Source organism: Colobus angolensis, unplaced genomic scaffold (assembly GCF_000951035.1).
Source record: "Colobus angolensis palliatus isolate OR3802 unplaced genomic scaffold, Cang.pa_1.0 Scaffold244, whole genome shotgun sequence".
Taxonomy (NCBI): Eukaryota; Metazoa; Chordata; class Mammalia; order Primates; family Cercopithecidae; genus Colobus; species Colobus angolensis.
In genome coordinates, this window is record NW_012115644.1 from 2,871,732 (window position 1) to 2,926,628 (window position 54,897).

A 54,897-nucleotide genomic window follows, 5' to 3' on the forward strand; every position below is an offset into this window, starting at 1 on the left:
TCTTTTTTTTTTTTTGAGACAAAGTCTAGCTCTGTTGCCCAGGCTGGAGTGCAATGGTATAATCTCAGCTCACTGCAATCTCCACCTCCCAGGTTCAAGTGATTCTCCTGCCTCACCCTCCCTAGTAGTTGGGATTACAGGCGCACACCACCACGCCCGGCTAATTTTTGTATTTTTAGTAGAGACGGGGTTTTGCGTGTTGTTCCGGTTGGTCTCGAACTCCTGACCTCCGGTGATCCACCCGCCTTGGCCTCCCAAATTGCTGGGATTACAGACGTGAGCCACCGCACCCAGCCCTACTATTCTATTTTTAAGAGAGAACAAGCAAAAGAGAGAGTCATGGAGACTTGCCACTCCTTTATCCCATGGATAAAATAAGGTGTTGATTGCTGCCTCTTCAACCATGCTCTCTGCTTCATTCTCAAGGGATTCCCTCAGGAAAATTCATTTTTTTGACAATGTAGGGGAGATGAAAGAGGATAAGGTTGCTAAATGAAAATCGTCATCATTCTCCCTCATCCCATTCAACATTATCTCTGAGTTCACGTCATCCCCCAGTGACAGCCAGGATATCCTGCCCCAATGCCTAACGTTTCCCTTATATGTAAGATGGGAAAGACACCAAGCCCCTGATTTTTAAAATTTCTTCACAATCAGTCAAGTTTTATTTACAATTCGTTGACTATGCACAAAGTGCTAATGTAGGCACTAAGATGAACAAAATAGACAAAAATCCCCGCCTTACTGGAGGTTACCTTCCAGTGAGGGTTGACAGACAATAAATGAATGAAGGGATAAGTAATATGTCAGTAGGTAAGTAAGTAAAAAACATGATATGAACACCAAAGCTATACAAAATAGAAAGCAGGTAAAAGGGATAGAATGCAGGGTGGAAGTAGGGGTTGCAGTTTGAATACACTGGTGAGGGAAGGCTTCCCTAAGAAGGGGACGTTGAAGCAAAGACCTGAAGGCAGTGAGGAGGGTGGCCATGAGGATATGTGGGAAAGAGCTTTCCAGCAGAGAATATGTGGGAGGCAGGAGGAGGTCCTGAAGCTGAGGGAAAGCGCAACAGAAATGAGGTTAGGGAGTTCTCCAGGCACCAGGTTGTCTGGGTCCTTACCATTCATCTCTAGGACTAGTGCGGCCCTCAGACAAGGGGCCTCTCCTCTGGGTACCATGGTTTAGAGGGCACTGCTCTGGCTCTCTCCTGCCAATATCCCACCCCGAAAGCAAAGAATTCAGTTGACCAATGGGCATGCTAACCCTAAATGTATGCTCCCCTTCTGGACATAATCCCGGAACCCCTGCCCGAGGCACCCAAACCCACGCACATGCTCGTTTCATAAGTCAACGTGTTCCCTCCTTAAGGAGTCTTTGTATTTTTAGTTTTGTAATTGCTGATGGTGGGTTGAAAGACTGACTTCTTCTGAGGGAATTTCAAGCAGAGGAAGCTGGTAACTCAGTCTGTTTAGAGTCAAGGATCACTCTACTCCATGTAACACAAAACCTAAGAGGTAATGCAAAGGACAGGATCAGCAGTGAAGAAAACACTTGGGATTGCCATGTCTTAAGAAATTGACATCAGAAGCTCCCATGAGGTTTGTCTTCTGAAATTTCCTTTTCTGTTTCAAAAATCTGAGCTGAACAATATTGTCAATGGTCTCACACTTTAGATTCACTAGGGATTCTTCTGGAAAACTTGTTAAAATTCAGATACCTGAGCTCCATCAAAGATGTTCCCAATCAGAACCTCTGAAAATCAGACCAAGAATTTTCACGGTAACAGATTTCCTAGCTGATTTTCGCCCAGATGGATCTTGAACTGTCCTTTCACAACGATGTGGTACAAACTGTGTATGATTGGGTATTAGACAAACATGGGTTTAAATCGTAAGTCTACCATTAACCAGTCAGGTGACTAAGCAATTTTTTTTACCTTCTTTCCATCTTTGTCACCTCACCTGTAAAAATGAAGATAAATAATCACAATTTCAGAGGTTTTGAGGGTTGCTGAAATACCTTGTGTTGTCCATGTCGCAGAGCACATGGTTCATGGTAGAGATGCTCAGTAAGCCTCTTTCCTGCTTGCAGTACAAGAGCTGTCTTCTTACCTACTTACAGAGAAACACAGAAAGTATGTCAAGATGGCCAGGATGAAGTCTTCTCATTTTGAACAATTGAAGAGCAGTGATAATATTGAAAATAAGCCAAAAAGCCAACTGATATCCTCCTGTATCATGTTTTACCCAAAATGATTTTTTTCTCTCTTTGTAAGAAATTATACACACACCCACACACGCACACACAAGCTGATAGTATCAAGCTGTCTTTGATTACTTCTGGGCAAATGCATGGCAGGGCATCTGAAAACCACAACTGGAGACATCATTTCTGATGGGCCTAATGCTCTGGGTATTTCCTTTCAACTGAACTTGGGGAAAGTACTTTGATATAATGTACATATGGAAATATTTTACAACATTCTTTAAAAGTTAGATACTTTATTCAGGATATATGTAAAACACACTTTTCAATGTGTATGGCTAAATTCCTTGTCATTTCTAAGCTAGAATATTTTTGTTTTGTTAAATTGATCTCAGTGTGTAAGAAAGGACCATATTAACAGCCCAGGAGATAGAGTCTTTTTTCTGGGCTTCTGGCAGACAGCAGGAACAGCTGCTGCTTAAGCATACCCCAAATGTTTTACCTCTGGAAAGATCATTTCTGGAGGTGAGCAGGCACTTTGATTTCCCATTCTCTCTGAAAGGTGTCGGTGGGAATGATAGGGGAATAGCTGGCCATTTACTTGGAGTTTTGGTTCTGAGGCCATCGCCACATTTCACATGTGCAATCAAATTGCAACCTGGGTTCTGGTTCAAATTATTTTGAAGTGATTAAAGCCTGTTGTTTTAAATGCCTTTCTAATCTTAGGGTAAAACATTCCTTGGGAAAATGTTCTTCAATTGCAAGAATCTAACAGTGGTTACTTTCAGGGAGAAGCAATAGGGAAGGGGAGAAGATGATAAGGGGAAGGTGACATTTGCTTTGCATTTTTAAAATTATTTGTACTCTTTGAATTTATAACTCCAAACATGTCATCTTATTTTTTAAAAAGAGGAATCATCTGTATAATGGTGTTGTAGACCATTTTTGTTATTAATTCTCTTTACATTTCTGAATTGAAAAATGAAATCTAGTAAGTATACTTTTGAAAGCTTAGCTAGAAATTATTTATTTTTAAGATTCAATTACCAAAACGTGCCAAATACACTTTGATTTTTCTTTTTTAGTTTACAAGCCTATGTGTAAAATATTTGTAAGGCAACTAGATATAAAAAATACCATGGGTTTGATATTTTATTCATCTGAAAATGATGCTTTCACAAGATTTTTTCTTTCATCATTAAAGAAGTAAATCATTTGCATTTTAAAGATATGCTCAAATGCTGTGGGATGCAGCTTTTCCCATTTATGTAATGTTTAATTGCATTTACTTGATCACAGCATTGAGGCAAGTTTCTTTAAAATAAGTTTGCCTTTTCATTATGCTTGAGAATATAGTTTGTAAATCTCAAAGTATCAAAAATACACTTGGTTGAGGATAAAATTCTGCAGGACTATGATTCCTATAAAAGAGAACTCCTGCCCTGCTGTGGCCACAGAAAGGAATTACATGTGGGCAGCTGTTAGAAAAATGCTGTTGTTATTTAGTTGAATTGCAACAGCTTTGCAAGTGAGGTAGAAAACATGTAGATCTACAGTTATTTTTCTTTAACACGTTTTAATATCTATGTGCATGTGTGGGTGTTTTTTTTTAATCTGGGTCCCTAATGTTGCAAAACAATTTATTCTTCACAGTGGCTGTCCCAACTCTACCTCTCTTCCTAATGCAACACTCAGTCTTACTCCCAGCAGCCTTCTAATACCTGTAAATGTAGAAACTATCAGTTATGAACTTCTGTAACTCCCTTTTCATCTTTGGTACCTCAAAACTTTAATGTATGTAAAAGCATGGGCTTTGAAATTGGCAAACCTTGAGCTCTATCAATTTCTGGCTGTATCAACTTGAGCATGTTGCCCGATTTCTATGAGCCTCAGTTTTCTTATCTAAAAAATGAAATTAATAATGCCTACTCCAAAGAATTATTGGATGGATTAAGTAAGACAACCTAATACAACTCCTGTGCATAGTAGATACTAAGTGTTGGTTGCCTTATGCCTCTAATCTTCTTTCTGCTCTCTTTTCTTTAAAAGATGGCATGCATCTTTTCCAGGGTAAGTTTTACCCCTGTTGAACTCTATCCCACACTCTCTTGCCATGACCCTGATTCTATTCAGTTACCTAACTCCTTCCCCTCCCTCTGACATCTTTGGTCCCTTCTTCTCCACAGTTTTATTCTCTCGTCTTATACAAACATGCCCAAGTCTCATCATCCATAAAAACCTCTGTCATTACCACTTCAGCTGTCTTCTTTTGTTCATACACAGCTGTGTTGGGTGCCATAAATCATTCACTACTATTATTTTTAAAATCCCTATCACTACTTCTCCCCTCTGCAATCTGCCTTCTCCTGCCAACATGCTACTGAAATTAATGAATTAATTCATCTAATATTTACAAGCATTTATCATGATAGCATGTCCCAGGCACTGTGCTCAGTAACTTAAGTCATTATAATACTGTGTGCTTGACAATATATTGTACTTACTGGCCAAAAGTCACAAATGTCTAATTGTCAAGCTAAATGTCTTCTTTCAGTTTCACTCTATCTGACATGCTGGAAACTTCCCTTTCCAAGGCTTCTTTGCTACCGCTCCCTTGGCTCTTCTGTTCCTTTGATCTTGCTGTATTTACTTTGTAGTATCCTCCTAATCATGGGGGTGATTCCCTAGGCATCCATCTTCAGCTTTCTTCTCTCTCACTCTTTTAACTTTACTCTGTGAATTTCCTATAATTATACACTACATTTGGTGTGTGTGTGTGTGTGCGTGCACTTTTCTAGGAAGGAGTTCATAGCTTTTTTCAGCTCTGCAAGGAGGTCTATGACCCTCCCAATAACAACCCTGACCAGTTCCACCTCATGTGTAGTCACGTTTTTCCACTGTGATGACTTCCATTATCCTCCACATGCTGCTGATTCCTGGATCTCCAACCCTAAACCTCTTTCCCATGCTCCAACAACCATCTTCCCGACTCTGCCAAGGTCCCTCCTGGAAGGTCCTTCTAGAATAATCGTTCTTATCAGGTGGCAAAACCTCTGTCTCCCACTCCTTGCATGTCCCTCCGTGAGGCTGGGATGGGTTGAGGGTGATGGGAGGGGTGCATGTATAATCCGAGTCCCTGGGGTGCAGAAGCTCTGTTCTGACCTTGCCTCTTGCTATCCATGGAATTACTGCTTGACCCTGGCCATTTTCCCATTCTCCTCTGGTTCCAGGAAAAGCCTTCTGTGGTCCAGCTCTTGGACACAGCTGTAGTGTTGCCTGGAGCCATTGTTACACAATTCACTTTCATCAGAGCCCTCTCTTTCCAGAGTGTTCAAGCCCTATATTTATTTTTAATCAAATTCTCATATTTCTATCTGCACAGAAAGATCTTATGGTGGGGTGCGGTGGCTCATGCCTGTAATCCCAGCACTTTGGGAGGCCAAGGCAGGCGGATCATGAGGTCAGGAGATCGAGGACATCCTGGCCAACATGGTGAAACCCCATCTCTACTAAAAAATATTAGCTGGGCGTGGTGGCAGGTGCCTGTAATCCCAGCTGCTTGAGAGGCTGAGGCAGGAGAATTGCTTGAACCAGGGAGTCAGAGGTTGCAGTGAGCCGAGATCAAGCCACTGTACTCCAGCCTGGTGAGAGTGAGACTCCAGCTCACACACACACATACACACACACACACTATATATATAGTATATATCTTTTATAGCTTTTGCTTTACCACCACCCTCCCTGCTCTCCTCACTCCCAGTCTGTCTCAGCCCCTCACTATCTCCATCTGCACTTCCACACTAAGGTCCTAAAATGTTTCTGTGCCTCAGATCTTTCTGTCACTTCATCTATTCTTCCAGACACAATACTAATCATTTCAAGTTTTAAAATCCTTCAATATACTTCTTTATATCTAAATAATGAAATCTAAAAGCATCATGACATTGAAAGACCCTCTCTAGTCAGGCTTCTTCTTTTTTAGGTTGCATCTCCACTTTTATTCCTCCATCATCACCATCACTCTGTTATCTCCTTCTTTGGGGCTTTCCCATCTCTCTGCCTTTGCTCAGCCTTGTCCACATGCCTAAAAGCCTTTTCCCAACCCAGGAATCCAGCTCTTCTATCAATGCTCCAGCTCAAATTCAAATGTGAGCACTTCTGTACGCCTGCCTTTTCCTTATCTGTTTGAGAATTTTTTTTTTTTTTTTAGACGGAGTCTTGCTGTGTCACCCAGGCTGGAGTGCAATGGTGTGATCTCAGCTCACTGCAACTTCCGCCTCCTGGGTTCAAGCAATTCTCCTGCCACAGCCTCCGAGTAACTGGGATTACAGACATGCGCCACCTCGCCCGGCTAATTTTTGTATTTTTAGTAGAGGCAGGTGTCACCTGTTGGCCAGGCTGTTCCTGACCTGCTATTCCTGACCTCAAGTGATCCACGCTCCTTGGCCTCTCAAAATGCTGTGATTACAGGCGTGAGCCACTGCACCCTGCCTACCTGTGAGAATTAATCACTATTTCCTCAGGTCTTTCAAAGTCCAATTGGCCCAACTTCCGATAGGCATGTGCTTCTCAGGCAGTTCTGCCATAGTGTGCATTCTCCTCAGACTAGGATAACAGTTTCTTGGGGATAAGAGTTATGCACTGGTTATCTTGGCACTGACAGCATTTAGGACAGCTTGTTTCTGCTACATCCTCCATAAATGCTTGATGAATGAATGAATGAGTGGTGAACGTTGTCATCACCAGCACTACTGCCTACTGTCTTTTTTTGTTTGTTTGATTTTGAGACGGAGTCTCTCTCTGTTGCCCAGGCTGGAATGCAGCGGCAAAGTCTCGGTTCACGGCAGCCTCCACCTCCCAGGTTCAACTGATTCTTGTGCCTCAGCCTCCCAAGTAGCTTGGATTACAGATGCCTACCATGATGCTCAGCTAATTTTGTATTTTTAGTGAGAGTTTTGCCATGTTGGCCAGGCTGGTCTCGAACTCTCGACCTCAGGTGATCCACTGGCCTCAGCCACCCAGTGTGCTGAGATTACAGGCATGAGCCACTGTGCTCGGCCCTGCCTGCTGTCATTGATTCCCATCTTGGCAAGGAAATGGAGGGAAGTGTGTGAGATTAGGCAGATGCTTTCAGAGTACATCCAAAGTTTCCACAAAACAAGTATTAAAATATGGAAAGGAGTTGTAACATAGCAAAGAAGGCAGTAATGAATAAAAAGAACCAAATTTTACTTCCCGTTTAGCTACTTACTTCTCTCTAGCTAGCAGTAAAGACAGCATCTTGGTTGGCATAATGAGATTTGTTCAGTTTCCTAAACAATGCACCCTAGGTGCAATGTGGAGAGAAATAGAAGCAGGACATCAGGTGGATCTGAATTAATAAGCAGTGGTGGAAGTAGAGAGGAGGGAACAAACTAAATAAACATTAAGGAAGTGCAGTAGCTAAGATGACACCTTGAAGGATCAAAGGAAATGGAAGAATCAAGGGTTCATTTATTGATTCATTCAACTTATTTAATGACTCCAACTATGTGCCAGCACTGTGAGAGGTGGTAGGAATTCCACGGTGAAAAAGATTTTGTCTCTGAATTTGAGACCCTGAGTTTCTGATATTACAATTGACTGTGTAATGGTATATAGTAATAAACATCTACTCACTCCTACTTGAATGTAAGCAGATATGAGAAGCATTATTATGCATCTCTTATGGAATACAGCAGTGAACACCTGGGTAGAGAGACAGATGTGCTGGTGTAAGACCAGAAAGTACTTTGTGTTCTTACAAAGTACTATTATAAAAGTTTATTTTAATTACAAAAGTAATATATACTTATTACAGATAAATTAGAAAATACAAGTAGTTTCAAAGAAGGGAAAAATAATCTATAATCACATCACATAGACACAGTCATCTTTATGTTCCTTCAGACTTTTTTCCAATGGAAAATGCATACAATAACAAATGAACCAATAGTCTACAAACATTTTGTGGTCTAATTTTCTTCATTCTAAACCTGTTGTGGAGGCCAGGCATGGTGGCTCATGCCTGTAATCCCAGCACTTTGGGAGGCCAAGGTGGGTGGATCTCTTGAGCCCAGGAGTTTGAGACCAGCCTGAGCACCATAGTGAAACCCTATCTCTACAAAAAAACACAAAAATTAGCCAGGTAAGGTGGTGTGTGCCTGTAGTCCCAGCTACTTGGGAGGCTGAGGCAGGAGGATTGCTTGAGCCCAGGAGGTCAAGAATGCAGTGAGCCATGACTGCACCACTGCACTCTACCCTGAGTGACAGAGTAAGACTCTGTCTCAGAAAAAAAAAGGCTATTTTGGACATCTGTCCATTCCAGAAAATAAACTTCTACAGTGTGCTTTTTAATGGCTGTATAATATTCCACTGTATGAATGCTTTACAATTTTTTAAATTAATCCACTATTTTTAATTGGGTATTTTTAATATTGCAGAAATAACTAAAGATCAGTTGGAAAGTTACTTCACTAGTTAAACAATATGTTTCTTAAAAATAATGATGTCTTTTATGGCCCATACTAATTTAGAGCTCAGCAATGAAGGGATTCTGGGAAATATAGTTCAGCTTAGCTAGGTTAACACAATACAAATCCACCACAGATGATTCCTTGTCAACTAAATATCTATATATACCTTTCAGAACCATATTTGGCTCAATTTTTTCTTTTCTTTTCTTTTCTTTTTTTGTTTAAGAAGGAGCTCACTCTGTTGCCTAGGCTGGAGTGCAGTGGCACAATTTTGGCTTACTGCAACTTCTATCTCCTGGGTTCAAGCAGTTCTCCTGTCTCAGCCTCCCAAGCAGCTAGGATTACAGATGTGTGCCACCACACCCAGCTAATTTTTGTATTTTTAGGATTTCACCATGTTGGCCAGGCTGGTCTTGAACTCCTGACCTCAAATGATCTGCCCACCTCGGCCTCCCAAAGTGCTGGGATTACAGGTGTGAGCCACCTGGCCTAGTTTAATTTTGTTTTTTTGAAATGGAGTTTTGCTCTTGTTGCCCAGGCTGCAGTGCAATGGCGTGATCTCAGCTCACCACAACCTCTGACTCCTGGATTCAAGCGATTCTCCTGCCTCAGCCTCCCAAGTAGCTGGGATTACAGGCATGTGCCACCACACCTGGCTACACCCAGCTAATTTTGTGTTTTAAGTAGAGATGGGGTTTCTCCAAGTTGGTCAGGCTTGAACTCCTGACCTCAAATGATCTGCCCACCTCGGCATCCCAAATTGCTGGGATTACAGGCATGAGCCACCGCGCCTGGCCTGCTTAATTTTTAAATGAGAGCAATAACAACATTATGCTTCCACCTAACATAATGTAACTATCCCTCATACAATTGAAATATGCTGTCTCCCCAAAAGAAGAAACAAACTCCCTTTATCCATTTTGGGGTGATAATCATCTCTCTTCTAGATGATTCATATTCTCTGTTTGATACCCAGTGACTTAAATACTGAGAGCTTAAATATTATCAACAAATTGTATATTACATTTGGTTCGAGAATGGGAGCCTGAAAAAAATTGGGTAATATATACAGAAACATATTTGTATCAAAATAAAATACTTCTAGCTATTACAGTGCTTATTCCTAAAACTGCTTACATGGTCATAGCTGATATTTATAACTACATTCTTCCACTACCCATTTCATATTGTCTTCGCCCTCAGCACAAATCTCAGCTGGTTGTGGTTTCTTGCCTGTTGGAGTGACCTAAACCTTAATCCCTGAAAGGTCTAAGCCACTAACAGTCCTGCCTCTATTGGGTTGCTGTAATTTTCCATTGAAATTTGTCACAGGATATGGGATTACTAAGGCATCTCAGGGGATCTACTGCATTCCAGGCTTACTCCTCCTTACTACCATTTTGTGATGACAATCTAATTTCCTCTTGATTGTCAAGATAAATCTGCCTAGCCCATAAAGTATTCTTTTATTTGTTTTTTGATTCATTGGAACGAGGATTTGTGAAGTGGCTAGCTGACAGTCTCAACTCTCAAATTAATGGAACCATTAACGTGTTCCTTGGTAGAAGTATTCTTCTTTGGTACTAATACTTCTAGATCAGTAGAGCCCTAAGTTGAGTAAAGATGAGAGGAGCAATACCCATTCCCTACACATGATTTCTGGACTTGTGAATTCTAACTGTGAGAGAAATATGATGCTTACTGATTTACTGCATATATGCATCTTAGAAGACGTGGACCTGCTCCCAAAGGGGTTGCCACCATAACTGGGTTTTCAAAAGACCATTCCACCATTTCTCATACTAAGACTAGTAAGTTTCATGAACATGAGCCAATGGCCACAATTCATTTGCTGTTAAATGAGTTCCTTGGCCAGAAGCAATGCTGTATAGTAAACCATGGTGATGACTATGGCATTCCCTAGGCCTACAGAATAGTGATTTTGCTAGCAGCATTGTGGGTAAGGAAGGAACTTTGTTCTAGTGTGTTTACTTCAGTAAAAACCAAATGCCTACTGGACATGGTCCTATATAATTAACTTGTCACCAGGTCTGGCTCATCCTCATGTAGAATAGTGCCATATTGTGGGCTCATTGTTGGTTTCTCCTGTGGCAGGCTGGGCACTCAGCAGTGGTTCTAGCCAGATCAGCCTTAGCGAATGAAAGGTTGTGCACAGCTTCAGTCCCTCTTGCCATGGCCACTTTGTCTGTAGGTCCTTTGGGCAAGGTCACAAATGGATGTGGAAAGAGGCTGACTGATGTCCACAGAATGGGCCGTCTTGCCCACCTGATTATAAACATCTTCCTATGCAGAGATTGCTCTTTGGTAAGCACTCATATAAGGCACAAATATCTTTACATTTTGTACCCCTACAGGAAGGTCTATCCACATGCCTCTCCCCCAGACCTCCTCAGTAATTTTCCTATTGTGTTCCTTCCCATTTTTCAAACATCTAACTAAATGATTGAACTGCCCACGAATCACTGTAGATCTACAACTCTTGCTGTTCCTCCTTCCAGGCAAAATGAACAACCAGGTACACTACTAAAGTTCTACCCAATGGGAAGATTTTTCCTCACCACTTTCCTTCAGGCCTACCCTTCAAAGTGAGGCTGTTGTGCAAAGCCATCTACTTTCAGAGAGTGCCAGCACATTGTGTGGAACTATCTGTAAATCAGGCTTTTCTTCTTCTTCAGTCAACTGGTCATAGGTTGCCTGAAGTTATAATGCCATAGATATAGGTTGAGAAAAGAGACAATGTGGCAGGAATGTGGGCCATGTGCATTTGGAACTATTTTTTGTACAATTTACTTGTACCTGCAAGATCTACTTGAGCTTGATCTCATACACAACGCTTTCATTTGATGATGGAATGTTGCTGTAGACACCCGCATTTATTGGATGATAGATTAGACAATGCCAAATTGTCAAATGATGGGTAGTTCAAATTTCATGGTAGCTTGTTGCCCATGGTCAATAGTTTAGTCTCTACTAAGGCTCAGTGGCAAGCCTGGAGTCATTTGTCAATGGAGATTATTTCTCAGCAGAGGATGACATAGGTTTGCGCCAAAGCTCTAAGGCTCTGTGCTGTAGTGGCTTGTCAAAAGCTTCATAAAACATGCCTATCTACCACAGACATTACAAGTAATATTGGATCTACTGAGTTGTATGGCCCAAGTGGCAGAGCAGTTTGCTATTGAAGAACCTTTGCTTATTCAGGATCCCAGTCAAAACTAGCAGCTTATTGGATTGCTCAGCAAATACAACAAAATAGTATGACCAAATGAAGTATATGTTGCCTCCCAAACTCCAAGTGGTTCATCCATTGAGCATTGTGCAGCAAATATCCTTTATTTTGAAAGAGATATTTTATGTGTTACGGATCACTTAACCCCTAGACGTTTCCCTGAGGAGACCCTGACATTTTATTGTGCTTATTTTCCATCCTCTGACATGCATTTGTCCTACCAATATATCTGGTGTAGTTGCTACTTAGATCACTATGTCTAATTAGCATGTTATCAATGCAATGTCATAGTGTGATATTCTGTGAATGAGAAGGCAATCAAGGTTCCTGCAAATCAGATTATGACAGAGCTGGAGAATTGATATAATTCTGAAATAGAGTTGTGTTGCTGACTCTGCCAGTTGAAAGCAAACTTCTGATGATGATCTTTACCATAGGTATAAGTAGAAACAGCATTTGCCAGAACAGCTAACAGATGCCACGAGATGTGTTGATGTGCTCCAGCGACAAAACCACAAGTGGAATAGCAGCTGCAATTGGAGTAACCGAATGATTAAATTTACAATAATCCACTGTTGTTCTCCAAGGTCCATCTTTCTTTTGCAAGGGCTAAGTTAACTGAGTGAAATGTGGAAGAAATCACCACTCAGCATCTTTCAAGTCTTTGATAGCACATCAGTCACTGCAGTCACTTTAGATTTATTATTTCTGTAGGTAAAAGCAGTTCTACTGGTTACACTTAGACTTTCCTACCATAAACGCCCTCACTATATGGGTCAGGAAACCAATATGGTGATTCTTCCATTTGCTGAGTACATTTATCCCAATTGTACATCCCAGAACTCAGTGATCTCACTACCTCTGGAAGGAGAAGTAAAATTAGAGTAGTGATAATGGGAAACTTGTTCCATATGAGTCTCTAATATTTGAATAAATTAATTATTTTACATTGATCATGTACCTATGTTTTACTTGCATAATTTTATTTCTTATTTTCATTATTTATTTATTTTTATGAGATGGAGTTTCTTTCTTGTTGCCCAGGTTGGAGTGCAATGGCGTGATCTCAGCTCTACCTGCAACCTCTGCCTCTTGGGTTCAAGCCATTCTCCTGCCTCAGCCTTGCAAGTAGTTGGGATTATAGGTATATGCCACCATGCCTGGCTAATTTTGTATTCTTTAGTAGAGATAGGGTTTCATTATGTTGGTGAGGCTGGGTTCGAACTCCTGACCTCAGGTGAGGAGTCCTCCCAAAGTGCTGGGATTATAGGCGTGAGCCACAGTGCCCAGCCATTACTTGCATATAATTTTAAAAACAACATTCAAGATGTAAAATAACTACAACAATAGCACCAAACCCCACAATATTGCATTAGAAAGAGTTTTTATTTAGATCATGAGACATAAGAGTGTTCCGTACTCATGCTTATACAGAACCTAGTGGGAAAGAACATAATTCAAGAGACTGTCAACCAAACTGCAAAATGTCTTCATAAATAAAAATCCAGGTTAATATTAGTATTATTAACTTAAAAAAAAAAGCTACTAATTTCCTCTCCAACACATATTTAAATAAACAGAAATCAATAATATTTGTAGCCTTTGTAATTCTGGCTTGTTTAGAATTTAGTTAAAAACTTATTTGTGGAGCTCTCCCTCTCTTTTGACTGACGGAACCATTTCTGACTTCAAGGCTTTTTATTAAAATGTTCTACAATGAACACAGAAAGCTTGGTAGATATCACCTTTATGCTTTTTTCTTTGAATATATATTTGCTTGTGCACAGTAAGAATGATTAACACTTGCTTTTGTGTGTAGCTTAAGATGACAGCTCTTCTGTATATTGTAAACTGTGTTTCTCTCAACATTTTTCCTTCTTCATCTGTAAAATAGACAACCACTGAATGATTAGATTAAATGTTTGTTTAAGGGCATGCTCTAATGCCCACTGTTATATTCATTATTTCTTTGGTTTTCAGTTACAGAGTTTATGTTATGTTTAAATAGAATATTTTTCTGTAGGAATTGGGGGTTAGGACATGGATGACAACAGATATGAATATCTTACTCAAGAAAGGTCTCTTTTATGTGTGGCTTATAGAATTTTACAAACTCATGTTGAAAAATATTTCAAAGCTTAAGAGGTTAAAAAATAATAATGAATTGGTTCCTGGAGCAAACTTACTTTTTGGAAAGTGACAGTAATAATTCAACATATAGATGAATGCAGTGTATTCTGACCTGGCAATTTTATTATTTATGATATAATAATACATAATATTACATAATAAAATAAGTAAAAAAATAAATAAATAAAACAATAATAAAATAAGATTAGCTAATTTTTTATTTAAAAATTATATATTAATAATTTTTATGTTTTCCACAATGTATGGAGAAATTACATGTCCCTAACATATACAGGAAGAAGGATAAGTATATAAACATATACCATCTTAAACCTCTTAAATCTATTTTACTTCTACAGCAATTTCCTTTTAGGTCTCATCCAGTCACAGACTATACTATACTTTTTGAGTTTATTTCCATTCCCAGGAGTCAGTTTTGTCATATGTAAAGCAGTTATACTAGTATTTACCTAACCGAATTGTCATGAAGGGTATATAAGCACAAATATAAATCACTTAACATAGTACCTGCCAAACAGTGGTTAATTAATGTTAGATTCCTTTTTAAGTTATAAAAGAAATTAAAAAACCTTTAATCCCGAAGTTTTTCCAAAGCAAAATATTTTTATTTTTTTCTTCATACCAAAGCAAAATATTTTAATTGTTCCAAAGTGTTCCTTACTTACAAAACTGGGGGAATTTCAGAAACATTCTGCTTTACAGTGCCCAGAGAAACTTCCTACATATAAACGCTGGTTCTGGTGTAAATGCATTCATTATTGGTGTTATCATTGGCCTTTACATAACCTAAGATTCGTGTGGCTCCGTTAAGACATAGGTAATAAGACTCTGGGGGAGACTCTCACTAATGAACCGTAAGGGCAGCAAGCCTGATCTGTACTTAGAATTGGATCCTATAATGTTTTGATAGTATTTTCATTATGGTCTTCAATTTCTTAACAATTGAGTTGTTAGCTGATCAGAAGTGCAGAATCAATATATGGCATCCTGTAAAAAAAACCACGGGCTTAGTAACAAGCAAATAAAAAAATATAAAAACATTGGCTCTATAATGTGTCAGTATGCTCTGGACTTATGTAATCAGTGACTCTTAACTCTTGCTCCAAAAGGAAGTTAACATTTGTAGAGTCTTAAAAGATTATATAAAATGAAAAGCAAAACATTAAACAAAAAACGTTTTAGACCTTATAGTCCATCCCTAATGACTAATTCTCCATTATATATTTTCATCTATTTGGATTGTAAATGTTGCCCAGACCAGAGATGGCGGTAGCTCACACTAGGGTGGTAGTAGTGGTGGAATGGTTAGGGGCAGATGAATTGGAGATATTTTGGTAATACAGCCAAAGAGACCTACCAATATTTTGAACGCAGAAGGTCAGTTAGTAAGGACAGAAATCCAGACGACTTTAAAATTTTTGGCCAGAATGATTTTACCTTTTACCGACATACAGATGACCAAGGGAGGAGCAAAGTTGAGAGAATGAGTTATTCAAAATAGTATTATGGTCATGCCAAGCTATCAGCATTAAGGCATCCCTGTAGAGATGTCCTGTTGACATTCGTGACCCAGGGTGAATTAAAAAAAAAATTGATAACATACTACTTTAGCAGTTATTATTAATTCTTATTATTACCACGACTACATCGGGGAGTAAAAGCTCAGCAGCCTCCGGCTTTTCCTATCCCTTGAAAAAACCGCTAATATAAAACGCATTTCCATCCAAAAGTTCCCATTCATACTCCCGCTCTGGGAACCGGGAGCGCCCCCTGTCCAATCAACTTCCAAATCCCCTGCGTCAGCGAGTGGGCGGGGCTCAGCTAGGTTCGTTGGCCTCCGCTTCTCTGGCTTGGCCACGTTAGACGTCCCATAGGTCCTTGAAGGTACACAAATCACCTATATATCCATTAGAAAAATGTAGAGGACATTGTCACAATTTAAGTTTAACTAAATTAAATAATTTACAACATTTTACTCATATTATTTATTTGTTTTATTTAGTTTCTTATTTTCTTCTATGAATATAATAACCACCTCCGAGCTTTACGGATCTGCGGGTCCTTTGCGCGCGCACGCGCAATTGTTAGAGAGGGCGGGCCTGTTTCCGGGTGGCGCGTGGGGCTTGAGGCCGAGAACGGCCCTTGCTGCCACCAACATGGAGACCTTGTACCGTGTCCCGTTCTTAGTGCTCGAATGTCCCAACCTGAAGCTGAAGAAGCCGCCCTGGTTGCACATGCCGTCGGCCATGACTGTGTATGCTCTGGTGGTGGTGTCTTACTTCCTCATTACCGGAGGTAACTCGGGCTGTCGGCTGAGGCGCAGAGAACTGACCCACCCCGGGAGGCGCATCTATTCCGCTGACTCTCAGCCCCAGGGGAAGCATCGCTCTGTCTGGATCCTTTTTGAGGGTGGAGGGGAGTTCTGGGGTCCAGAGTGTTAACGTCCAAGTTTATTCGCCCTGACGCCCTGTCTTGAGAGAATTCGTGTTCTCACTCCCATTGTCTTACCTCTCCTAGCACCCCCATCCCAGGGATCCGAGTCAAATATATTTTTCAAGGCCAAATTGTTGCTCTTTTTATTGCTTACCATACGTTGTTTGATAAAGGTCCTGAGAAACTCTAGTTTGGCCAACTCCGCTTCCATGGTTAGTCAAGAGCTTGTGGGACTTTTAAACTTGTCTTTGTCCTGGAATCTTGGAATAGACTTGACAATCTTTAGTTTTGTTAGTTCAGACCTACGGTCCTGTGTTGCCTTTTGCATGACCTACAATAAATATGAATGGAATTTTCCGAAATCACAGGTTTGATAAATATTTGGGATCGGAGATGAGATTTGCACACTCTACTGTGTTTCAGTGGGCAGAAGTTGAGAATTTAAAAAATAAGATAAATAGCATTACTATTAAACGCTTCTGAATTATCTGTCATCTTATTCTGTCCTTTTCAAATAGAAAATTGCAAAGGGGCGTTGCCTTATGTACTGGTGAGTTGGCAATCCGGCTGGTCTTTTCAGAGCCACTACCCTTTCAGGCCACAGTTCCAAGATTTACTTAGAACTGTGCTACTGTGTACATTTAGATTTGGGGAAGTGGTGTACTTAACTTGGAAATTATAAAATTAATTTAGATTTTGGGAAGTGGTGTACTTAACCTGGAAATTATAAAATTAAAGCTACAGATTTGGGACAGCAAAGGTATTTCTACTTTTAAGGGAGTAGCCATATATTGTTATTTTCATAGATGTTTTGTGAGAATAGTTGGCACTGAAGGGGGGCATTCAAACTTAGAGAGCTGAGTTCTAGAAGGCACCTTTGAATTTACCCCCTTTCCCCAATCTAGAATAGTGAGAATTAACTATGTTCCTTTAAATAAATTACATTTAAATATTTGAGTTACATTTAAATACTTTTTTGGTAACAAGATACTATCTAGCATTGCATTAGCATTAACCATTAACATTTGCTCATCTAGTTAATAGCTACTGTACTGAATAAACAAAATTTAAAATGTATGTGACTTTTAAAAATAAGACTTTTAAAAATAAATAATATAGAGTAATTCAATGTTATTATTGAATGCTCGCTTCGGCAGCACATTACTAAAATTGGAATGATAGGGAGAAGATTACCATGGCCCCTGTGCAAGAATGACTCGCAAATTCGTGAAGCGTTCCATATTTTTGCAGTTCACGAAGGTCGTTGAACCAAAAAAAAAAAAAAGTCATTATTCAATAATAATAATGAATATGCTAGTTTCTTTCCTGTAACCCTTACTTCCCTTGGAGTCGGATTCTTTGCAAGAAGCCTCAGTTTTCTTTGTGGACCTCTTTTTTCCCCTGTTGATTATTGTAATGGGGAGATCTCTGTCCCAACCATTGAGGGAAAGTGGAAAGGATGCCTTTTAGTGGCCAGGTCTGTGAGGTATCTTGTATGACAAATTGGTTTTGCCATTGGAAGGGAAGAAGTCTCTTCTAAAAACTGAGTGCACCTTTACAAATAAACTATTTGTTGCTGACAAATAGTCAGCAAATAGATATTGAGTCCCTGTTAAGTTCCAGGCACTAGGTGCTGGAGATAATAGAACAAAACATAAGGACCCTGACCTCCTGAAGCTTATAATGTCATGGTTGAGACATGTTAAATGTCACATAATTTTTTTGTCCATTAAAAATGGTCACAAAAACAGGCCAGGTGCAGTGGCTCAGGCCTATAATCCAACGCTTTGGGAGCCTGAGCCGGTTGGATCATTTGAGCCCAGGAGTTCGAGGCCAGCCTGGGCAACATGGTGAAACCCTGTCTCTACTAAAAATACAAAAAATTAGCCAGGTGTGGTGTTACACGCCTGTAGTCCCAGCTACTTGTGAGGCTGAGGCAGGAGAATTTCTTGTAACCAGGAGATGAAGGTTGCAGTGAACCAAGATCGTGCCACTGCACTCCAGCCTGGGCGACGGAGCAAGACCCTGTTTCAGAAACAAAAAACAAACCCCAAAATTAGCCAAGCTTGGTGGCACACACCTGTAGTCCCAAGTAGCTGGGACTGCAGTGCAGGAGTTTGAAGTGGGAGGATTGCCTGAGCCTGGGAAGCTGAGGCTGCAGTAAGCTGTGATGGTACCACTGCACTCCAGTCAGGGTGACAGAGCAAGACCCGACCCTGTCTCAAAAAATAAAAACAAACAAAAAAAAAAGGTTACAAATACGGTGAAAGAAAAGAACAAGAGGTTTTTGAGAAAATAAAGGGAGTTGGAAGCATCATCTGGATTGGATTGGATTGGATGTGATTCCTTAGGAAATGATATGTAAGCCAAAATCTGAAGAGTTCAGGGAAAGGATATGCTAGGCAGAGGGAAAACTAGGGCAAATGTGAGACCAAGAGACCAATTAGGTGGCCTTTGTAGTTGACATAGACTATACAAGGTTTATAGTAGTGGAGATTAGGATAATATAATGAAAGATATGTTGGAAGTAGATTCAGTAGGTCTTGAATTTACTGGGTGAAGGGGAAGAATGAAGTGGGAAGGAATCTTACAGGTTTCTGGTTTGAGCATCTGAATAGATGGAAGTATCATTTCCTGAGATTGAAAAAACAAAGTTTTTGGTGGAAAATGGTGCACCAGAGGGTTTTCTGGGGTAAAATTAGTTGAATATGTCAAATGTACAGATGGGAGTCTAGACCTGAAAAAAGAGGCCTGTGTTGAAGTTGGTCAACTAACAGACATTTCTGGAACTCCCATGAGACATTGAAGAGCATAGGCAAAGTCCCTGTTCTTGAGAAGCTTACATGTAATTCTAGTGGTATTGGCATTATTTGAGAGGCCTTGGCACATCACACTGAGAGTCTTTAGCACATGAAATCGAAAGCCCTGGGAGTTCCTTTTGAAGAAAAGTAGAAGAGGACAGTGGACCAGTCCCTGAGGGCCTCCAACATTTAGTGGTTTTATAAAAGAAGAGGCCCAATAGAGAGGTAGCAAGAAACCATGAAGAGGAGTATCACAAAAGCCATAAGAAGAGGTGTTTTTCAATAAATTAGTTTAGTAAACTGGATTGAGTGCTTCTGAGAAGTCTCCTAAGATGAGAACTGAAAAGTGTCCATTGAATTTGACAACATGGAGATCATTGGTGACCTTAGAAAGAGCAGTATCAATGGTTGCAGAAGCAAGATTGGATTGAGTTGAAGAATGAAGGGTAAGTAAGAAAGGGGAGATGGCAAGTTTGCCTAAGTCTTTCCAGAAGAAAGTCTGACTCCCTTTCAAAACACAAAGATAGAAAAAGAATGTTAGCTAGGAGGATCTGAAGTCAAGGAGGGTTGATATAGGGAAGGAGAGCTTGAAAATACAGGAGAGAGGAGAGATACTCAAAGGAATAAAGTCCCTGAGAGTCCAAATGGGAATGGACTCCTGATAGTTGCAGAAGAGATCCCACATAATAGGAGGTGGGAATCTTCCTCTATGTAGCTGGAAAGGAGGAGGTGAGGATGGATGCAGGTACCGGGTATTTGTAGATGGTGGGGAGAAGACAATAGGATAGGAATTCTATAGGATTGTTTTGTCAGGCTAGGATAAGGGAGGATAGGCTTGTTACGCTTAAAAAAAGCTGGAGATGAAGATGTTTGAGAACAGTGGAGAAGGTAGAGTAGATGTTGACAGTGGGAGACTGAGAAAACTATTAGTGTTGATCAACATTAATATTAATGATCACGATGACATTATGACATAATGGTGGACATTAATGTTAGTGATTATGAATCTCTAGTGTTGCCATTCTGCCTGATGGCATGGTTTTTAAATGGCCCCTTGTTTTACATTTAAGCAATTTCTCTAGTTATTTTTCAATTTATAGAAACAAATCTAAGTATATCTGAGACAATTTTTGTGAACTGAAGTAGAGCCTTTAATTTTAAATCTCCTTTATACTAAAGTCATTCCTGAGTATTAGCAACTGTTATTGGATGAATTTCCTTTATGAAATCTGTACTTCATTTAGATATCATATTATTTTCGAAGTAATTCTAAAATGTTGAGTTGAATGTCTGAATGATTTTTCAGAACCTTAGATTAGTTGGGCCACATTTGGTTCTAATAATACAATCAAAACTCACATTTAAATGAACCTTGGCCTGGTGCAGTGGCTCACACCTGTAATCCCAGTACTTTGGGAGACTGAGGGAAGTAGATCACCTGAGGTCAGGAGTTCAAGACCAGCCTGACCAATATGGTGAAACCCCATCTCTACTAAAAATATAAAAATTAGCTGGGTGTGGTGGTGGGCGCCTGTAGTCCCAGCTACTCGGGAGGCTGAGGCAGGAGAATTGCTTCAAGTTGGGTGGCGGAGTTTGCAGTAAGCACTCTCAGCCTGGGTGACAGAGCGAGACTCTGTCTCAAAAAAAAAAGAAAAAAAGAAGTAAATAAATCTTAAGAGACAATGAAAGCTAAAATCCTGTTTTCAAAAATTAGGAATACAATCTAATCTGTTCTGTTGTCTTTCTTATAGGAATAATTTATGATGTTATTGTTGAACCTCCAAGTGTTGGCTCTATGACTGATGAACATGGGCATCAGAGGCCAGTAGCTTTCTTGGCCTACAGGTAAAAGATACCGTTTTGAATGATTTGGTGATGGGAAAGAAGGTTACTGGGGTATGCCTGCTTATTTAAAAATAGAGTAAAATCTATGGGATCCATCTATATTTAGACAACAGCTGTTTTAAAATGCTGAATTCTGAAATGGCAGAAAGTGAGTCAACAACAAGAGTATATTATTTATTAAGAAATAAGGTATTTCATAATGATTGATGTATCACCAATTTACAGTGGGATGTCAGTTCAAACTACATTTACAGATTGTTTTAGGGGTCAGCGAACTATAGCTGCTGTTTTTCTTTTTTTTTTCCCCAAAAAAGTTTTATTGGAGGTAAACATGCCCATGTGTTTATATATGATCTGTGGGCTGTTTTCAGGCTACAGTGGCTGAGTTGAACAAGTATGACACAAACCATATAGCCTGCAAGCCTAAGATATTTACTATGTGGGTATTTAAGAAAATATTTTTGGACTATACCCTGGTCTATACCATTAAATAACAAAAATAGTTTTGAGACTTGAGGGTTCTGTTTCAGCAGTGAAACCCCATTGCAGTGTGGTTTTGTTCACCTAAGCAATGCTTATATTGCTTTCTAAAATTTACTTGATAAATATCTAGCTAAACATAGCTATATGTTTATATTTGCAGTAATGCTATTTATGCATAGAATATTTCTGGAAAGATTTATTGTTATTCTCTGTGGAGAGGAGTTAATGACAGGTTGATGGTAGAGAGGTTTTTCATAGTGACCTCTTTCATGCTGTTTGAATTTTGAACCTGGTGCATATATTGTGTTTTCAATGAAAACAATTGACCAAAAAAAATAAATAAATAAAAGCCCTCTTTACATACGCCTATGTGTAATCATCCTTTTAATGAGAAATTTTCTTTTTGAGGTCCCTGAACTATGAGAATTTGATAAAAGCTCTGTATCCCTAGAAAAATCACACACACACACACACACACACACTCTTTTACGTATAATTACAGGGGTTCGTAGCTCACTGAAGTTCTTATGGGCCCATGGAGCCTTATTTAAGAACACTTTCTTTTTAAAATATTTCCATTTGAAACAGGAAGTTTATTATTGTTAACATAAAACTTCAGGAAACACATCTCACCAATTCAAAATTAGTTTGAAATTGCTAGTAGAAATTTAAATAGCATAACTTTTTTTAAAGAAAGCTAACTTAGACTGGGTGCAGTGGCTCACGTCTATAATCCCAGCACTTTGGGAGGCCAAGGTGGGTGGATCACAAGGTCAGGAGATTGAGACTATCCTGGCTAACCCGGTGAAACCCCATCTTCACTAAAAATACAAAAAATTAACCAGGTGTGATGGCACCCACCTGTAGTCCCAGCGACTCAGGAGGCCGAGGTAGGAGAATAGATTGAATATGGGAGGTGGAGGATACAGTGAGCCGAGATCGCGCCACTGCATTCCAGACTGGGCGACAGAGCAAGACTCTGTCTCAAAAAAAAAAAAAAAAAAGCTAAGCTGAAGTTCTGGGTAAAGCGTTCATATACATAAAATATGAGCATTTTACATAAACAGTTGTGTTAATTGAGGTTTTACAACTTTTTTTGAATGTGAATTCCGTGAAGACAAATATTCTTATCTGTTTTATTCATTGTTGTATCTCCCAGAACCTAAAACAGTACTTGCTACCTAATAGACTCAATAAATATTTGTTGAATGGACAGATGAATATCCAGAGGTATAGTAAAATAGTTGTAAGGGTAAGAGTAAGAAATATAGCACAAAAATGTTTTAGCACAAAATGGAGATAGGAATTTTAACTTAGGGAAACATTTCTATTTATTATATTCCTATGGTCATTCTTTTCTTTTCCAGAGTAAATGGACAATATATTATGGAAGGACTTGCATCCAGCTTCCTATTTACAATGGGAGGTTTAGGTTTCATAATCCTGGACCGATCGAATGCACCAAATATCCCAAAACTCAATAGATTTCTTCTTCTGTTCATTGGATTCGTCTGTGTCCTACTGAGTTTTTTCATGGCTAGAGTATTCATGAGAATGAAACTGCCGTAAGTTATTTGTGTAATCAGCAACGTATGTTGCAAATTGGTAAAATGATTACCTGGAAAACGTAAAGTCATAGGAGATTTAATTTAACTTTCGTTTACATGGGTGAAAAATCCAGAAACCAAATATATTTGTGACTTGGTCAGGTTATAGCTATAGTTAATAAAAATTGAAACTAATAGATCTTCTTAGTTGTTATCCCCATGAATGTTCATGAGAAAATTTAGTTACTTTGTCCTGGCATCAATGACTGAAGATAGTCATTGTTTGTTTGTTTCTTTTTTTTTTTTTTGAGACTGAGTTTCGCTCTTGTTGCCTAGGCTGGAAATGCAATGGCACAATCTTGGCTCACTGCAACCTCTGCCTCCCGGGTTCAAGTGATTCTCCTGCCTCAGGCTTCTGAGTAGCCGAGATTACAGGCACGCACCACAGCACCCAGCTATTTTTTGTATTTTCAGTAGAGATGGGGTTTCACGTTGACCAGGCTGGTCTTGAAGTCCTGACCTCAGGTGATCCTCCTGCCTTGGCCTCCCAAAGTGTTGGGGTTATAGCCACTGCGCCCTGCCGTCATTGTTTCTTTAAAATGCCTTTTGGCTAATCTATAACACAGGATTCCATTAGTATTAATGGTAGGGAATAGCTTAAAATCATTCATTGTTAGTGTTCTTTGAATATTGGTGGGAAGAAATGATGCCGTGAATGGGAAAGGAGAATTATTGCCCTTCAAAAAGATAGGAAAAGGATGTTTATATATTTGTGTGTGTGTGTGTGTTTAATGTGTATTTAAAGATTATTTTGATTCAGAAAACTTTTCAATATCTTTAGAAGAAAAAATGGTTTATAGCATCTTTCATAATTCTGTTTATGATTATTTGAAATATGAACAGATATCACATTTCTATATTTACTGATTTAATCTATGGATGCATTAGTAAGTACAGTAATGAGAGGAAATTTGGGCAAGCACACCGCAAAGATTAGCTCTTAGTATTTTATTTATTTGGAACTGTGTTAAACATCAAGTGTCAACTATATTGATTTCTTAGTGTGTTTGAATTTTACAAATTCACTTGTTCTGTGACTTAACCTGTCCATTGTCTGTAACACACCTGCGGTAGAATGGGCAAAAGTACTTATCCCACAATCATCATGTTCCCATTTTAGTCCTGATGAGATGGGAGGGACAGCATGAAGGTCTTTGTCAGCTGAATATCTGTGTGGCCATCCAGCTGCCTCAGTTTCCTCTGGCAGCAGCTCCTTTTTTTTTTTTGAGGCGGACTCTAGCATTGTTGCCCAGGCTCGAGTGCAGTGGTGCAATCTCGGCTCACTGCAACCTCCACCTCCTAGGTTCAAGTGATTCTCCTGCCTCAGCCTCCCAAGTAGCTGGGATTACAGCCTCAGCCTCCTGAGTAGCTGGGATTACAGGCGCCTGCCACCACGCCTGGCTAATTTTTTGTATTTTTAGTAGAGACAAGGTTTCACTATGTTGGCCAGGCTATTCTGGAATTCTTGACCTCATAATCCACCTGCCTCAGCCTCTCACAGTGCTGGGATTATAGGTGTGAGCCACTGCGCCCATCCAGGAGCTCTTATTTTCATTTGGGGAAGGCATTTCTGGCCATTGGCTAAGTTTTATGAAGACTAAGGTACTCCAGCCTCTTCTTTTTGTTCCTTGTTTTTTGCTCCTAGTAGAAGTAAGTCACCATAGCCTTTTAAGGTATACTGGTATAGAAAAGACTGAAGTTTTCATTAGCAGAGCAAGAAAAGAGGAGACTCCCAGATAGAATAAAGAGGTAATTGAAAGGCTTATGCCTGTAATCCCAGCACTTTGGGAGGCCGAGGCGGGCAGATCACGAGGTCAGGAGATCGGGTAAAACCCTGTCTCTACTAAAAATACAAAAAACTAGCCGGGCATGGTGGCAGGTGCCTGTTGTCCCAGCTACTCGGGAGGCTAAGGCAGGAGAATGGCGTGAACCCAGGAGGCGGAGCTTGCAGTGAGCCAAGATTGTGCCACTGCACTCCAGCCTGGGCAACAGAGCGAGACTCCGTCTCAAAAAAAATAGAAAATTAACAACCTAAACAAAAGAAACCTTTGGAGGCATGTGTCAGAACAGAGAAAGTGTCCTGGTTTTGCTTATAGAATCAGATTTGTTCTCATTCTACCTACTGTTTTCATTCTACATAGTGTTTTCCTTCTTTATAGTTTTAGGTCCTCTTTCTAGGAATGAGTCTATTAAGAAAATAGGTGTTTATCTTTTAGCTCTGGCATTTGACTTTCAGGATAATAGAGCTATCCCCTACTGACAGAAAAGCTTTGACAGGTGTTTAATACTCTGAATTGCCTTCATCTTACTTTTGCAATCATTTATGTGAACATTGGTCTTCCTATCCACATTCTTTTTTTTTTTTTTTGAGACGGAGTCTCGCTCTGTCACCCAGGCTGGAGTGCAGTGGCCGGATCTCAGCTCACTGCAAGCTCTGCCTCCCAGGTTCACGCCATTCTCCTGCCTCAGCCTCCCGAGTAGCTGGGACTACAGGTGCCCACTACCTCACCCGGCTAGTTTTTTGTATTTTTTAGTAGAGACGGGGTTTCACCGTTTTAGCCAGGATGGTCTCGATCTCCTGAGCTCGTGATCCACCCGTCTCGGCCTCCCAGAGTGCTGGGATTACAGGCTTGAGCCACCGCGCCCGGCCCCTATCCACATTCTATAGGCTAGTATGTAACACTGTTGACTAAATCCAAACTTCAGGCTAGGGAAAAAGGGTATACTTTCTGGGTTTCAGTTGTAGATTATGTTTAGATCAAAACAGGACAGTGGTCCAAACAGAAAATTGCTACTTTCTGTATCTTGTTATGCAACTAAATCTAGGATTTGAATTTTTAAGGTGAATTTATGGTTCCCTTTGTGATATCATTTCTCATTTGCAGCTCCTAATGCCTGGTACCTTGGGTATGAAGTGGGGAGAGACAATGGACAGTTTTATATAAGACATGAAAGTAATGATACTGCCTTTCCCGGAATATTTGCAGGCCCCAGAGGAGATGATGAGCAAGGACTGTTGTCCTGTATTACACACAACAGGGTGTGGTTACTATCCCAGCAAGGAAAGGGTGTATCTTTCTTCTTTCACGAAAATTATCTATGATGACCTAACAGTTTGATTGTAGTGAGTGGAATAACCACAGCAATAAAAAAGATGTCAAAAAAACACCAATAGCCACTGATTTTTCCAAATCAACTAAGTTTCTGGCATGTGAGATAAGGATGGCTGTATCATAAGATGCACCATGATAGCCTCCAGGGTGGAATTCTTTTTTACAAAGATGTTACCTTTAGCAAGAGATGCCTTTGAAAAGGAGAAAACAGTAGCACTGAAACAGTATTACTGGTTCTATTTTCTGATTTATGCTTTTTTGAGACCTGATGTTCCCCCATTGATATAATTTTACTAATTAAAACATGTTTTATTTGATGTGTTGACTTTTGAAGAAACGTGGATGCTAATAAAATGAATGACTGTTGGCCGGGCGCAGTGGCTCAGGCCTGTGATCCCAGCATTTTGGGAAGCTGAGGTGTGCATATCACTTGAGGTTAGGAGTTCAAGACCAACCTGGCCAACATGGTGAAACCCAATCTCTACTAAAAATTAAAAAAATTAGCTGGGTGTGGTGGTACACGCCTGCAATTCCAGCTATTTAGGAAGCTGAGGCACAAGAATTGCTTGAACCCAGGAGGCAGAGGTTGCAGTGAGTCTAGATTGTGCCACTGCATTCCAGGCTGGGTGACAGAGTGGGACTCCATCTCAAAAAAAAAAGAATGACTGTTTATTAACTTTGCACACATAGCAGTACATTTAAAAGGAAAAAATTAAACCATAGTCCCTAATATTTTTATTAGTACAGTCTCAAAGGAGTAGTTTTCATTGCAAAAATGAAGCTGTCCTGATATAATTATGAGGTAACGTGTGTTAAATCATGTATGTATGCGTCTGTATGTTTGCTGCATTTTAAATATACATAGACTCAAAGAAAATGATGTTCGGTTACTGAGTAGAAGACTGGTGTAAGTTTGAACTTGGTTCTTCTGAAAAATAATGAATCTTCATTAGATTGTCTTTAGCCTCCACTCTTAGGGCAGCTTTAAAGCAGAATCTTTTTCTTTTCTTTTCTTTTCTTTTTTGAGACAGAGTCTTGAGTGCAATGGCGCGGTCCGACTTACTACTACCTCTTCCTCCCAGGTTCAAGCCATTCTCCTGCCTCAGCCTCCCAAGTAGCTGGGATTACAGGCATGCTCCACCACGCCAGGCTAATTTTTGTATTTTTGGTAGAGACGAGGTTTCGCCATGTTGGCCAGGCTGGTCTCGAACTCCTGACCTCAAGTGATCTGCCTGCCTTGGCCTCCCAAAGTACTGGAATTACAGGTGTGAGCCACCAAAAGCAGAATCTTAAAAAAAATAAAAATAAAAGGTGGCCTGTGGTGGCATAGTAATACCCTAAAATCAGGCAAGGTGTTCAATTGGAGATGGAGGGATGGGTTCCTACATTCAGGCAAATTTGTTATAAAGCTATATAAAACTACTTGAAATAGAGTCTATCATATAATTGAGGACAAAAGGCCTGCCTTATTTCAGCTGGCAAAAATGGCTTTTTAGCAATTTCACCTAGTGTTTATTAAGCTAGAGAAGAAAAGCTAAGGAGCTTCTGGATAAATCCTGAGATCATGAGATCAGTTCAGAAAACAAGTTCTCTTAAAGGGAGAAAGGAATAAAAAATATGAATGTAATACTATTTAAACTGACATCATTTAGAGAATGCTATGATGCATATATGTGATTCCATGTAATTGAAAATACATAAATACTAAAACATTGTATTCATTTTTGACAGACCTCTTTCTAAAGTGTTTGTTGTATTACATGTTAACACTCACATTTGTATGTAGCAAATATTTATTATTTGATAACTGTTATTTGCTGGACACTGTGAGATTAAGCATAATTTAACCTTCTCCACTGAGGGTCATTTTACCTTTCTGTTATGCATAGTACTACTATTCAGTTTTGTTGATTTCACTGACCTGTCACTTCTCATGGCGATCAGTATATACCTATTGTAATTTCATCCTTTCCCTCTTCTTCTTTTCAGTTTGCTGGTTATTCTATGACTTGAGGGAATAGATAGCCTAGCTATTAATTGCCTTTTAAATCAGTCCTGGCTGAAGGAGAGCTTAATGGCTTGGCTTTGTAACCATACTTTCAGATGTTTGAGAGTCTCTTTCATTTCCTTCCAGATTTGGAGCTGTATTTTAGAGAATTAAGACTGTAGAGAAACTGGCAGCTGGATTGTTTCAGTGGCTAAAAAGCTTATATCCAAAATTCATTTTTAGCAAATAAGGGAGGTAATTCATTCTAAAGAAACAAAACATTTGTACAGCTGCTGAGGACAGTGTGTAGTAGAGAGGGTGAGGAATTTGGAGTCCAGTTTTGGCCTACCGGTTAATAGCTCTGAGACTTTGGATTAGTTCTGTGAACTCTCTTGGCCTCAGGTTCCAAACCTGTTAAATGAAGTATAATAATATACCTTGGGGAGTTACAGTTGTCAAGATTAAATGAGAAGGTGTGCTCTGAAGCATAATGTAAGTGTTAATGTCAGTGGTTTCATTCTAAAGATAGAGTCCTAAAAGTTCTATGTCTCAAGTTAGATTATGGCCACAGTTTCAAAAATAAATGAATAAACCATTACTGTTTTTGTTTTCTTTTGTTTTGAGATGGAGTCTCGCTCTGTCACCCAGGCTGGAGTGCAGTGGCGCAATCTTGGCTCACTGCAAACTCCGCCTCCCGGGTTCACACCATTCTCCTGCCTCAGCCTCCCTGGCAGCTGGGACTACAGATGCCCACCACCACGCCCAGCTCATTTTTTGTATTTTTAGTATAGACGGGGTTTCACTGTGTTAGCCAGGATGGTCTCGATCTTCTGACCTCGTGATCCGCCTGCCTTGGCCTCCTACACTGCTAGGATTACAGGCGTGAGCCACCGTGCCCAGCGTGAATAAACCATTACTGTTTCTAAAAGAAGAAAGTGAGGTTTCCATTTCTAGGAACATTGGAGTAGGTAGTAGAAAAGGCATGAGGAGACTTGTGTTTTAATGCCGGTTGTGTTCTTTTCTGGTCTTGTGATTTTGAGCAAAGCACTCAATTGCTGTCACACTCTTCAACTGTAGAATGAGACTAATCCTTGTTTCACACACCTTTTTAAGATTGTTGCAAGGGTTAAATGCAATAACGAATGTGGTAGTGTTTTGAGAAATTTCTGTTAGTGCTAACCTAGCACAGTGCTTGCCTTAATATACAGAGGCACTAAGTGATTATTGAAAGAATAGCCTTAAAGATTAAATAGAAGGTCCTTCATGGTGACTTCTCCTGTCTCTAGTTGGTTTTTGAGTACTTGATTTACTTTTTATTGTATTTATCTACAATTTTACTTATGTAAAATTCTCACAGGCCTGAATATAAGATTATGAAATTTTCTGGGTCCTGAGAGGGGGCTAAATGTTTGAGTATATATTATAGTTAGTGTATTTCAACAATTTTATTTTTATTTCCTACCAAGAAGTATAGTAATGTATTTGTTCTTCTTTTGTTTTTTCTAACATGGTATCTTTATAGCATTATAATATTTCTTAGTATCTCCAAAATTATCCTTAAGGTAAAAACTATTTTAAGTTTGGCAGCTTTGAACAGGACATGTCTATTTAAATATTCTTTTCTATCTAAATATAGGTTGACGGCCGGGCGCGGTGGCTCAAGCCTGTAATCCCAGCACTTTGGGAGGCCGAGACGGGCGGATCACGAGGTCAGGAGATCGAGAGCATCCTGGCTAACACAGTGAAACCCCGTCTCTACTAAAAAATACAAAAAACTAGCCGGGCGAGGTGGTGGGCACCTGTAGTCCCAGCTACTCAGGAGGCTGAGGCAGGAGAATGGCGTAAACCCGGGAGGCGGAGCTTGCAGTGAGCTGAGATCCGGCCACTGCACTCCAGCCTGGGCAACAGAGCGAGACTCCGTCTCAAAAATAAATAAATAAATAAAAAATAAATAAATAAATATAGGTTGACAAGCGTAGGTCACCCACTAGTTGCAAGGAAGGATACCATAATATATAGCTGTATTAAGAGATAGAGTACAAAGTGTATATTCATATATAGGTATATGCAAATAAGTTACTCCTAATGAGTCCTTGGTACCCTTGTTTCATAGTGTAAGCTAGCTGTTGGGTAACTTCTACTATAGAGTGTAAATATTAGTGGATGCTTGCTTGAACCTTTTTTTTTTTTTTCTTGTGAAGCTTATGTTTTAAAGTATCCTTTTGTGACACATCAGGCATTATAGTAGCAAATTTATGTGAGGTCTTTAAAGTCAATGTATATATCCAAAGAACCTTTTAATTTTTAATTTTTTTTCTTTATTTGTTTATTTATTTATTTATTTTTTGCGGGGGACAGAGTCTGGCTCTGTTGCCAGGCTGGAGTGCAGTGGCACGATCTCGGCTCACTGCAGCCTCCGCCTCCTGGGTTCAAGCAATTCTCCTGCCTCAGCATCCTGAGTAACTGGGACTACAGGCGTGCACCACCACACCCAGCTAATTTTTGTACTTTTAGTAGAGACGGGGTTTCACCATGTTGGCCAGGATGGTCTCAATCTCTTAATCTTGTGATCTGCTCACCTTGGCCTCCCAAAGTGCTGGGATTACAGGCGTGAGCCACTGTGCCCCTCCAAACCTTTTTATTTTTAAATTTTTGTTCAGTTTTGGATTTGGGAGGAGGTGAGAAGTATTGGGTTGTGAAGGTGGTTGTGTTAGATGAAAGTTCTCTTTATTCAAAGTGTGGATTGGCCAGGCTGATATAGCAGAAAGAAAAGAATGTATGAGTTCTAGGTTGATTGCATTAGCTGAACATAAGTCTAAGTCATACAGGGAGTCAAGTGAGTTCAGAAGCTGAAAGGGAGGGAAGTCACGTTCTTGAGTGTTTGCTGTGTGCCAAGCACTGGAGGAGACCTAAGTATTACCAAGTAGTTTATAAATCCTATGTTACCAGTGAAGAAACTTGGGACTCTAAAAATAGCAGCTAACATTTGTCAAGTGCATATAACTATGAGTAGCAAGTACTGTATGAGTAGATTCTACTCATACAAGTACTGTATGAGTTTATAATCCTTAAAACTCTTTGAGGTAACTCCATTTTACAGATGAGGAAACTGAGTGAGGTTTGCCAGGCTCACGCAGTAAATGTTAGAAGCAGGGTCAAAAGGAGAGGTGTTCTGAAGCTGTCAGTAAGTGTAGGGTGTTGTAAACCTCCCCCCGCCCTTTTTTTTTTTTTTTTTGTGAGATGGAGTTTCACTCTCTTCGCCCAGGCTGGAGTGCAGTGGCACAATCTTGGCTCACTGCAACCTCTGCCTCCTGGGTTCAAGCAATTCTCCTGACTCAGCCTCCCAAGTAGCTGGGATTACAGGCATCTGCCAGCACGCCCAGCTAATTTTTGTAGTTTTAGTAGAGGTGGGGTTTTGCCATGTTGACCAGGCTGGTTTCAAACTCCTGACCTGGTGCTCCACCTGCCTCAGCTTCCCAAAGTGCTGGCATTACAGGTGTGAGCTACCATGCCCGGCCCAGTAAACCCTTTCTTAATGTGGATACTTGTACATAATTTTTCCATTTTTTTTTCCTGATCCTGTAGATTCTTAATTAATAATAGACTTTAAGGGTTTATTGCCAAAGGAAAGGTTTGGAACTTTTATAACACCAGATTTAATGCTTTAATTTAAAGGGGATTTCAGGGCCTAACTTGCACATTTAATAAAAGGATCTCCTGTTTGACCAGCATGAAGTTGGACCTTACCAGCAGGTACAGCTAAAGCTCCTAACTGTTATCCAGACATTTCCTAAAGTATTAGAGGTTCAGGGGCAGATGTTTGTACACACTGTTTTTTGAAGTCTCAAAGGCTCACCTCCCAGTCCTAAATAGCTTCTGATTTTCCCACTTCTCTTCTGGTAATATTAGAGTTTTTAGAAATCCAAACCAGTTTCTTTCCATAAAAAACAGTTTGATTTTTGCGCACTTTTGAGAGCCCAAAATAGATTGATTCTGACTCTTAACTTTAACTTTTAGATAACATTTTCTTTTCTTTACTTCCTTTTCTTATTCTGTGTTGTTTAGCACATTGCTTTGTAACTTTAAGAGGGAAGGGCCAGGCGCAGTGGCTCATACCTGTAATCCCAGCACTTTTGGGAGGCCAAGGTGGATGGATTACCTAAGGTTGGGCGTTTGAGACTAGCCTAGCCAAGACAGTGAAACCCCGTCTCTACTAAAAATAGAAAAAGTTAGCTGGGTGTGGTGGCAGGCGCCTGTAATCACAGCTACTTGGGAGGGTGAGGCAGGAGGATTGCTTGAACCCGGGAAGCAGAGGTTGCAGTGAGCTGAGATTGTGCCATTGCACTCCAGCCTGGGCAACAAGAGCAAAACTCTATCTCAAAAAAAAAAAAAAAAAAAAAAGAAAGAAAGGAAGAAAAAGAGGGAAGGATAGTAGAACTGAGGCTCAGTATTTTATTTGTATATTGGGGTAAGGGGGGCAAGATATGAAGTAAGGACCATAATGAAGAACATGGAGTTATAATATTTTTGGATTGTTACTTTATATCGTAGAATTTGCTTTGGCATTTTGAAATAGTATAATAATAATATAAAAACAATTCTTTTCACTTTTTGTGCTGATAATTGTATTTCTGCAGGGGCTATCTGATGGGTTAGAGTGCCTTTGAGAAGAAATCAGTGGATACTGGATTTGCTCCTGTCAATGAAGTTTTAAAGGCTGTACCAATCCTCCAGTATGACATGTGGAAAAGAATGAAGAGCAGCAGTAAAAGAAATATCTAGTGAAAAAACAGGAAGCATATTGAAGCTTGCACTAGAATTCCTTCTTGATATTAAAGAGACAATATCACAGTATTTTTTTTTTCCTGCTGACCTATTGCTATACCAACAATGTTGAGTGGCATTTTCTTTTTAGTTTTTCATTTCTTAAAGAAAATATACTCCATATCTACAACTATCATATCAAATAAAGTGATTGTTTTTTACAACCCCCTTAACATTTTTTGGCGATGACATTTCTGATTTTCAGAAATTAACATAAAATCCAGAAGCAAGATTCCATAAGCTGAGAACTGTGGACAGCTGATCAGCTTTTCCTATGGTGCTTTGCCTTTAACTAGAGTGTGTGATGGTAGATTATTTCAGATATGTATGTAAGACTGTTTCCTGAACAATAAGATGAATGAAAGGAGCAGAAATAAATACTTTTTCTAATTAATACCTTTCATGTTTGTTTTTTAACTGACAGTAAGTTTTTGGTCTATTAATCATTCATTCCCATCTTACGACTTTCTGTAGCTACTTTGGTAGCCTAAGATTTCAAAATATGGTTGGCAGGATGCCTTGAGAGTTAACATCTTTATATCCTTGTAAATATTCAAGCACAGGCTGCATATCTATGTCAGAGTTGTCAATGTGAATGTGCTAGATGAGCACATGTAAAAACATCTCTGGACCAATCCAGTCTTAATTTCCTCTATGCAGGCCTTTCAGTTCTCTCTGGCTGGCCATGGGCTTCACTTCTCTGATGACTCAATTCATTCTTTCCTAAGATCTTTAAGTTTATAGTGAAATTTTCTCTCAAGTGAGCTTTTTTCCTGCTTATTCCAAGGCTGATTTAATTATAACAATTCTTTAAGTAAAAAAAGACTTACTCAAAAAGTTCTGAGTACCTTTTTCATGCTAGGCAGCACTGAGAATGTCATGGTGAGTAAAATGAATAAAGACTGTGCCCTCATAGAGCTTACATTCTTGTGGGGAAATCAGTCAGTATACTTAAAATGTTTTAAACTGTCAGATACTAATAAATTCAACAAAGGGGAAAAAAGCAAGGCAAGTGAAGGTCTGTTATAGAGAATAATGAGAGAGATGGAGAAAAAGGGTTGCCATATTCCAAAGCCTTGAGAGAGGAAAACAGTACCTATATGTACTTAGGTACTTATCAGCTTAAAAGGCTTGATTCAATAGTAAGAACTTTTTTTTTCTTTTTGGTCATTTGCTGTATTTTAAAACCTTGTTCGAACTAGGTGGACAGGAAGTAACTCATAGGAGATTATGGCTTTAAAAGTCTGCTTTTTGTCATATTGATTGAGTAGTGAACAGTTCCTATTTAAGTACCATAAGATGGTGCTGTTGTTTTTTTCTGTTTCAAAGCTCTTAAGGCTTTTCGGGGAATAATAAATGTATATTTACCAAATAAAGTGAAATATATTTAAAATAATTATATTCTAAAATATAATGAATAATATAAACTTTTAAGTCAATGTGTAAAATGTGTTGCTGGTAAAGGTATAGTGATTATGTGAAGAAACAAAATCATTGTACTAGGTTTAAAATGTTTTAGGGACATGAAACCAAAATGTCACAGTCTGAGGGAAAGCCTGCCAAGCATTATTAACATAAAAGAAGTTAAATAGGTGAGAGAGTAAATTTCCAGACTAAATTGGAAATAAATAAATCTTTGATTTTGTCACAGGAAAGATACCCCAGGGAGAGGATACTAAAGTGTAGCTAGAAGTGCAAAATGTTTTAGTAGAGCATAACTCCAGCAAAAGGAGAAGGAAGGGTGCAGAATTATGGGAAACTGTCAGACAGTGATGCAGAGTTGACAAAGCTGCTGTCAGCCCAGTGGGAGCTCCGGAGCAGAGACTCCCTGTTAGAGTGGTATGTTGGGCAGAAATGGGTAGACGGGTCCCACTGCATTGTTAGGTCATTGGCTGGGGATCACCTCACCTGGCTGGAAAGTTGAGGTAAACTTTCTGAGTTACTGACACAGCCAGTAACTAGGGGCTATCAGCTAGCCACAGCTGGGCAGCGAGTCCTTTCTTGAGGGGAGATCTGAGCAGCACATCTCTGCCAAAAATTTATAAAGAAAACATCCTATTTATAGAATTAAAGTGAAATCCTATATAATTTGCTTAGAATGATTATACTGTGATTATTTACTTGAATTGCAAAGTTAGAAGTAACTGAGGTGCTCAGTAAATGGTACATTTCTGAAAGGTAAAGTTGGAAGAAAAAGATTATTCTTTTTGCTTGAATGTTGCTCTGAGTAGCAGAGCAGTTGTTTCCATTATGTGCTGCTATTTTCTGGTGCAGAAGATCAGTCTTCGAACATAGTAATAAGAAATATACATTTATTTATTCAAAGGAAGTCATGTGCCAGATGCTGGATTACATCTGAATGAGCAAGAAAAATACAACATCTGTCCAGGTACTTACAGTCTGGTGAATACACACAAATAGGCGCAAATTCTCTTTGTTGTGGGAGCAACACCTAAACCCAGATTTGAGGTAAGGGAAGGCTGTAATTTGTTGTTGGAACGATGAGTTACTAGTCTGCTTAAAAGTTTCGAGCACTGATACACGTTTGTCTAAATCTTTGACTCATTTTTCTTATATACTAAGACTTAATTGCAAGGAAGAGAAACTCAAGCTACTTAAAGAGGATAGTATGTTAGGATACTGGAGAATCATGATACTAAAGACAAGCATGCAGCAGGGAGTACTAGAATGGGGAATGTGGTACTGGAAGGACTCTTGTTCATTTCTGATATATAGTATGGGTCTGTGTAATGCTTTCCTCTCTATAAAACTGGTCACTTCCAGTTCAGAGTGGTGAGAATCATGACTGCCAACCTATCTTGATTATTATGCTTGATGCTTTCAGCCACCACAGAGGAAATTTCCTTGATTCCATAACAGACTCAAAGTCCAAAAGTGCCAGAGAAAAGACTAGTTGACCAGTTTGGTTGATGTATTTACCTGGAGTGTTCTTACATGTTGGAAAATACATTCAAAGAGTTGGGTTAGGTTGTTGGCTTGTGCTTCAAGGTCTGAACAGTAGAAGCATTCATGTGCACCAAGGGATGATAGTACTTGCTTTTCACCATATTTTTTATTTCTTGTAACACTGGCAAATTTGCTAAGATGCTTTCTTCATACACCATGTATGTCGTTGTTTTTTTTTGTTTTTTTTTAAATATCATGGATACATAATGATTGTACATATTTATGGGGTCCATGTGATATTTTGATACAAGCATACAATGTGTAATGATCAAACCAGGGTAATTGGGGTATCCATTACCTCATGCATTTATCATTTTCTTTGCATTAGGAACCTTCTAATTCCATCCTTTTAGTTACTTTGAAATATATGATAAATTACTGTTCACTATAGTAACGCTATTGTGCTACAGAACACTAAAGCCATCCTTTTATCTAATGTATTAATTGAAAAAGGTATCATTTTAAAATCATTAGAATTTTTTTTTTTTTTTTTTAAGATGGAATCTCACTTGCCGCCCAGGCTGGAGTTCAGTGGCGCGACCTCAGCTCACTGCAACCTCCACCTCCCAGGTTCAAGTGATTCTCCTGCCTCAGCCTCCCAAGTAGCTGGGGTTACAGGCACATGCCATCACGCCCCGCTAATTTTTGTGTTTTTTTGTAGAGATGGGGTTTCACCACATTGGCCAGGCTGGTCTCGAACTTCTGAGCTCAAGTGATCCACCCGCCTTGGCCTCCCAAAGTGCTGGGATTACAGGCGTGAGCCACCACACCCAGCCAAATCATTAGAATTTTAAGTAAATCAAATTGGAATGATTCCAATAATAGAATTAACTAAATGTAAAGTAAATAGTGCTACCATCTCAAGTAGCAAATAGAATTGCATTATGTGGTAGCTGTCTAATAGAGTAGCTGCTGGCTACATATGGCTATTGAGTATTGGAAAGGGAGCTAGTCTGAATTGAGATGTGCTGTAAGTATGAAATGCATGTTGGATTTTAAAGACTTCATATCAAAAAGTAAAATATCTCTATTTTTATGTAGATTACAAGTTGAAATTTTTGTATATATTTAGTTAAATATCAAAATTAATTTCATCTTTTTATCTCTTTAAATGTAGCTACTGGAAAAGTTTAAAATTAACATATGTAGCTTGCTTATTTCTGTTGGACAGCACTAGTATAGACCAGTGGGTCTCAAACAGAGTAGAGAGTTTATTAACACACAGATTACTAGGCCCTACAAATTTACAAAGAAAACCTATTATAAAGAAATACTGGTCCAGGTGCAGTGGATCAGCCTATAATCCTAGCACTTTGTGAGGCTGAGGCGGGCGGATTGCCTGAGCTTAGGAGTTCAAGAGCAGCCTGAGCAACACAGTGAAGGCCTGTCTTTATTTCTGTTGGACAGCACTAGTATAGACCAGTGGGTCTCAAACAGAGTAGAGAGTTTATTAACACACAGATTACTAGGCCCTACAAATTTACAAAGAAAACCTATTATAAAGAAATACTGGTCCAGGTGCAGTGGATCAGCCTATAATCCTAGCACTTTGCGAGGCTGAGGCGGGCGGATTGCCTGAGCTTAGGAGTTCGAGAGCAGCCTGAGCAACACAGTGAAGGCCTGTCTTTACTAAAATACAAAAAATTAGCCAAGCATGGCAGCATGCGCCTGTAGTGCCAGGTACTTGGGAGGCTGGGGCAGGAGAATTGTTGGAACCCGGGAGGAGGAGTTGCAGTGAGCTGAGATCACGCACTGCCCTCCAGCCTGGACAACAGAGTGAGACTACATCTCAAAAGAAAACGAAAAAAAGAAATACTGGCCTGGCACGGTGGATCACACCTATAATCCCAGCACTTTGGGAGACGGAGGTGGGCAGATCACTTGAGGTCAGGAGTTCGAGACCAACCTAGACAATATGGTGAAATCCTGTCTCTACTGAAAATACAAAATTTAGTCGGTGTGGTGGCACACGCCCGTAATCCCAGCTACTCGGGGGGCAAAGGTAGAAGAATCACTTGAACCCGAAAGGTGGAGGTTGCAATGAGCAGAGATCACACCACTATAGTCCAGCCTGGGTGACAGAGTGGATTCTGTCTGAAAAAAAAAGAAAAAAGAAATGCTGTTTATAGAATTAAAATGGAGAAAATCTATATATTTTGCTTAGAAAGATTATACTATATTTGTTAATGTTTATTTGAATTGTGAAGTGTGAAGTAACTGTTTCTGATTCAGCAGGTCTGGATGAGGTCTGAGAATCTGCATTTCTGAGAAGTCCCTAGGTAGTACTGATGCTGCTGATCCAAGGACCACATTTTAAGAACCACTGCTTTAGACCAGGGGTTAGCAAACATTTTCTAAGTAGGGCCAGATAGTAAGTGTTAGGCTTTGTGGGCAATACAGTCTCTGTCCCAACTACTCAACTCTGCTGTAGTAATATAATACAGAAGAGGCCAGAGGATACATAAGCAAATGAGTGTAGCTGTGTTCCACTAAAACTTTATGGATGGATAATAACATTTGATTTTTATTTATTTTTATTATTATTATTTTTAATGAGACAGAGTCTCACTCTGTCACCCAGGCTGGAGTGCAGTGGCATGATCTTATTGGCTCACTGCAACCTTTGCTTCCTGAGTTCAAGCAATCTTCCCACCTCAGCCTCCTGAATAGCTGGGACTACAGGTGTGCACCACCACTCCTGGCTAATTTTTTTTTTTTTAGTAGAGACAGGGTTTCACCTTGTTTCCAGGCTGGTCTCAGAGTTCTGACCTCAAGCGATTCTCCCACCTTGGCCTCCCAAGTGTTGGGATTACAGGCATGACACACTGTGCCCGGCTAAAATTTGAATTTTATATTTCATGAAATATTCTTTTGATTTTTAAAATATAAAAACAATTCTTAGCTTAAGAGCCATTAAAAAAAAAAAAAAAAAGCCTATCCCTGCTCTAGAATACAATTGTAAACGGAAGTGGGTGGCTAGAATAACGAGGCTATTCTTGAAACCATGTTGGCTTGCATTGGGGATTTTGAAACCAAACCAGAGAAAAGTGGTTGGTATTAATTTACTGGAGAGGTATTCATTAACTCTCTTCAAGTATCATAAAGACTGTCATGCAGTTCATTCTCTGTCATTCTAGAGAGCGAATCCTAAGAAAGTTATACTTTTAGAGAATATAGAGAGAGTATTTGCAACAATTAGTGCTTCTTCAAAATGAAATGCATAAAGGGCATAAGCAAGTAATTCTTAAAAGACAAAACACATGAAAATATATTTAGTGTTTACTCACATACTGAGTGCAAATTGGTATAATCTGTTTAGAAGACAATGACAATGTATTAAGTCTTGAAAATATGTATGCCTTTTGTCCTAGCAATTTCCATTTGTAAGAATTTATCTCACCTGAGATAACCAGGGATATGCATAAAGATGTATGTACAAGGGTGTTCACTGTAATGTTTCTTAAAAATAGCAAAAATGAAAGTATACCAAATGATCAGTGATAGGGGAATAGATAAACCATATTGAATAGAATATTATATCACCATTAATCATGTTATAGAGGAATATTTAATAAAGTAGGAACTATTCATGATACATTCAATGAAAAAAAATTGGGTGAGTTTCCGTTTTTGTTTAAGAAAAAAAGTAAGGCCAGGTGCAGTGGCTCGTACCTGTAATCCCAGCACTTTGGGAGGCCGAGGCGGGTGGATCACTTGAGGTCAGGCGTTTGAGACCATCCTACTAAAAATACAAAAGTTAGCTGGGTGTGGTGGTGTGCACCTGTAATCCCAGCTACTAGGGAGGCTGGGGCAGGAGAATCATCTGGAACCAGGAGGTGGAGGTTGCAGTCAGCCAAGATTGTGCCACTGCACTCCAGCCTGGGCAACAGAGGGAGACCCTGTCTCAATTTTATAAAAAAAAGAAAAGGAAAGAAAGTAAATGTGTGCATTAAAAAATGACTGGAAAGACTTCTGACATTTGCATATAACAGAGTAAGACCCTATTCGATGACTTCCTTATAGTAAACAACTATAAAATTGGTTTGTAATATAGAAAGCAACTTCTCAAAGCTCTGAAGAGTGAGAAGATTCTGCTGAGGAGTACAAACAGGGAAGAAGGGAGGACAGGAGCTAAATGAAGTAAATTTTCTTGACCTACTGCAATTAGCATAATGTGTGAATAAGAAGAAATACTAGTGACCAGGGTAACTATGGCTGCTGAAGAGAGTGGGGGACTCGTGAAAGGAGATGTTTAAATTTTATCTAACCACATTCTGACTGATCTCTGAACCACACATGCACAAAATAGATTCAAAGCAGCTCAGAGAGTAAAGATGCAAATTAAGACAAACTGTCACCGAAGAAACAAAGTTTCCATTCAAGTCCAACACAGATAATTCCTGCTAAAGCAAAACGTCTCTCATAAAAAATAACGTTAACAAATGAGCATTAGTAATGTCTAGAACAAATCCAGAATTACCATACAAAACAAAAGAAAATGGAACACATCATCATTATTATTTTTTGGAGACAGAGTCTTGCTCTGTTGCCCAGACTGGAGTGCAGTGGCATGATCTCAGCTCACTGCAACCTCCACCTCCCACATTCTAATGGTTCTCCTGCCTCAGCCTTCCAAGTAGCTAAGATTTCAGGTGCCTGATGCCACGCCCAGCTAATTTTTATGTTTTTAGTACAGATGGGGTTTCACCATGTTGCCCAGGCCGATCTTGAACTCCTGAGCTCCGGCAATCCACCCGCCTTGGCCTCCCAAAGTGCTAGGATTATAGGTGTTAACCACCATGCCCAGCCAAAATGGAATACGTTCTTAAGAGAAAAGAAAACCAACTGAAATAGACCCTGAGATGAACAAGATACTGGAATTAAAAGATCAGGTTTTTATTTCTTGGTTTTTAAAATTATTTTATTTTATTTTTTTGAGACAGGATCTCAGTCTGTCGCCCAGGCTGGGGTGCAGTGGCATAATCTGGCTCACTGAAGCCTCAACTTCCCACCTTAGCCTCCAGAGTAGCTGGGACTACATGGTCGCACTAACATGCCCAACTAAGTTTTTGTGTTTTTAGTAGAGATGGGGTTTTGCCATATTGCCCGGGCTGACAGACAAGGATTTTTAAACAGATAATGTAACTGTACTCAACATAGTAAAGTGAAATATGCTAAACAATGGGAATAAAAAAGAAATCTCAGCAGAGAAACACACATATTAAAGAGTTAGCTGAAAAATCTATGTTCTGTGCTCCCAGAGGTGAAAAAAAAGAAAAATCTAGAACTGAAAAATAAAATCTCTGAGGCAAAAATTCACTGGATGGACTTAGCTAAATGGAGATGACAGAGGAACGAGCAAATGAACTTGAAAATAAATCAGTAGAAATTATCCAAGATTAAGAACACAGAAAAAAAATTAAAGAACAGAGCTTCTGGAACCTTTAGGTAGTATCAAATGGTGTAACATAACTAGGATCCCATAAAGTGAGAGGAAAGAGCATATGTTGGAAAAAAAAGTTGAAGAAACAGTGGCTGAAAATTTCTCAAATTTGACAAAAGTTAGAAATTTACAGATAAAAGATGTTCAATAAACACAAACCAGAATAAACATTAAGAAATTCATGCCAAGACAAATCACGTAGTCAGACTGTGGAAAGCCAGAGATAAATAGTAAATCTTGAAAACAGCAAGATAAAAACAATATTTATTTTATGTATTGGAGAACAGCATTTGACCTCTCACCAGAAACTATGGATCACAAAATAGACTGGCACAACAAATATTTAAAGTGCTGTGTATGTGGGGGCTTGGGGGTACAGGTGAGGGTGGGGAAGTTGCTTAACCCAGAATTCTATAACCAATGAAAATTTTCTTTAAGACTGAAGATGAAATACAATTTTCAAATGAAAGAAAACAAAAAGTTTGTCCAAAGACCTGCACTAAAAGAAAAAAGCTTTTCAGACTGAAAGGAAATGATGCAAATGGAGATTTAGATCCTTATAAAACAATGGAGGGTGTCAGAAATGGTGGATATATGGATCAATGCAAAAGGCTTCTGAATTTTTTTCCTAATTTCTTTTTAATACATACAACTTTATGCTAAGAATAACAACTGTATCTTATGGAGTTTATAATGTACATAGATATAATAAACATGATAGCATAATGATTAGAGATGGGATATGGGCCTACAGTTGCAAGGTTATATTCTACATAATATATATTTTATATATATATATATATATAATATATATATATGTATTTTTTGAGACAGAGTCTCACTCTGTCATTCAGGCTGGAGTACACTGGCATGATCTCAGCTCACTGCAACCTTTGTCTCCTGGGATCAGATGATTCTCATGCCTCAGCTTCCTGAGTAACTGGGATTACAGGTGCACACTACCATGCCCATCTAATTTTTGTATTTTTAGTAGAGACTAGGTTTTGCCATGTTGGCCAGGCTGGTCTCGAACTCCTGACCTCAAGTGATATGCCTGCCTTGGCCTCCCAAAGTGATGGAATTACAGATATGAGCCACTGTGCCCAGCCTTACATAATGCAAAATTGAGAAGAGGCAGGAAAGGAGGAACAGAAACGAAAAACAGAGGAGACAAATAGAAAGCAATAAAATGGTGGGCTCAAACAACCATATCCATAATTATATTAAATGTTAGGGGACTAAACACTTTAATTGAAAGGTTAAGATTGTTGGGATAGATGAACACACATATACATAATTGTATGATGTTTATGAGAGCCTTTTCATATAAAGACACAGCTCAAAATAAATGGGAAAGGAGATATACTATGCAAACAGTAGCACTAGAAGGTTGGACTCACTATACTAATGTCTACTAAAATGTATTTCAAAACAAAAAGTATCCCCAGAGATAAAAATGTGTATTTCAATTTCATAATGTCAAAAGAGTGAATTTAGCAACAAGACATTACAATAATAGATTTGTATGCACCTAATAACAGACCTTCACCATATGCAAAGCAAAAATGGACAAAATTGGAGAGTGAAGCAGTTTCAGAGTTGAATATTTTTACATTTTCTATTTAGAAATTGATAGAACAACAAGACAAGTAATTAACAGGAACCTAGAAGACCTGAATCACACTATCAACCACCTTTATTCAACTTACATTTTCAAAAGTCTACACTCAACAATGGGTGTGCACATTCTTTTTTTTAAAGTGCACATCATATGTTTACCATGATAGTCCATAAGATCGGCCTTAAAGAAGTTGTAATACATTTGAAATGATTGAAAAAGTTTAATCTACATGAGGATAGACAAATAGGTCAATAAAACAGAATAGAGTCCAAAAATTGATGCACACATATATGACCCATCGACTTGGTAGAAGTTCCAAGGCAATTCAATGAGGAACAAATAGCTTTTTTTTTTTAGACAGAGTCTCTCTCTGTTGCCCAGGCTGGAGTGCAGTAGCATGATCTCAGCTCACCGCAACCTCTACCTCCTGGGTTCAAGTGATTCTCCTGCCTCAGCCTTCTGAGTAGCTGGGATTACAGGCGCCCACTAACATGCCCAGCTAATTTTTGTATTTTTAGTAGAGATGGGGTTTTGCCATGTTGGCCAGGCTGGTCTCGAACTCCTGATCTCAGGTGACCCGCCCACCTTGGCCTCCCAAAGTGCTGGGATTACAGGTGTGAGTCACCGCCCCCAGGAGGAATAGCCTTTTTAACAAATGGTGCTGGGGCAATTGGATAACCATATGCAAAAAAAGAAAAAAAAAAGCTTCAACCCTTACCTCACCATATACAAAACTTCATCAATTACATAGATCACAGACTTTAATATAAAAGCCTGAATCGTAATACTTCTAGAAGAAAACATGGATGAAAAATGTAGTGACCTTGGGCTTGGCAAAGATTTTTAAATATGATACACAAAAGCATAAGCTATAAATGAAAAGAACATCAATCAACTAGACGGGATCAAAATTTAAAACTTTTGCTTTTCAAAAGATACTATTAAGAAAATTAAAAGGCAAGCCTTAGCCTGTTGGAAGATACTTCCAAAATATTTATCTGACAAATGACTTGTATCTAGTTGTATATGGTTTTGGGGTGGGGTTTGGGGAGCAGAGTGGGAGATATGAGAAGGAGGAGTGACAAAAGGTCATAAGGAAACTTTTTTGGGTGATGGATATTTTCATTATATTTTACTTTTATAAAAAAAAATGTAGGCTACCTTGGTAGTTTATGAAGGAAATCAATAGTTTTAAAAATTGGATGTAAAGAATGGATACCATCAGATACCCATGGATGAAGAGAATGGGAAGACGCTCATTAAGATCAATTGAACAGGATGCCTCAGGGCATTACCAGGACCCCAGCCCAGGGAGGGAGGGAGGGAGGGAGGGAGGGAGGGATTATAATACTTAAATTATACTTACAAATTATTTTTCCTGAAATAAGAGATTTGAAACTATTTTGAAAGATCATGTAGTAACTGGAAAAACTGACCCAAAATGATGGACTCCAAGATATATCTTAATAAAATTATTTTAAACTTTTAAAATTCAGGGGATATTGCAGACATATGTCAAAGATTATCCCTCCATATGCCAAGCTTTTCATTAACTTGACTAAAGGTTACAAGTATAGTACTAGGATCTTCTCCTGAGTGGACACAGGCCCAGCTGCCTTTTAACCAAGAGAGGTTGGGTCTGTCTGTGAGGAGGCACTGAAAACATTACTGGGCTGATCAGTGCCCCTCAGCTGGCTTTCTAGATGACAAAAATTCTTTTTGATTCACATAGTCTACCAGTCTGTGGGACTTGAAAACAGCCAAGGGAACTCTAGGGAGATAAAAAATGGTCTGGTCTTGACATAGCTTATCAAAGAGCAAAACTCTGGGCTCTATTCATCAAGTATAGTACTCCATCAATTTAGTTATCGTAAGTAAAGTTAAGGAACGTGCCTATGAAGTACCATTTCAAGTGAAGACCAGCTGTAACTTCGCATATATACTCATCAGTGAGTACAGATTTTAAAAATAGGATGCCAGACGGCATCTTTTCCTGAATTTATTAACAATGGTGTTGCAAGTGCTCTTTTGTGAGCCCAGCGCTACATCACCAAGGACATACTTAGCAAGGAAGTGAGGGTAATATTTTTCTGTTTAATGTTTCATAATTTTGGCCTTTTAAAATGTCTGGCTTGAAGAAAATAAATCAGTCATATTCAAGATTAATCTATACAACATGTTTTACAGTATTTTTAAGTTTGTATTTTCAAATTTAATTGACAAATAATTGTATATTGTATATATTTACAGTGTACAACATGATGTGCATGTGTGTGTATATATATATATACACACACACATTGTGGAATGGCTATGCAAGTTAATATGTGAATTACCTCACATATTTACCTTTTGTTTTGGTGAAAACACTTAAAATCTACTCTCTCAGCAATTTTCAAGTATACAATATATCATTATTAACTATATTCACCACGATGTTGAATAGATCTCTTGAACTTATTCCTCCTGCCTAACTGAAATTTTGTGCTCTTTGACCAACATCTCCCCAATTCCCCCCACTCTCCAGCCTCTAGTAACTACCATTTTACTGTTCAACTTTTCTAGATTCCACATTATATGTTCATTATCTTGATTGTGGCATGGTTTCCAGAACAAAGGTCAAACTTACCAGATTGCACATCTTAAATACATGTAGTTTATTTATTTAGTTATTTACTTATTTATTTATTTAAGACAGGGTCTCACTCTGTTACCCAAGCTGGGGTGCAGTGGTGTGTTCATGGCTCTCACTGCAGCCTCCATCTTCTGGGCTCAAGTGATCCTCCCACCTCAGCCTCCCGAGTAGCTGGGACTATAGGTGCACACACCACACCTGGCTGACTTTTTGCATTTTTTAGTAGAGATGAGGTCTCCCTATGTTGCCCAGGCTGGACTGGGCCTCCTAGCCTCAAGTGATCCTCCTACCTCAACTTCCCAAAGTGCTGGGATTACAGGTCGTGGCTCACCAGGCCTGGCCCAAATATGTGTAGTTAAAAAAAAAAATGTCAATTATATCTTAAAGCTGTTTTTAAAATGTCAAGTTTTTTGTTTATTTTATTTTTTGTTTGTTTGTTTTGTTTTTGAGATAGAATCTCGCTCTGTCACCCAGGCTGGAGTACAGTGGCGCGATCTCGGCTCACTGCAAGCTCCGTCTCCCGGGTTCACGCCATTCTCCTGTCTCAGCCTCCCGAGTAACGGACTACAGGTGCCTGCCACCATGTCCAGCTAATCTTTTTTTTTTTTTTTTTTTTTCAGTAGAGATGGGGTTTCACCGTGTTAGCCAGGATGACCGCAATCTCCTGATCTCGTGATCCGCTCACCTTGGCCTACCAAAGTGCTGGGAGGGATTACAGGCGTGAGCCACGTGCCTGGCCTAAAAAGTCAAGTTTTTAATAGGGCACACCCTTGACTATAAACTTCTGCTTCTTCCTTCCTCTTTGCCCATCCCTCAGTCTTGCTGCACCCAGTGGTCTAGCTACCTCTTTACAAGATTACCCGAAGTCCACTTGTTACCAAGTTTAGTTCAGATAATTTGTTATAAGATATACAAGAAAATTCTAATTTTATTAGCCAAAATGAGGTGTGCTCTAACTACTGCTGGCATTACCAGTGATGGGAACTTCCTTACCTCTCAAGGCAGCCCATTCCATCTTCAGATCACTTTGTCTTTTAGAAAACTTTTTTTTTTGTTTTAGCTAATTGGTTTTGGTTCCACCCTGTGTCTATACAGAACATACTTAGCCACACACCATAATGACGGACAGCATTTCGAATATTAAAAGCCTGTCGTGTACCTCCATTTTTCTCAGATTAGCCATTTCTAGTTTTTCAGGCTCAGAAACATGAGGTCTGGTTCCTTTATGATCACTCTTGTCTAACTGCCCTCTAGGTTGTCTATGTTAATTTGAAAATAAAGTCCCCAAAAGAATATGTACTGCTCTTACAAAGCTTATGCTTAGACCAGTATAGCCATTTTGGTGGCTAAATACTTCTCCTAATCTATTAACCAATTAGATTTGGATTTGTATGCCACCTTTGCCAGTTACCAGCTGTTTCACCTTTAGCAAGTTAAATATTATCCGAGCCTCACTTTCCTCTTGGTAAAATGAAGATAACAATACCTACCCCATAGGGATGTTCTGATAATTAAATGAGATAATGCACAGCCTCTGTAACATATGAGGTGCTCCACAAATGTTACTTCTCCACTTACCTGTAGTTATTTTCCACCTGACACCCCGTATTTTTTTCAATGCATAATTGTACATTCTCCTCTGGGGATGGAAGCGGTATAAATGTGCATACATTGGCAGATGTGATAAATATAGTTGCATCATGAAATGTCTGCTTTTATTTCTATGTTCATTGAAAACAGTGTTTTTATGATTTATGTTATATCTATTGCAGGGTGGAAATAATTTCAAAGCAGCATGACACCACTGCTGGACTGAAGGCCAAGGAGCTGCCTTTGGGTAATAGATGGCACCTCCTCTTCATCAAGTCCATTTCTTTAGATGCCTCCTGTCGCGGATGAACCTTTGCACATGTCATTAAGTGCTTATGTTGGCAATTGCTCCATCTCAGAAAAAATTTTTCTCTTTACAGTGGAGTGTGAGCACACAGAGCACTCAAGGTCTAACGAGGTTAATAGGTAGTAACAGCTATAAATCAGAGTCCCCAGCACTGTCTGCAGTATTTTAACTGAGATGATAGGAAAATAGCTAACAAGTTTAACCCCCCATGGCAACTGCTGTACTGTATCTCTTCACATACACTTTACACTTGTATAATAGCATATTTCAACTTTCAAAAGTGGCCTCACATCTATCATCTCATTTAACCCTAACGAGGACCCCACCCACCTCCCAGATCTTTTAATATCATAACAAGGAAGAGCTGACTAGGTCAACAAAGGAAGGTACCATGCTGGGTACTTTATACATATGACTTCCAGCACTGACAGAATCCATGCTAGTAGATACTATTGTCTCCTTGTAATAGGGACCAGCTGGGATTGAACTGAAGTCTGTCTAGCTCTAAAACCCTTGGACTTTCAACGGGGTCATCATACACTTATCCTACATTCTAATTCATTATTAAAAGTCAGTCTTTCCTATGGATAATGGTTACTTTGAGAGGTGGGGGTAGTGACCAGAAAGGGATATAAAGGGGGTTGCTGGTAATGTTGTTTCTCCATTTGGATATTACTTAGATGAGCATGCACCCTTTGGGAAAACTCACTGAGTTGTACACTTAGGATTTGTGCACTTTATGTATGTTTGTAAGACATATTTCAATAGGAAACATTTTAAACCTAGTTTTTCTTTGAAGATGTAAGCTTTTTACTTACTTGTCTCCAGAATCTAACTCTTTATGTGCCTGTATGTTGCAGTGGAAAAAGTGAGCTCATGATCACTTTGCTTATTTACAACGGATAAATGAGATCCAAATACACAGAATCAAGGGAAGGAGTTGCTTCTTCTAAGAGTGATGCTTAATCTTTTGGGTCATGCCTGAATTGAAGATTTGATTAAAGTTACAATAAAAAGAGAAATAAAACACATACATTCTGTATCAGGGATGGTGCCAAACTCTTTACATATATTAGCTCCTTTCGGCTGTATCATAACACTGAGAGGTGGGTGCTATAATTTCCCTGTTACCCCTCTAACACACACACACACACACATGCTCTCACACACAGAGTTTTCCCTGTTATTTCAGGGAGCTCATGAATGTCCTAAGGTACATCATCCAGAGACACAGCTTAAGAACCCCTATCAGGTTGAAAAAAAAAATGACAGAGGAAAAAATTTTTTAAAGCAATGAATTATGGAAAAGGACTCCGACTTTTAATTCAATTAAGTTATAGTTTGTCATTTTACATTCCTTTGTTTCCCCTATAAAGCTTGATTTCATGAGATTTTTCTTTTCTTTTTTTGAGACCGAATCTTGCTCTGTCTCTTAGGCTGGAGTTCAATGGCACAATCTTGGCTCACCGCAGCCTTGACCTCCGAGCTCAAGCAATCCTTCTGCCTCAGCCTCCCGAGTAGCTCGGACTAAAATCATGTGCCACCACACCTGGGTAGTTTTTTGTTTTGTTTTGCTTTGTTTTACCTGGCTAGTTTTTAAATTTTTGTTTGTTTGTTTTGTTTTGTAGAGATGAGGTCTCACTATATTGCTCAGGCTGGTCTTGAACTTCTGGGCTCAAGCAATCCTCTCATCTCAGCCTCCCAAAGTGTGGGATTATAGGCGTGAGCCACAGCGCATGGCCTCCTTTTATATACATTTTACTTTATAATATTTAATATACTCAAACATATATGAAACAGTTATGCATTATAAAGCATAATAAAATGCATAAAGTCCTGTGATCCTATAACCCAATGTAAGAATTAAAATATTGTCAATACTCTTAATACTATATTTGTATTCTATCCTTATCCACTTCCCTCCCTTCCTTCTAGAGGCATCTACTGCCCTGAATTTGTGTTTATCACCTTTACTTTTTTATCTTTGTATTTCAATGCATATAAAAGCACTTCTTTGCCTTTTAAAGAATAGTGTTAACACATATGTATGAATACTTAAATATCATTTTGTTTTGCTTGCTTTTGAGCTATTGCTTGACACATCAATAATTTAAAGTTGTGGGCGAGGCGCGGTGACTCACGCCTGTAATCCCAGTACTGTGGGAGGCCGAGGTGGGCGGATCACCTGTGGTCAGGAGTTTGAGACCAGCCTGGCCAACATGGTGAAACTCTGTCTCTACTAACAACACAAAAATTAGCCGAGCATGGTGATGTGTGCCTGTAGTCCCAGCTACTCAGGAGACTGAGGCAGGAGAATTGCTTGAACTCATGAGGTGGAGGTTGCAGTGAGCCAAGATCGTGCCACTGCACTCCAACCTGGGCAACAGAGTGAGACTCCATCTCAAAACAACAACAATAATAATAATAATAATAAAGTTTGTTGTATCTTCTACCATGATTATAATTTTTAAACATATTATCAGTTTTACAAAATCCGATTGTCATATCTTTCTGGTGAATTCAAGTTTTCATCATTGTGTAGTGACCCTCTTCATATCATACTAATGTTTTGTCTCAAACTTGATGGACTCTCATGTTCATATAGCTAACTCAACTGTTTGCAGATGTTGTTTTGTCATGTATTGTTTTCTACAACTTTCTTTGAAACTTTTTTTTGTTCTTATATTTTAGGAGTATTGCTTATGAATATCATATAGATTTGTTTATTTTTGTTTTATTCTGTCAATCTTGTCTTTTAATGAGTGAGTTCAGTCTACTTTCAGGAATTATGATTACAGATGCTCCTCAATTTACGATGGAGTCATGTCCAGATAAACCCATCACTAGTTGGAAATATGGAAAGTTAAAAATGCATTTAATATACTTAATCTATTGAACATCATAGTTTAACCTAGTCTACCTTAAACATGCTCAGAACACTTACATAGCCCCTAGTTAGGAAAAATCATCTAACACAAAGTTTATTTTATAATAAAGTGTTGAATATCTCACGTAGCTTATTGAAAATGGTACTGAAAATGAAAAACAGAATGGTCGTATGGGTACTAGAAGCATGATTTCTACTGAATGTGTATCACTTTCACACTGTCATAAAGTTGAAAAATCCTAAATTTAACTATTGTAAGTCGGGGACTGTCTGTATTATATGTTTGGATTTTTCTAGATCTCTTCTCACTTTATTCTATTTGTCTGACTTTTCAAAGTTTATTTCCCCTTCTTTCTCATTATTTTTGAGTTGATAGAAATTTTTAAAAACATCTATAAATGGCAGATTGTCATTTCCAAAAGTGACTGCAGCAGCAGCTCTTAACTCATATGTTTTATACAAAGTGACCTTGCTACTCCTTATTAAGAGAAGAAGATGATTTCTCTTGTTCATGGAATGTGGCCAGCCTTGTCACTTCTTTGCCTGGTTAAAGATGGCTAAAGTGACTCCAGTGCTGGGCATAGTTTTTAAACCACTTGGCAGCTTCTGCTTCCTGCCTCTGAGAATGCTGGCTCTTGGGATGCACCCTCTTGGAACCCAGCTGCAGGATCGTGAGCACCCCAAACCACATGGAAAAACGACATGTGGCCAATACTGTCAACATCAGCTGAGCTCAGAGCTGGCTGCTACAATCAACTGCCAGTCCTGCAAAGGAGCCTTCATGGACATGAGTCCACCTCTGACTGCAGCTACCTGAGGTACCCCAAGGGAGAACTACTCAGCTGAGTTCAGTCAGCCTGCAGGACCTTGGGAGATAGGAATAAACTGTTTCCAACCACTAAAGGTTCAACTTGCTTTTAATCAGCAATCAATAACTGGGATGAATGTGGGTCTTTAGGACCAGACAGTGGATTGAAACTTCCAGGGTTTTGAAGAGATGAAAAATACAAGCCAGAAAGGCCTGGAGAAGTCAATGAAAGTGGAGCTGTTGATGCTTCAAGACAGTAAGGTCAATGACCTTGGAGGCTGAAGAGAAGGGACTTTTGTTATGTAAAGGCGAAGTTTGCTAATGCTCTAACCATGTGAGGCAGTGGTGGTGGGAGGGCATAGAAAGGGCACCTAATGAACTCATGGATCCAGCTGGGGAGAAAGTAGAAAGTGCCAAGTCAACTGTCTTCTGCTGTATATTGTGAAATACAAGAAGAGACAGATGAACTAAGGATTGTTCAGTTTCTAAGCTGAGTTTAGAGGAAACAGAACCCAGAACAAACTTTCCAGGCAGCAAATGAAAACTTGTGTTTTTAAAACATAGCTTATCCAAGAAATGTTACTTACTTACTCTTTTTTTTTTTTTTTTTTTTGAGATAGAGTCTCGCTCTGTTACCCAGGCTGGAGTGCAGTGGCATGATCTCGGCTTACTGCAACGTCCGCCTCCGGGTTCAAGTGATTCTCCTGCCTCAGTCTCCCAAGTGACTAGGATTACAGGCACATACCACCAGGCCCGGCTAATTTTTGTATTTTTAGTAGAAACGGGGTTTTGCCATGTTGGCCCAGGCTGGTCTCAAACTCCTGACCTCAGGTGATCTGCCCACCTCAGCCTTCCAAAGTGCTGGGATTACAGGTGTGAGCCACCGTGCACAGCCTTATTCTTTTTTTTAAAAAAAAAAGATTTTGTTGTTAAATTGATGATTAAAATTATCATCTTTGGTACATCACTATCTCTCTGTGTCTAAGCACAATAACTTCTAGTTGCATTATACTTTTTCAGTTTACAAAGAACTTTTACATACATTATCTCAATTCTCCTGACAATCCTGGTGTGAGGCATGTAGGAAAGTTATTTTTAGTCCACAGCATTAATAATAGCAACACCCACAGCCATCCTTTCTTTTTCTCCAATTTTGGGATTCCTACTATGTGCCCGCCATTCATTATACTTTAAATAGGTGATCTTGTATCCTCATGGTGGAGTATTGTGACTCGCACATTAAAGATGAAGGACATTAAGACAGAGATACTTCAACCAAGAAATAGCTAGCAAAGGTGGAAACTCAATTTGGACATTAGTTTAACTACAAGTCCAAACTCTCATAATCAAGAGCAGGAAGCAATTTTAAACCAGAAAGCATCAATATGTAGATTATTTTCACCTCACAAAATTTCGTACTCATGGTATGACGGTCAATGTTTTTCAGACTTACTCTGTATGAACCATGATTTTGATAAACCACAGTATTTGACTTTTTCCACTTCTGGTTGGGAATTTGTCCGTGTCATAAAAAGTGTCTTCATTTGTAAAGTAAGTGGGTTGAGCAGATTATCCCTAATATCCCTTTCCTATTTGATATTCCTTTTAATATTTTCTTTCTTTTTTTTTTGAGATGGAGTCTTGCTCTGTCGCCCAGGCTAGAGTGCAGTAGCACATTCTCGGCTCACTGCAAGCTCTGCCTCCCTGATTCAAGCGATTCTCCTGCCTCAGCCTCCCGAGTAGCTGGGATTACAGGCACCTGCCACCGTGCCTGGCTAATTTTTGTATTTTTAGTAGAGACCATCTACTAAAAATCTCTATTTTAGAGACCATCTCTACTCTATTTTAGTAGAGACCATTTAGTTTCACCATCTTGGCCTGGCTGGCCTCGAACTCCTGACCTCGTGATCCACCCGCCTCGGCCTCCCAAAGTGCTGAGATTACAGGCGTGAGCTACCGTGCCTGGCCCCTTTTAATATTTTCTAATTTTCTGACACATGAGTTTTCTTATCACTATCTGCAGGGCTACAGGTGAATTCTCTTTGACCAGCAGATGGGGCTGTTGATATCTGAATAGTACTTAAGTTTACTCGCTGGCTCAGTCATCATTTATTAGTCGTAGGAAGCATTTATTGAGTGCCTACCATAATGTGCCAGGCATTTGGCCTAAGCATAATCCTGCTGCTGCTTCAGATTTATATAATAATGTTCTTAGGCCTATCTCAAATTATTTTTACATGTGCTAAAGTTTTCAAAGGAGCACTACCATTTTATTAAGAAGGAACTTCTCCTGTAGAAAGCTGGATTAGGTGATTGCTGAGATGTTTCCCAGTGCTACCTGCCGTGATTTGAGGCCAGGGGTTAAGTGACCTTAGCAGTCCAGGACTCCTGTGAAGAAGCTGATATGTCTCATTTTCTGTGATCTCCAAATACTGCCCAGGAGCTCAGTAGCTAGAAAATGTATTTTTAAAAGCAATTGTGATCATAAATAGGGTACAGAAGTCATGAGAAGTTTGATAACATTTTCAAATTACACATAAATGTTTGATTATTATTATCTTTTATCTATAAATAGATACCATCTTTTTTTCCCTAGGTACCAATTAAGTGATGCTTCAAAACAGGGAGTAGAAAAATTCAGATGTTTCTGAGATTTTATTTCTCTTTGCCTCTCTCAAAGCTCTCTAATAGTTGTCTAATATTGGTTATTATTTTATAAAAGGCCACACTCAGTTGTAGGGTAGTAGTTATATTGTCCTTTAACATTTCTAAGTTATAGATGTCCCAAGAGAGGGGCTGAGCTTAAGCCCCTTAAAGCCACTTAAAACTGCTTGAACAATCAAATAAGATTCATCAAACACTTAGATAACCTCTCAGAGAGAAACCAGGACAAACTACTAGTTCTTCCACTTCGTAAACCCGGGCATGTGTCCCTTTGGAAAAGGCACATTCCCCCTTGGCGTACATGCCTTTTCACGGAGCTACCAGGAGGTTGAATAAACTGTGCAGGTAATCACAGCACTCTCACCATCTGTCTGGACCATGTGGTTTGGTGTCCCACTGCCTGTGTGCCATACCTGGTCAGCATTTTCAGAAGTGCAGACAAGTAGCCCAGAAAAGGAATCTGTATCTCTGGGTCTTTCGGGTCTCGCATGTCGAGGCAGATCTATTTTTTCTTTTCTTTTCTTTTTTTTCTTTTTTGAGATGGAGTCTCACTTGTTGCCCAGCTGGAGTGCAGTGGTGCGATCTCGGCTCACTGCAACCTCTGCCTCCCCAGTTTAAGCAATTCTCTTCCTCAGCCTCCCGAGTAGCTGGGACTACAGGCGCCTGCCACCACACCTGGCTAATTTTTGCATTTTTAGTAGAGACTTGGTTTCACCATGTTGGCCAGGCTGGTCTCGAACTACTGACCTCAGGTGATCCACCCGCCTCGGCCTCGGCCTTGGCCT

At 39.3% G+C, this 54,897-nt stretch overlaps 1 protein-coding gene across 4 annotated transcripts; it reads left to right on the forward strand.

The window, feature by feature from the left end:
• Positions 1–16,188: 16,188 nt before the first annotated feature.
• Positions 16,189–33,584, forward strand: OSTC (oligosaccharyltransferase complex subunit (non-catalytic)). Of its 4 annotated transcripts, XM_011945739.1 has the most exons (5): positions 16,189–16,392; positions 21,083–21,176; positions 23,027–23,224; positions 25,638–25,711; positions 33,004–33,584. In XM_011945739.1, the coding sequence occupies exons 1-5, from the start codon at positions 16,254–16,256 to the stop codon at positions 33,012–33,014; spliced, it is 516 nt and encodes a 171-aa protein (XP_011801129.1). In that variant the 5' UTR covers positions 16,189–16,253; the 3' UTR covers positions 33,015–33,584. The 4 variants fall into 4 exon arrangements, with proteins under 4 accessions (XP_011801129.1, XP_011801131.1, XP_011801132.1 ...); XM_011945741.1 differs by lacking the exon at positions 25,638–25,711; XM_011945740.1 differs by lacking the exon at positions 25,638–25,711 and having other exon boundaries at positions 16,206–16,416.
• Positions 33,585–54,897: the final 21,313 nt, after the last annotated feature.

Bases quoted from the DNA above. Each gene is read 5' to 3' on its own strand.
- OSTC (XM_011945739.1), top strand. From the start codon at position 16,254: ATGGAGACCTTGTACCGTGTCCCGTTCTTAGTGCTCGAATGTCCCAAC. The intron at 21,177-23,026 runs GTAAAAGATACC...TTTCTTTTCCAG, and splicing joins GTAGCTTTCTTGGCCTACAG to AGTAAATGGACAATATATTA. The intron at 23,225-25,637 runs GTAAGTTATTTG...TTTTTTTTTGAG, and splicing joins TTCATGAGAATGAAACTGCC to ACGGAGTCTCGCTCTGTCAC.